This window comes from Bombina bombina, chromosome 11 (genome assembly GCF_027579735.1).
Source record: "Bombina bombina isolate aBomBom1 chromosome 11, aBomBom1.pri, whole genome shotgun sequence".
In the NCBI taxonomy this organism is placed as follows: domain Eukaryota; kingdom Metazoa; phylum Chordata; class Amphibia; order Anura; family Bombinatoridae; genus Bombina; species Bombina bombina.
This window is the reverse complement of record NC_069509.1, coordinates 30122139-30194227: the sequence shown is the minus strand read 5'-3', so window position 1 is coordinate 30194227 and position 72089 is coordinate 30122139. Positions and strand designations below refer to the sequence as shown.

The following is a 72089-nucleotide window of genomic DNA, read 5'->3' as shown; positions in this document are numbered from 1 at the left end:
AACAAGCCCTATGTCAGCAGAGGTCTTTGGTCTCAGCAGTAGTAGAAGCATACAACAGGGGTCTTTGGTCTCAGCAGAGGAGCAGGAACCAGGAAAACATAATTTATGTAAAAACTTACCTGATAAATTCATTTATTTCATATTGGCAAGAGTCCATGAGCTAGTGACGTATGTGATATACAATCCTACCAGGAGGGGCAAAGTTTCCCAAACCTCAAAATAACTATAAATACACCCTTCACCACACCCACAATTCAGTTTAACAAATAGCCAAGTAGTGGGGTGATAAAATAAGGAGTAAAAATGCAAACAAAAAGAGGAACTGGAAAAATAATTGTGCTTTTATACAAAAAACATAACCACCATAAAAGGGTGGGCCTCATGGACTCTTGCCAATATGAAAGAAATGAATTTATCAGGTAAATTCTTACATAAATTATGTTTTTTTTCATGTAATTGGCAAGAGTCCATGAGCTAGTGACGTATGGGATACAAATACCCAAGATGTGGGAAACCACAGAAGAGTCACTAGAAAGTGAGGGATAAAATAAAAACAGCTAATTCCGGTGAAAAAATTAAGTCTTGCGTTAGGGTTAAAAAGCAGCATTACGAGGTCCTAACGCTGCTTTTTTCCTAACGCTGGTATTACGAGTTTTGAAATGACAGGCTCACCGCTCACTTATTTGGCCAGAGTCGTTAATACCGCAAATCCACTTAGGTAAATTGCGTATCCTATATTTTCAATGGGACTTGCATAACGCCGGTATTACGAGTCTGCAAAAAAGTGAGCGGTACAGCCTCTCCTGTCAAGCCTGGTACCGCATTTAAAAGTCAGAAGTTAAGAGTTTTATGGGCTAACGCCACATCGCAAGCACTAAAATAAAATTTTTGACCCCTAATCTGCCTAACCGGACATCGCCGCAACTATAAAATATTTATTAACCCCTAAACCACCGCCCTCCCGCATCGCAAACACTAGTTACATTTTATTAACCCCTAATCTGCCGTCCCTAACATCGCAGACACCTACCTACATTTATTAACCCCTAATCTGCCGCCCACAACATCGCCACCACTATATTCAATTTATTAACCCCTAAATCTAAGTTTAACCCTAACACCCCCCTATCAAATATAATTTAAATAAATCTAAATAAAATAACTACAATTTACTAAATTATTCCTATTTAAAACTAAATACTTACCTATAAAATAAACCCTAAGGCCTAGATTTGGAGTTTGGCGGTAGATGGGTTGTTAACGCTACGCGGGCTTTTTTCTGGCCGCACCATAAAATTAACTCTGGTATCGAGAGTCCAAAAAAATGCTGCGTTAGGCTCCAAAAAAGGCTCCAACCTGCAAAAAAGCAGCGTTCAGCTCCTAACGCAGCCCCATTGTTTCCTATGGGGAAACACTTCCTACGTCTGCACCTAACACTCTAACATGTACCCCGAGTCTAAACACCCCTACCCTTACACTTATTAACCCCTAATCTGCCGCCCCCGCTATCGCTGACCCCTGCATTATATTATTAACCCCTAATCTTCCGCTCCGTAAACCGCCGCAATTTACATTATCCCTATGTACCCCTAATCTGCTGCCCCTAACACCGCCGACCCCTGTATTATATTTATTAACCCCTAACCTGCCCCCCACAACGTCGCCGCCAGCTACTTACAATAATTAACCCCTAATCTGCCGACCGCAAAGCGCCGCCACCTACGTTATCCTTATGTACCCCTAATCTGCTGCCCCTAACACTGCCGACCCCTATATTATATTTATTAACCCCTAATCTGCCCCCCTCAACGTCGCCGACACCTGCCTACACTTATTAACCCCTAATCTGCCGAGCGGACCTGAGCGCTACTATAATAAAGTTATTAACCCCTAATCCGCCTCACTAACCCTATCATAAATAGTATTAACCCCTAATCTGCCCTCCCTAACATCGCCGACACCTAACTTCAATTATTAACCCCTAATCTGACGACCGGAGCTCACCGCTACTATAATAAATGGATTAACCCCTAAAGCTAAGTCTAACCCTAACACTAACACCCCCCTAACTTAAATATAATTTACATCTAACGAAATTAATTATCTCTTATTAAATAAATTATTCCTATTTAAAGCTAAATACTTACCTGTAAAATACATCCTAATATAGCTACAATATAAATTATAATTACATTGTAGCTATTTTAGGATTAATATTTATTTTACAGGCAACTTTGTAATTATTTTAACCAGGTACAATAGCTATTAAATAGTTAAGAACTATTTAATAGTTACCTAGTTAAAATAATAACAAAATTACCTGTAAAATAAATCCTAACCTAAGTTATAATTAAACCTAACACTACACTATCAATAAATTAATTAAATAAAATACCTACAATTACCTACAATAAAACCTAACACTACACTATCAATAAATACATTAAATACAATTCCTACAAATAACTACAATTACATAAACTAACAAAAGTACAAAAAATAAAAAAGAACTAAGTTACAAAAAATAAAAAAATATTTACAAACATAAGAAAAATATTACAACAATTTTAAACTAATTACACCTACTCTAAGCCCCCTAATAAAATAACAAAGACCCCCAAAATAAAAAAATGCCCTACCCTATTCTAAATTAATAGAGTTAAAAGCTCTTTTACCTTACCAGCCCTGAACAGGGCCCTTTGCGGGGCATGCCCCAAGAAAATCAGCTCTTTTGCCTGTAAAAAAAAACATACAATACCCCCCCCCCCAACATTACAACCCACCACCCACATACCCCTAATCTAACCCAAACCCCCCTTAAATAAACCTAACACTAAGCCCCTGAAGATCTTCCTACCTTGTCTTCACCTCAACAGGTATCACCGATCCGTCCTGGCATCCGGTGCTGAAGAGGTCCAGAAGAGGCTCCAAAGTCTTCCTCCTATCCGGCAAGAAGAGGACATCCGGACCGGCAAACATCTTCATCCAAGCGGCATCTTCGATCTTCTTCCATCCGGTGCGGAGCGGGTCCATGTTGAAGCAGCCGACGCGGATCCATCCTCTTCTTTCTGCGTCTCCCGACGAATGACGGTTCCTTTAAGGGACGTCATCCAAGATGGCGTCCCTCGAATTCCGATTGGCTGATAGGATTCTATCAGCCAATCGGAATTAAGGTAGGAATATTCTGATTGGCTGATGGAATCAGCCAATCAGAATCAAGTTCAATCCGATTGGCTGATCCAATCAGCCAATCAGATTGAGCTCGCATTCTATTGGCTGTTCTATTGGCGGCGCTTTGCGGTCGGCAGATTAGGGGTTAATTATTGTAAGTAGCTGGCGGCGACGTTGAGGGGGGCAGGTTAGGGGTTAATAAATATAATACAGGGGTCGGCGGTGTTAGGGGCAGCAGATTAGGGGTACATAAGTATAACGTAGGTGGCGGTCGGCAGATTAGGGGTTAAAAAAATTTAATCGAGTTGCGGCGATGTGGGGGGACCTCAGTTTAGGGGTACATAGGTAGTTTATGGGTGTTAGTGTACTTTAGGGTACAGTAGTTAAGAGCTTTATGAACCGGCGTTAGCCCAGAAAGCTCTTAACTCCTGCTTTTTTTCTGCGGCTGGAGTTTTGTCGTTAGAGCTCTAACGCTCACTTCAGAAACGACTCTAAATACCGGAGTTAGGAAGATCCCATTGAAAAGATAGGATACGCAATTGACGTAAGGGGATCTGCGGTATGGAAAAGTCGCGGCTGAAAAGTGAGCGTTAGACCCTATTTTGAGTGACTCCAAATACCGGCGGTAGCCTAAAACCAGCGTTAGGAGCCTCTAACGCTGGTTTTCATGGCTACCGCCAAACTCTAAATCTAGGCCTAAGATAGCTATAATATTACTAATAGTTGTATCTAGCTTAGGGTTTATTTTTATTTTACAGGCAACTTTGTATTTATTTTAACTAGGTACAATAGTTATTAAATAGTTATTAACTATTTAATAGCTACCTAGTTAAAATAAATTCAAATTTACCTGTAAAATAAATCCTAACCTAAGTTACAATTACACCTAACACTACACTATAATTAAATGAATTACCTAAACTAACTACAATTAAATACAATCGAAAAAAATTATCTAAAGTACGAAAAAAACCCCCCACTAAATTACAGAAAATAATAAAATAATTACAAGTTTTTTAAACTAATTAAACCTAATCTAATCCCCCTAATAAAATAAAAAAAGCCCCCCAAAATAATAAAAAGCCCTACCCTACACTAAATTACAAATAGCCCTTAAAAGGGCCTTTTGCCTGGCATTGCCCCAAAGTAATCAGCTCTTTTACCTGTAAAAAAAAGTACAATACCCCCCAACATTAAAACCCACCACCCACACACCCAACCCTACTCTAAAACCCACCAAATACCCCCTTAATAAAACCTAACACTAACCCCTTGAAGATCACCCTACCTTGAGAAGTCTTCATCTAGCCAGGCCGAAGTCCTCAACAAAGCCGGGCGAAGTGGTCCTCCAGATGGGCAGAAGTCTTCATCCAAGCTGGGAAGAAGAGGTCCTCCAGACGGGCAGAAGACTTCATCCAGGTGGCATCTTCTATCTTCATCCATCCGGCGCGGAGCGGGTCCATCTTCAAGCATCCTCTTCTGGCGACGTCTTCAAACAGAATGAATGTTCCTTTAAATGATGTCATCCAAGATGGCATCCCTTGAATTCCGATTGGAGCGGGTCCATCTTCAAGACATCCGACACAGAGCATCCTCTTCATCCGACGGCTAACACTGAATGAAAGTTCCATTAAATGATGTCATCCAACATGGCGTCCCTTGAATTCTGATTGGCTGATAGAATTCTATCAGCCAATCGGAATTAAGGTAGAAAAAATCCTATTGGCTGATGCAATCAGCCAATAGGATTGAAGTTCAATCCTATTGGCTGATCCAATCAGCCAATAGGATTTTTTCTACCTTAATTACGATTGGCTGATAGAATTCTATCAGCCAATCAGAATTCAAGGGACGCCATCTTGGATGACATCATTTAAAGGAACTTTCATTCAGTGTTAGCCGTCGGATGAAGAGGATGCTCTGTGTCGGATGTCTTGAAGATGGACCCGCTCCGCGCTGGATGGATGAAGATAGAAGATGCTGTCTGGATGAAGACTTCTGCCCATCTGGAGGACTTCTTCTGGCCAGCTTCGATGAAGACTTCTGCCCGTCTGGAGGACCACTCTGCCCGGCTTCGTTGAGGACTTCGGCCCGGCTGGGTGAAGACTTCTCAAGGTCGGGTGATCTTCAAGGGGTTAGTGTTAGGTTTTATTAAGGGGGTATTGGGTGGGTTTTAGAGTAGGGTTGGGTGTGTGGGTGGTGGGTTTTAATGTTGTGGGGTATTGTATTTTTTTTTACAGGTAATAGAGCTGATTACTTTGGGACAATGCCCCGCAAAAGGCCCTTTTAAGGGCTATTTGTAATTTAGTATAGGGTAGGGCTTTTTATTATTTTGGGGGGCTTTTTATTTTATTAGGGGGATTAGATTAGGTGTAATTAGTTTAAAAAACTTGTAATTATTTTATTATTTTCTGTAATTTAGTGTTTGTTTGTTTTTGTACTTTAGATCATTTTTTTAATTGTATTTAATTGTAGTTAGTTTAGGTAATTAATTTAATTATAGTGTAGTGTTAGGTGTAATTGTAACTTAGGTTAGGATTTATTTTACAGGTAAATTTGTATTTATTTTAGCTAGGTAGCTATTAAATAGTTAATAACTATTTAATAACTATTGTACCTAGTTAAAATAAATAAAAACTTACCTGTAAAATAAAAATAAACCCTAAGCTAGATACAATGTAACTATTAGTTATATTGTAGCTATCTTATGGTTTATTTTATAGGTAAGTATTTAGTTTTAAATAGGAATAATTTAGTGAATGATAGTAATATTTATTTATATTTATTTAAATTATATTTAACTTAGGGGGGTTAGGGTTAGACTTAGATTTAGGGGTTAATAACTTTAGTATAGTGGCAGCGACGTTGGGGACGGCAGATTAGGGGTTAAAAAATGTAGTTAGGTTGCGGCGACATTGGGGGCGGCAGATTAGGGGTTAATAAATAAAATGTAGGTGTCGGCGATGTTGGGGGCAGCAGATTAGGGGTTAATACATATAATGTAGGTGGCGGCGGTGTCCGGAGCGGCAGATTAGGGGTTAATAATTATAATGTAGGTGTCGACGATGTCGGGGACGGCAGATTAGGGGTTAATAAGTGTAAGATTAGGGGTGTTTAGACTCGGGGTTCATGTTAGGGTGTTAGGTGTAGACATAAAATGTATTTCCCCATAGGAATCAATGGGGCTGCGTTAGGAGCTTTACGCTGCTTTTTTGCAGGTGTTTTTTCAGCCGGCTCTCCCCCATTGATTCCTATGGGGAAATCGTGCACGAGCACGTTTTGCCAGCTTACTGCTACCGTAAGCAGCGCTGGTATTGAGGTGAGATGTGGAGCTAAATTTTGCTCTACGCTCATTTTTTTTGCTGCTAACGCCGGGTTTCTAAACTCCTGTAATACCAGCGTTACTGTAGGTGAGCGGTAAGGAAAAACTGCTCTTTAGCAACTCACAGCATTACCGACAAAACTCGTAATCTAGGCGTAAGTCTTTCTTATAATTTACAAGAAAAAAACGTAAATTATAAGCAGAAGAATCAAACTGAGACAGCTGCCTGAAGAACTTTTCTACCAAAGACTGCTTCTGCAGAAGCAAATACATCAAAACGGTAGAATTTAGTAAATGTATGCAAAGAAGACTAAGTTGCTGCTTTGCAAATCTGATCAACTGAAGTTTCATTCTTAAAAGCCCAAGAAGTGGCGACTGATCTAGTAGAATGAGTTATAATTCTCTGAGGCGGAGACTGTCCCGCCTCCAAATAAGCTTTGTGAATCAAAAGCTTTAACCACAATGCCAAATAAATGGCAGAAGCTTTCTGGCCTTTCCTGGAACCAGTCCGCAAAACAGCTTTATCCTGATGAAAAATCAGAAAAGGAGACTCACAAGAGAGAGCAGACCATTCGGAAACTCTCCTAGCAGAAGAGATGTCCAAAAGGAACAATACTTTCCAAGAAAGTAGATTAATATCCAGAGAATGCATAGGCTCAAACGGAGGAGCCTGCAAAGTTTTTAAAACCAAATTAAGACTCCAAGGAGGAGAAATTGATTTAATAACAGGCTTGATACGAACCAAAGCCTGAACAAAACAATGTATATCAGGAAGCTTAGCAATCTTTCTATGAAATAAAACAGAAAGAGCAGAGATTTGTCCCTTCAAAGTACTTGCAGACAAACCTTTATCCAAACCATCCTGAAGAAACTTCTAGGAATTCTAAAAGAATGCTAAGAGAATTTATGAGAGGAACACCATGAAATATAGGTTTTCCAAACCCGATAATAAATCTTCCTTGAAACAAACTTACGAGCCTGAAGCATAGTATTAATTACTGAGTCAGAGAAACCTCTATGACTAAGCACTATGCCTTCAATTTCTATACCTTCAAATTTAGCGATTTGAGATCCTGAAAAACGGCCCTTGAGACAGAACGGAAGTGGCCAAGGTTGGCAACTCGACATCCGGACAAGATCCACATACCAAAACCTGTGAGGCCATGCCGGTGCTATCAGAAACACATGCGATTGTTCCATTATGATCTTGGAGATCACCCTTGGAAGGAGAACTAGAGGCGGAAAAATATAAGCAGGTTGGTAAAACCAAGGAACTGCTAACGAATCCACCATCTCCGCCTTAGGATCCCTAGACCTGGAAAGGTACCAGGGAAGCTTCTTGTTTAGATGGGATGCCATCAGATCTATTTCGGGAAGACCCCACATCTGTACAATCTGATAAAACACATCTGGATGAAGAGACCACTCCCCTGGATGTAAGAAATGGTGGCTGAGATAATCCGCTTCCCAATTGTCTACACCTGGGATATGTATCGCAGAAATTAGACAGGAATTGGATTCTGTCCAAGACAGTATCCAAGATACTTCTTTCATCGCTAATGGACTGCAAGTCCCCCCTTGATGATTGACATATGCCACAGTTGTGATATTGTCTGTCTGAAAATGAATGAATAATTCTCTATTTAATAGCGGCCAAGCCTGAAGAGCCCTGAAAATAGCACAGAGTTCTTAAATATTGATTGGTTACCTCGCCTCTTGAGGATTCCAAACTCCTTGTGCTGTCAGAGACCCCCAGACAGCTCCCCAACCTGTGAGACTTGCATAAGTTGAAATCACAGTCCAGGCAGGACAAACAAAAGAGGCCCCTTGAATAATCCGATGATGGACTAACCACCAGGACAGAGAGAGTTGAATTTTGGGATTTAAGTATATCAATTGTGATATCCGAGAATAATACCTGCACCATTGATTCAGCATGCAAAGCTGCAGAGGTCTCTCTGTGAAAACGAGCAAAGGAGATCACGTCCGATGCTAAAGTCATGAGACCTAAAACTTCCATGCACATAGCCACTGAAGGGAATGATCGAGACTGAATGTTTTGACAGGCAGAAACCAATTTAATTTGTCTCTTGTCTGTTATAGACAGAGTCATGGACACTGAATCTATCTGGAAACCTAAAAAGGTGACCCTTGTCTGAGGAATCAAGGAACTCTTTGGTAAATTGATCCTCCAACAATGTCTTTGAAGAAACAACACAAGTTGATTTGTGTGAGATTCTGCTAAATGTAAAGATTGAGCCAGTACCAAGATATCGTCCAAATAAGGAAACACTGCAATACCCTGCTCTCTGATTACAGATAGAAGGGCACCAAGAAACTTTGAAAAGATTCTTGGAGCTGTTGCTAGGCCAAATGGAAGAGCAACAAACTGGTAATGCTTGTCTAGAAAAGAGAATCTCAGAAACCGATAGTGGTCTGGATGAATCAGAATGTGAAGATATGCATCCTGTAAGACTATCGTGGACATATAATGATCTTGCTGAACAAAAGGCAGAATAGTCCTTATGGTCACCATCTTGAAAGTTGGAACCCTTACAAATTGATTCAAACACTTCAGATCCAGAACTGGTCTGAAAGAATTTTCCTACTTCGGGACAATTAACCCCTTAACGACCGAGGATCCTGCTCGCTTCCAGCTGCTTTCCGGTTATTGCAGTGATGCCTCGATATCGAGGCATCCTGCAATAACACTTTTTAGCCATCCGATGCAGAGAGAGCCACTCTGTGGCCCTCTCTGCACCGGACATCGATGGCTATCTTTGTTGGTGGGTAAGAGCCGGTGTGGGAGGCGGGTGGCGGCCATCGATGGCCCTGGTGATGTAGAAGGGGGCGGGATCGTGGGCGGGGGATGGCCGGGGGCGCGCACGGAAGCACTCGCGTGCACGGGGAGGCAGGGGTGGACACGTGCACGGGGAGGGAGCGGGTGGGAACCGCTACACTACAGAAAATTAATATTAAAAGTGGGAAAAAGGGGGGGATATATGTTCAAAAAAACATCAGTCAAGGGGTGGGGGTTGGTCTGTGGGAAGCTACACTACAGAAAAAAACATATAAAAACAAAACAAAACCCATATTTTTTTGCAAACTGGTTACTGGCAGACAGCTGCCAGTACCCAAGATGGCCCACAATAAGGCAGAGCGGGAGGGTTAGAGAGCTGTTTTGGGGGGGATCAGGGAGGTTGGGGGCTAAGGGGGATCCTACACAGCAGCATATGTAAATATGCTAAAGAAAATAAAAAAATTCAAAGATACCTTTTTATTTTAGTACTGGCAGACTTTCTGCCAGTACTTAAGATGGCGGGGACAATTGTGGGGTGGGGGAGGGAAGGGAGCTGTTTGGGAGGGATCAGGGGGTGTGATGGCTGATCTCTACACTAAAGAGGCTGATCTCTACACTAAAGCTAAAATTAACCCTGCAAGCTCCCTACAAATTACCTAATTAACCCTTTCACTGCTAGCCATAATACACCTGTGATGCGCAGCAGCATTTAGCGACCTTCTAATTACCAAAAAGCAACGCCAAAGTCATATATGTCTGCTATTTCTGAACAACGGGGATCCCAGAGAAGCATTTACAACCATTTGTGCCATAATTGCACAAGCTGTTTGTAAATAATTTCAGTGAGAAACCAAAAATTGGGAAAAATTTAACGTTTTTTTTTAATTTGATTGCATTTGGCAAAATGGGCCTAGATCAATACTTGGGGTTCTCTACTACACTACAATAAAGCTAAAATTAACTCTAGAAGCTCCCTACATGCTCCCTAATTAACCCCTTCACTGCTGGACATAATACACGTGTGGTGCGCAGTGGCATTTAGCAGCCTTCTAATTACCAAAAAGCAAAGCCAAAGCCATATATGTCTGCTATTTCTGAACAAAGGGGATCCCAGAGAAGCATTTACAACCATTTATGCCATAATTGCATAAGTTGTTTGTAAATAATTTCAGAGAGAAACCTAAAGTTTGTTAAAAAAAATTGTGAAAAAGTGAACAATTTTTTTTATTTGATCGCATTTGGCGGTGAAATAATGGCATGAAAAATACCAAAGTGGGCCTAGATCAATACTTTGGGATGTCTTCTAAACAAAATATATACATGTCAATGGATATTCAGGGATTCCTGAAAGATATTAGTGTTCCAATGTAACTAGCGCTAATTTTGAAAAAAAGTGGTTTGGAAATAGCAATGTGCTCTTGAAAAAGTCTGAGCGTCCTGAGACGAAACACGTAGAGACTCTGATACTGCTGGACCTTGTTTCCAGATTGATTACCGGTGTCTATCCTGCAACACGGAGGGTCACCCATCAGCTTCCTGCCACATTTGGTTTCTAACAACAGCTGGGCTGTAATTTTTCACAGAGGACATCCTCCACCATATCAGTGAAATACAGTCTTGATACCAAGCTTTTAAATGCTGTTTTACTTGTTTAATCCTGTAAGTAGCCATTTGTCTATGTGCACTTACCTCTAATAAAATTTGCTGCACTTGAATCGGGCTGCACCTGTCTCTGCTTTCTTTTTTCTACTTGTATTTATGGCCCTATAACTTGCAAAAAAAGCAAAGAACATGTAAACATTGGGTATTTCTAAACTCAGGACAAAATTTAGAAACTATTTAGCATCGTTTTTTTTGGTGGTTGTAGATGTGTAACAGATTTTGGGGCTCAAAGTTTGAAAAAGTGTTTTTTTTTTTCAATTTTTCCTCATATTTTATAAAAAAAAAATTATAGTAAATTATAAGATATGATGAAAATAATGGTATCTTTAGAAAGTCCATTTAATGGCGAGAAAAATGGTATATAATATGTGTGAGTACAGTAAATGAGTAAGAGGAAAATTACAGCTAAACACAAACACCGCAAAAATGTAAAAATAGCCTTGGTCCCAAACGGACAGAAAATGGAAAAGTGCTGTGGTCATTAAGGGGTTAATAGATTTGAATAAAAACCCAGACCCTGTTCCAGAAATGGAACTGGTTCAATCACGCCTGAAAGCTCTATATCTGAAACACACTTCAGAAAAGCCTGAGCTTTCACAGGATTTGTTGGAACGTGAGAGAGAAAACATCTTCTCACAGGAGGTCTTATTCTGAAACCTATTTGATACCCCTGGGAGACAATATTCTGAATCCAATGATTCCGAATGGAACCTGCCCAAATGTCTTGAAATAATTTCAATCTGCACCCCACCAGCAGAACTAGATCGAGGGCCGCACCTTCATGCAGACTTGAGGACTGGCTTTGGTTTCTTGTAAGACTTGGATTTATTCCAACTCGAGGATGGCTTCCAGTTGGAGACAGAGTCTTTAGGGAAAGGAACAGTTTTCTGTTCTCTATTCTAAACAAAGGAACGAAATCGATTAGAAGCTTTAGATTTGCCTTTAGACTCTTTATCTTGAGGCAAAAATACTCCCTTCCCCCCCAGTAATAGTGGAAATAATTAAATCCAACTGGGAACCAAACAAATTATTACCCTGGAATGAAAGAGATAGTAACCAAGATTTAGATACCATGTCAGCATTTCATAATTTGAGCCATAAAGCTCTTCTAGCTAAAATAGCCAAAGACATAGATTTAACATTAAAGGGACACTGAACCCAAATTTTTTTCTTTCATGAATCAGATAGAGCGTGCAATTTTATGCAACTTTCTAATTTACTTCTATTATCAGTTTTTCTTTGTTCTCTTGCTATCTTTATTTGAAAAAGAAGGCATCTAAGCTAAGGAGCCAGCAAATTGTTGGTTCAGAACCATGGATAGCACATGTTTATTGGTGCTGCCCAATCAGCAAGGACAACCCAGGTTGTTCACCAAAAATGGGCCGGCATCTAAACTAACATTCTTGCTTTTCAAATAAACATACCAAGAGAATGAGGAAAATTTGATAATAGGAGTAAATTAGAAAGTTTTTGCATGCCCTATCTGAATCACGAAATAAAAAATTTGGGATCAGTGTCCCTTTAATCTTGATGATATCAAAAATAGCATCACAGATAAAATGATTAGCATGTTCAAGCAAACAAACAATGCTATGCAAATCAGAGTCGTTTTCTTGTTGAGCTAAGCTATCCAACCAAAAAGTTGATGCAGCCGCAACATCAGCCATAGAAATGGCAGGTCTAAGCATATAGCCAGAATGCAAATAAGCTTTCCTTAGATAAGATTCAATCTTCCTATCTAAAGGATCCTTAAAAGAGGTACTATCTTCCATAGGAATAGTAGTACGTTTAACAAGAGTAGAAATAGCCCCATCAACCTTAGGGACTTTTCCCCAAACTCCATATTAACCACTGGCAAAGGATACAACTTTTTAAACCTTGAAGAAGGAACAAAAGAAGTGAGTGCCAGGCTTAGACCATTCTTTAGCAATCACATCAGAAATAGCATCAGGAACAGGAAAAACCTCAGAAGTAGTCACAGGAGGTTTATAGACAGAATTTAAATGTTTACTGGATTTATTATCAAGTGGTCCAGACTCCTCAATAGCCAAAGTTATTAACACTTCTTTTAACAACTTCTTTTAATAACTCTACAAGTGGAGATATAATCTCTACTGGCTTACAACAGATACACTTAGCTTTGGTAGAACTGTGTTCAGGCAGCATGGTTCCAACAGAAACTTCTGAGACAGGATCAGATTGAGACATGTAGTAAAATTTATAAAAGAAAAATAACATTAAACAAAAATTTCTTATCTTCACATATAGCAGTTTCAGGAATGGGAAAAAATGCAAATGCTAAAATTAACAAAAAAGCAAATAGCATAGCTCTCTGAGCATAAAGAAGGCAAGGAGCATATAGGAAGTGGGGTAAAATATAAATACATTTTTCGGCGCCAAGAATGACACACGACGCAAAAGGAAGTTGAGAAATTTTTTGGCGCCAACAAACATCCAGAAATGACGCAACTCGCGTCATAACGAACGCAATTCTGCGTTTAACAACCTTGCATCAATTACGACACAGGAAATGATGAACTTGCACCATGACACATGCACATTCGCGCCCAAAAAAATTCTTGCGCCAAAAATGATGCAATAGATAACAGCATTTTACGCCCTTGCTAGCCTAATATGCCCGCAAGTTTACAAGTCAAATTGAAAAAAGACTATACCCCAGGTAAGACAAACTTCCTAAACATGATTCCCATAATGAAACTTCTGGACTGCAAAGGGAAATACACATAGACCTGACTCATGGCAAATATAAGTAAAATACACATATTTAAAACTTTATATTAATACATAAAGCACCAAACCATAGCTGAGAGTGTCTTAAAATAATGATACATACTTACCGAAAGACACCCATCCACATATAGCAGATAGCCAAACCAGTACTGAAAAAGTATCAGCAGAGGTAATAGTATATAAGAGTATATCGTCTATCTGAAAAGGGAGGTAGGAGATGAATCCCTACTACTGATAACAGAGAACCTTTGAAAAGATTTCCCGCTAGGAAAACCATAAAATTCAATAGGCAATACTCTCTTCACGTCCCTCTGACAAACACTGTACTCTGAGAGGAATTGGGCTTTAGAATGCTTAGAAGCGCTTATCACAGAAGAAATCATAAAAATCAAGCACAAACTTACTTCACCACCTCCATAGGAGGCAACGTTTATAAAAACTGAATTGTGGGTGTGGTGAGGGGTGTATTTATAGGCATTTTGAGGTTTGGAAAACTTTGCCCCTCCTGGTAGGATTGTATATCCCGATACGTGGCTCCTTCACTTTAGAGACAGTTTTAGACAGTCATGCGGTCAGGTGCCAGGCATCCCCTCACGATTTCCTGGTTCCCGTTTAGAGAGACAGCACAGCCGTGAATGACTCCACTGCTCCACATGTCACTGAGCAGTGAGCTCAGATAGGCAGGCAGGTTTATGCTAGCAGCGCAACTTCACAAACCCCACGGCACACCCACAACATTCTTAGTGATATTGGGCAGGGGAGGAGCAAAGTACAAACAAGCAAAAGCAGCCAGGAAAACTATTTGTGGAAATTGCGACACAGACTCAAGGGACAAAAAAATTAAGTGCATCTACAACTTCCCCAGTCCCACTAATGTTCACAACTGCTGGCCCCTCTAATAACAAGATATATGCATCTCTACATTATATTTCTTTGAATTTCAATAAAATTTCAAAAGAAAAAAAAAAAAGTAAAATATTTTTTTGTGGTGTCACCCCCTAGTGATGCTACTGTATCCCATATGTCACTAGCTCATGAACTCTTGCCAATTATATGAAGTAAATCACCTTCCAAGGCAATAACTCAGTGCAGAGTGAAGCACTGAGTAGCCTTTTATAGGAAATCCCACACCTGTGCCTTTCAGGTGGGAGTTCCTGTAATCAGTTACTGGCCCTTTAAATCTAGGCAGCGTGCGGCCGCGTGCACCTAGAGATTCGCAGCTACTGCTGCTGTCAGACTGGCATCTCTCCAAGGGGGATGCTGAGACGGATCACTGGGGCCTTTCTTCACCGCAACGGCAGCCAGGAGAACGGTCAAAGGCCCCGCATTTGCCGTTACAGTGGCCAGGTAAGTCAGGGATCCTGACAAATAAGATGCAACAATGTTGCATATATAAGGGAGGGCCTTACCTTTATAAGCTGCCAGCAATAGTTCTGGTTCCTCTTCTCCTCCTGGACATGAGGCTGCCAAGTTTGCACACCCTTCCTCCCTGTTTTGGATGGCGACTTGAGATTATATTGATCATAGGTGACAGAGATAGGGTTAGTCAGTCTAGTTGCTATGTCTAGGATTCTATCAGCCAATCGGAATTAAGGTAGGAAAAATCTGATTGGCTGATTGAATCAGCCAATCAGATTGAAGTTCAATCCGATTGGCTGATTGGATCAGCCAATCAGATTGAGCTTGCATTCTATTGGCTGATCGGAACAGCCAATAGAATGCGAGCTCAATCTGATTGGCTGATCCAATCAGCCAATCGGATTGAACTTCAATCTGATTGGCTGATTCAATCCTGATATTTAACAAAATGATTTATCTAGATGAGCTATGAACCAACTCCATAGCTTGTGGGACTATATCAAGTCTATTACAGATCAGTGAGAAAATGTTTAAGGTCTACCATAGGTAGAGGTAGGTATGAGAAATTGAGATCATTAAGCAAAGTTTAGTTACCTTATGACAAACAGATCTGAACAGATAAAATTAGACTTTTTTTTATATTATTCAACATACCAGATGCTCCCCACAATGCCAGGGGGCCACTCTTGGGCCGTAGAATATAGAGGGGAAAAGGCATACAGCGAGCAAGAGCCGCTCTTATTAGAAAGGGAAGAGGGGGGGCAGAGCTGTCAAAGTAACCAAACAAGGTAATAATGGTAGCGAAGGGGCGGCATGTGATGTAGATAGAGGAGTAGTTTCACCCTAAGTTAAGCACAATATACAGCTACAAGGTTTAAGTTTAAGGATAGCTATAGACACAAGATAGGTTAAAACTATGGTTTATAACGGATAGACCTCTGTGACTTCTAGCTTGTGCAACAGTATGCTATAATCCCCTCTATCAACATGGGAGGTCATTCCTGAACCTAACCTAGAGAAATACGTGAACTGAAGGAGGAGGAATAAAATGTAAGGTTGGCATTCTTGGACCTAACTACCAAGACACAGTTAGTGCAATGTGTGATGGGGTGAGTAGTGAACTATATAATATATGTCTCCTCAAGGTTGTGGTATCAGGACTACTAGAGGGTCTCCTTCCGCTCAGAAATAGGGACACTTTAGGTGTCTCTATAGCTATGGAGTGGACTTAATTTATCAATCAGATCTTACTTATATAGTTTATGTCCATATTTAGGGAGACCGGCAGGTAGTACCTTTTATCTCTGGGCAGTGTGTTGTTCAAGAAGGGGATAGTAGGAACAGCCAGGAGTATATTGGTTAAGTACTACATAAAATATAGCATTATGTAGAATAAGTCCTTATATTATGAATGCTATAAACTGTATCTTGCCAAGATGTTCAGAATACTAGTAATGTGTAACTGCTCCCTATCTTGAATATAAAAAGTGTTATATAATATGTATAGTCTGGTGGAGACGCCCTGAGTTATTTATACAAAATGAAAGCCTATGGTTGGCGTTCAAAACTATTGTAAAAGTAACTTCCCTTAATAATGAGCCCTTTAAACTACCACATAGACTATGTGCCGATGCATATATAAGCTAGATACCAGGGTCTGGGAGGGAGATGAAGGATAAATAGAAAATCAGACACCGCACAGTCATGCCTTTATATATAATAAGAGAGGAGTATACTCCTGCTAAAATTCACCACATGAGTAAAACATTTACAGTGGATAATATGTAAGCTGTGGGAAGGGGCTGATCACTATTTAACTTACTATGGAATAGGTGACTTTTTGTTTACCTATGATTGCTATAAGTTAGTCAGAATATTCCCCACCATCTCGGCTGCCGACAGAGGGGTTGCAAGAGGCTAAACAAGTGACGTTAAGTATTATGTCAAGCTTTAGTTTTAACTAAGTATAGCGTATCAAATAGAACCTCAAACTTAATATTCAGCATCTAGATTAAGCGTCTAATAGGGAAGCCTAAACATGTGTATACACAACTAAAATTCAGAGAAGTGATATAAGGAGTGGCTGCAATACAGAATTAATAACAGTGACATAGTAAGAATGTTAGGGAGATATAGGTTAATGATTACTTTGTTGTTACAGGGTAAGTTACCATAGTATTGTAGCCTGGCGTGTGAGTACTAGATCCATTTATCATCTAGCATTTGTGAGGAGTGTACATCCTTATGTAAGGGAGACATATAATACCCATTTTGAAATGGATGATATGTTTAGTGAGTTATGATGCGTCGGGGGGTTTTCCCCTCATGGTGTATTGAGTGTGAACATCTTACTATAGAGGAGTTACATTTGGTATAACTCAGAAACACAAATAGCTAGATATATGTATTAACTATATAACACAGATAGCCAATGAGTGGTGAGATAGTATATAGAAGTTACATGCAAAAGTACTCTTGCCTCATGTACATAGGTAGCAAGACGCAAGCATCAGCATCATAACATAGAAAATTAATAGCAAGATAAGTGGCTAGTTCTCTGTGAATCAGTTTAACAATGTGGTGAATAACAATTGGCTTTACAGTTGTCACACAAGTCTATCCGCTTTATTAAATAGGGGTTGCAAGTTAGATGGATTTATCAAGAGTTATATAAGTTGAGATATAACGCAGAGTCCTGTACTCCCCAAACCAGGTCCAGCATCATGAAAGCTGAATTAAAAATATCTTAGAATAAGAGCAGTTAGTTTTGTGTTGAGTTAGGGCTGTCAAAGACGAATACTGTGGGGATATGGAGCTATCTGGGAAGTAAGAAAAGAAAACCAAAGAGACAAAGGGAAACCAAATTGATTTAACCTAATAACATAATGTTAACTATTTTGAAAGTTGATACAGTGAATATCACCAGGGCTTCATCCTACACCTCTCTTCAATCCTTTACTGCCGATGAACCGCGGTGTAGGTTGTGGTGTTTGCTCCTGAATTTCTAGAGAGAGCGAGAGTTTGTCGAAGAGATCCTGCTCGTTCCAGAGTAAGTAAGGGAGCACAAGTAAAATCTGGAACCCGCTGACAAGGTGAGCGATAATAAGGCTCCGATCATTCTGAAAACTAGCCAGGTCAACGGCTATGTGTTTAAAATCTCCCGGTAGTTGTCCTGGGCTGGTAGGTTGGATATTTGGGATTGTTAAGTTCGGCCTCATAAGAGACTTCAGGTCTGTATGACAGGCTCCCTGTATGAACTTGACTGTGTTGAGTGGTATCTGCAGATCACTATCCATCTCCGTCAGACATGTAGTGCTGTTAGCATCAGCAACAGATTCAGTAACAGCCAAGGCCATTTCAGGGCCAGAGATCCTGCTCTCTGTATGAGGGTGTAAACCACTGGCAAGCGGTAAGGTGCTGACGAACTGCAGTGTTTCGTCTATGATATTCGCCTCTTTTCCAAACGAAGCCAGTAAGATAGAGCTCCTCTCCACTGTGAAACTCGCCACTGTGCTCAGCGAAGTATCATGTGGAGAAGACTCCGTGTGGGTTTGTGGTGTTTCTAGCACTGACATTGATGTTCTTAGGTTAAGATGGGCGGTCTCGTTGTTCTTAGTAAGATCTAAAGAAGTCTCCATTTTGGGTATTGGGTTGACCTCTTCCCCACGCTGTTCTCTGACTATAAATAGTAGGTCATGGAAGCAGCAATCCATCTTCTCCTCCATTTTGTCAAGCGATGCTTGCATCCGTTCATAGAAGTCTGCCATGTTTAGTTAGGTAGTAATCAATTCTGCCTCATGGTTATACCAGACGGTGTGTCTCCAAGCAGTAAAACTTCAAATGACTAGTAAAAAAAAATTCTGACAATTTTAAAAGTTATGTCTTTTTCCACTCCCACTGTACCATGTGACAGCCATCAGCCAATCACAAATGCATACACGTACCATGTGACAGCCATCAGCCATTCACAAATGCATACACACTTATTCTTGCACATGCTCAGTAGGAGCTGGTGACTCAAAAAGTTTAAATATAAAAAGACTGTGCACATTTTATTAATGGAAGTAAATTGGAAAGTTGTTTAAAATGGCATGCTCTATCTGAATAATGAAAGTTTAATTTTGATTGAGTGTCCCTTTAAACTTAATGTTTGTTGATTTTGCAGGAGCTCATGGGTTGTTTGTCTTGTCTCTTCTGCTGTTAGCTCCGCCCCCCTAATATTTAGCTTTTATTAGCGCCATATATTCTGGATTGTGTTAGTTCCTTAATTGAGGACTGAGCAGTCTATTCCCCTTCTACAGCTGCAAATTAGGGTTTTTGGAGGAAGCCCTTTTATTCTATTGGCATTATTAAAGACATTTGCAAGCGCAGCTCACACACTCCTTGTTTAAACATCAGAAGATCTCACAATTCCCTTAGTGTCATCTACATGGGCAGAGTTGCAGATTGGATGAAGCCGCTAACGTCTTTGGTTCTGGGGAGATTAGCATCTTAATTGCTGCCATCCTAGTTAGTATTTGTTAGTTTACAGTTAATTTTATTATAAGCTAAATTTATCAAACACTGGCAGACAGAGGACATACATATTCACCCCTTTCCACCCAGCTTCTCCTCTGGCGGGTAGCAATTCATTGCCCGCATTTAACATTGCACACAATGGCTCCTTTGCCGTCGCGTGCATCCCTGCCCCCTGCCTGCACTCGCCCAATCACACACGGGCAATTGCTGTTACTTAAGAGGTGAAGAACAGGACTGGGAAGCAGCAGTCTGATGACCGCTGCTTGATAAATCATGATTGCAGGTTCGTTTGTGCGAACCTGCAGACAAAGTGGAGAAAAGTGCTTAATAAATCTAGCCCTATATGTTATTTATTCCCAAATAAGTTGTCTTGTGGTTATTTAAAGAGCTTTGGGATTATTGAGTTAACCCTTTTGCTGGTATCGACCTGGTAGGCCTTTAATCCCTTATGAAACAGCCAATAGAATGAGAGCTCAATCCTATTGGCTGATTGGAACAGCCAGTAGAATACAAGCTCAATCCTATTGGCTGATTGGAACAGCTAATAGGATTTTAGCAGCTTCTTTGATTGCGTCACTTGCATTTAAGAATCAGTATATGGCGGCGACCATATAAAGAGGATGCTCTGCGCCGGATGTCTTCAGGATGGACCCGCGCCGGCTGGATGAAGACTTCTTGCCGCATGGATGAGGACTTCCCCAGCTGGATGAAGATAGAAGAGACCGCCTGGATGAAGACTGCTTGCCGCATGGATGATGACTTCACCGGATGGATGGATCCTTCAAGCGGGACTTCAACAACTGTAAGTGGATCGTCGGGGGTTAGTGTTAGGTTTCTTTAAGGGTTTTTTGAGTGGGTTTTTTTTAGATTAAAGTTTGGGCAATGTAAAAGAGCTAAATGCTCTTTTAAGGGCAATGCCCATACAAATGCCCTTTTCAGGGCAATGGTTAGCTTAGATTATTTTAGATATTTTTTTTATTTGGGACGGTTGATTGGGTGGTGGGTTTTACTGTTGGGGGGGATGTTTGTATTTTTTTTACAGGGAAAAGAGCTGATATCTTTGGGGTAATGCCCCACAAAAGGCCCTTTTAAGGGCCATTGGTAGTTTATTGTAGGCTATGGGCGGGGTTATTTGAGGGGGGCTTTTTCATTTTGATAGGGCTATTAGATTAAGTGTAATTCATTTTTATTTTTGATCGTTTCGTTTGTTATTTTTCGTAATTTAGTGAGTTGTTTTTTTGTAATTTAGTTATTTTTTTGTAATTTTTAGAGTAGTGTTAGGATTTTTAATGTGTAGTTTAGTTTTATTTAATTGGTAGTTAGTTTAATTTTAGTTTAATAATTATAATAGTTTAATTGTTAGTTTAAAATATTTTTTTTAAATTTGACAGGTAAGTTTTAATTTAATTTGATAGGGAAATTGTAATTTTAATATAAAGTTAGGGGTCGTTTAGGGGTTAATAGTTTATTTTAGTTTATTTCATTGTGGGGGCTTACGTTTAGGGGTTAATAGTTTGTTTTAGTTTATTTTGTTGTGGAGGGCTTGCGGTTTAGGGGTTAATAGGTTTATTATAGCGACGGTGTGGGCGGATGGCAGATTAGGGGTTAATAATATTTAAATAGTGTTTGCCATGCGGGAGGGCGGTGTTTTAGGGGTTAATAGGTTTATTATAGTGGCGACAATGTCGGGGAGCGGCGGAATAGGGGTTAATACAATTTATTAGTGGCAGCGATGTCGGGAGCGGCAGATTAGGGGTTAATGAGTTTATTATAGTGTTTGCGATGCGGGAGAGCCTCGGTTTAGGGGTTAATATGTAGTTTTTGGGTGTTAGTATACTTTGTAACACTTTAGTTATGAGTTTTATGTTAAAGCTTTGTAGCATAAAACTCATAACTGCTGACTTTAGATGGCGGTACAGATCTTGTCGTTTTATGCTGTAACGCTCACTTTTTAGCCTCACCGCAAAACTCGTAATACCAGTGCTATGGGAATCCTATGAAAAAACGTAATTTTTACGAGTGCGGTACTGATGTTGCGTTACAGGCTAAAAGGTGTGCGGTACAGCTATTCCGACAAGACTTGTAACGGCTGCGTTGCTGTTTTAACGCTGAAAATGCCATATTTCATATAGGGGTATGAAATTTCAAGATACTTTTAAATTCACTTCTATTTCCAAATATTCTTTGTTCTCTTGGTATCCATTGTTGAAAAAGAATATGTACATATCCTACACTAGTCAGAGCTAGCTGGTGATTAGTGCCTGCACACATTTGTCTCTTGTGATTGGCTGTCTAGGTGTGTTCAGCTAGATGCCAGTGGTGCAATGCTGATACTTCAGCAAAAGGATAGCAAGAGAATGAAGCAAATTTGATAATAGAATTAAACTGGAAAATTGTTTAAAATCACATGCTCTATCTGAACCATGAAAGAAAAATCTGGGGTTTTATGTCCCTTTAATCATTTTGAATTATGGAAAGAAAAAAAAGAATTTACACAATTCCTAATGTTAATTAAAAGCTGTTTGATTTAAATTGAAACTAATACTGCAGTTTTGGTTTGTACTTCCTGCTAATCCACACAGGATGGCTTTCTCTGCAAGTTTGACAATATGATATTGGTTTATTGGGCAGGAACATTAATTTAAATAAAACAAAATAAAAAATAAACACATTTTGAAATGTTCTCTTGCAGATTAAATTAAAGGGACATGTAGCCAAATTTGTTTATTTCATGATTTAGATAGAACATACCATTTTAAACAATTTTACCATTTTACCATTTACTTCTATCAGCAAATTTGCTTCATTCTCTTGGTATCCTATGTTATGCAGTTATTTTTTTACACATTTGGTTATTGTGGATAATTATGTTTATAATTAAAATGATATTTCTTTGTACTTGAAATTATTTTCTTGAATTACTAAAATATATAATTGTATTATAATGATATAGGTCATAACACAGACATAAGACATATGAACAGTTATGTGCAAAATTGAAAAGGAAAAGCCAAGAAAAAAAATCAAACTCTACTAAGATATTTTGCCTTCTGCGATGTTTCAAGTGTTGTCAGGTTCATATTCAAATGCTCAGAAATGGAAGTAAGAAATATATTTTATTACCTGTTGTTTTAAAAAATAGCACTCAACTGAATTTACTACGTAGTAAATACCATTTATTGGGCAAGGTTTTTCAGTAAGGTTGGGTGGAAGAACAGCTTGAGCTTTAATTATTTTTTTTAATCAGATTAACATAGAGGAGCAAATAGCCATAACTCTATGGAATGTCGGAGGATTACACACACGTTGCTATTTTCATCTCACTTCTCTTCAGCGAATAATAGTATCCTCTCCAACTTCTCCATGTAATGCCTTGTCCATAGATATCGGTTGTGCCTTTCAGATATTTACCATTAAGATTGGCGTTGTGACAACTGCTGTACCAAAAGGCGCCAGAATAACTAAGTGCACAGTTACCTGCAGCATATGTGTCACCATCATGATCATATGTAGAAAAATTCTTCCCATTGTGTGTCACCAGAGAATCTCCTGTGAAGAAGTAGAGAGACCTGGTATTACTTTTTATTTTTAAAACAATCGCCTAGATTTAGAGTTCTGCGGTAGCCGTCAAAAGCATTGTTAAGGGGTCCTAACGCTGCTTTTGGCCGCCCGCTGGTATTTAGAGTCGTTTAGGTAAGGGTCTAACGCTCACTTTCAAGCCGTGACTTTTCCATACCGCAGATCCCCTTACGCCAATTGCGTATCCTATCTTTTCAATGGGATCTTCCTAACGCCGGTATTTAGAGTCTTGGCTGAAGTGAGCAGTAGACCCTCTACCGACAAGACTCCAGCCGTAGAAAAAAGTCAGTAGTTAAGAGCTTTCTGGGCTAACGCCGGTTTATAAAGCTCTTAACTACTGTGCTCTAAAGTACACTAACACCCATAAACTACCTATGTACCCCTAAACCGAGGTCCCCCCACATCGCCGCCACTATAATAAATATTTTTAACCCCTAATCTGCCGACCGCACACCGCCGCCACCTACATTATCCCTATGAACCCCTAATCTGCTGCCCCTAACATCGCCAACACCTACATAATATTTATTAACCCCTAATCTGCCCCCCCCCCAACGTCGCCGCTACCTACCTACACTTATTAACCCCTAATCTGCCTACCGGACCTCGCCGCTACTCTAATAAATGTATTTACCCCTAAACCACCGCACTCCCGCCTCGCAAACCCTATAATAAATAGTATTAACCCCTAATCTGCTCTCCCTAACATCGCCACCACCTAACTTCAAGTATTAACCCCTAATCTGCCGACCGGACCTCGCCGCTACTATAATAAATGTATTAACCCCTAAAGCTAAGTCTAACCCTAACACCCCCCTAAATTAAATATAATTTTAATCTAACAAAATAAATTAAATATTATTAACTAAAGTATTCCTATTTAAAGCTAAATACTTACCTGTAAAATAAACCCTAATATAGCTACAATATAACGAATAATTATATTGTGGCTATTTTAGGGTTTATTTTTATTTTACAGGCAACTTTGTATTTATTTTAACTAGGTACAATAGCTATTAAATAGTTATTAACTATTTAATAGCTACCTAGTTAAAATAATTACCAAATTACCTGTAAAATAAATCCAAACCTAAGTTACAATTATACCTAACACTACACTATCAATAAATAAATTAAATAAATTACCTACAATTACATACAATTAAATAAACTAAACTAAATTACAAAAAAAACAAACACTAAATTACAAAAAATAAAAAAAGATTACAAGAATATTAGGCTAATTACACCTACTCTAAGCCCCCTAATAAAATAAAAAAGCCCCCCAAAATAATAAAGGTCCCTACCCTATTCTAAATTAAAAAGTAACCAGCTCTTTTACCAGCCCAGCCAGGCACCGATGGACCAAAAGAGGACATCCGGAGCGGCAGAAGTCTTCATCCTATCCGGGCAGAAGAGGACATCCGGACCGGCAGACATCTTCATCCAAGCGGCATCTTCTATCTTCATCCATCCGGAGCGGAGCGGAGCCATCTTCTTCCAGCCGACGCGGATCCATCCTTCTTCACCGATGCCTACTCGCCGAATGAAGGTTCCTTTAAATGACGTCATCCAAGATGGCGTCCCTCGAATTCCGATTGGCTGATAGGATTCTATCAGCCAATCGGAATTAAGGTAGGAAAAATCTGATTGGCTGATTGAATCAGCCAATCAGATTCAAGTTCAATCGGATTGGCTGATCCAATCAGCCAATCAAATTGAGCTCGCATTCTATTGGCTGTTCTGATCAGCCAATAGAATGCGAGCTCAATCTGATTGGCTGATTGGATCAGCCAATCTGATTGAACTTGAATCTGATTGGCTGATTCAAGATTTTTCCTACCTTAATTCCGATTGGTTGATAGTAAGCGTCGGTGAAGAAGGATGGATCGGCGTCGGCTGGAAGAAGATGGCTCCGCTCCGCTCTGGATGGATGAAGATAGAAGATGCCGTTTGGATGAAGATGTCTGCCGGTCCGGATGTCCTCTTCTGCCCGGATAGGATGAAGACTTCTGCCGCTCCGGATGTCCTCTTTTGGTCCATCGGTGCCCGGCTGGGTGAACACGACTCAAGGTAGGGGGGTTTGGGTTAGAGTAGGGGTATGTGGGTGGTGGGTTTTAATGTTGGGGGGTGGTATTGTGTTTTTTTTTTACAGGCAAAAGAGCTGATTACTTTGGGGCATGCCCCACAAAAAGCCCTTTTAAGGGCTGGTAAAAGAGCTGGTTACTTTTTAATTTAGAATAGGGTAGGGACCTTTATTATTTTGGGGGGCTTTTTTATTTTATTAGGGGGCTTAGAGTAGGTGTAATTAGCCTAATATTCTTGTAATCTTTTTTTATTTTTTGTAATTTAGTGTTTGTTTTTTTTTGTAATTTAGTTTAGTTTATTTAATTGTATGTAATTGTAGGTAATTTATTTATTTAATTTATTTATTGATAGTGTAGTGTTAGGTTTAATTGTAACTTAGGTTAGGATTTATTTTACAGGTAATTTGGTAATTATTTTAACTAGGTAGCTATTAAATAGTTAATAACTATTTAATAGCTATTGTACCTAGTTAAAATAAATACAAAGTTGCCTGTAAAATAAAAATAAACCCTAAAATAGCTACAATATAATTATTCGTTATATTGTAGCTATATTAGGGTTTATTTTACAGGTAAGTATTTAGCTTTAAATAGGAATACTTTAGATAATAATATTTAATTTATTTCGTTAGATTAAAATTATATTTAATTTAGGGGGGTGTTAGGGTTAGGGTTAGACTTAGCTTTAGGGATTACTATATTTATTAGAGTAGCGGCAAGGTCCGGTCGGCAGATTAGGGGTTAATAAGTGTAGGTAAGGTAGCGGCGACGTTGGGGGGGCAGATTAGGGGTTAATAAATATTATATAGGTGTCAGCGATGTTAGGGGCAGCAGATTAGGGGTTCATAGGGATAATGTAGGTTGCGGCGGTGTCCGGAGCGGAAGATTAGGGGTTAATTGTGTAATGCAGGTGTCAGCGATAGCGGGGGTGGCAGATTAGGGGTTAATAAGTGTAAGGTTAGTGGTGTTTAGACTCGGGGTACATGTTAGGGTGTTAGGTGCAGACTTAGAGAGTGTTTCCCCATAGGAAACAATGGGGCTGCGTTAGGAGCTGAACGCTGCTTTTTTGAAGGTGTTAGGTTTTTTTTCAGCCCAAACTGCCCAATTGTTTCCTATGGGGGAATCGTGCACGAGCACGTTTTTCCAGCTAGCCGCTACCATAAGCAACGCTGGTATTGAGTGTTGAAGTGGCGGAAAATATGCCTTTACGCTCCCTTTTTGGAGCCTAACGCAGCCCTTCAGAGAACTCTAAATACCAGCGTTGTTTAGAAGCAGCACTAGAAAAAAAAGACGCGTAGCTAACGCACCCCTTTGGCCGCAAAACTCTAAATCTAGCCGAATGTCTTTTAATATCAGTGGGTTTTTTTAACCCCTTCCCTTGAAAGTTCTGAAAAGTAATGGTAAGCAATATTGTGTATTATCTGTTATGCCTTGTATGGAGGTTTCATAAGCAATATACATTATTTGGAGAGAGTGTTTTGAGCTGTAAATATTGAAAGTAATGTTAATTTTAATTAGAAATGATGAAATGACTTTTTTGTATTTTCCCTGGTGTCCCATTTGCATATTTTTAAAAAATTAAAGATATATGGATGGTTTTTTTCTAGGCGGTTTCTAACAATAAGAAAATCCAATTTTAGAGTGATTTATATCATGTGAAAATCCTGGTGAGAAGCCTAAGAAAAGCCTGTTTATTATCATTGTCCCACATCTACCCAACCAAAATCAAAGGATAACAGATTTCCCATTTCTATCAAATTTGTAAATTGTAAAACAATCACACTGCTAAGGGATTGGAATGCCATAGTAAATGAAGCCAAAACATACTCAAGTGAATCTGAAGTTTTTGCATGGCAAACTTTCATGGATTATATTTTAGAGGAAACAAGAAGCGCTAAACTTCTCACTACTAATCTGAAATATATGTACAAAAAAGGTAAGATAAACAGTGCTTAACCGGTACTCAAAGTACTAGAAAGCTAGGGTTAAAAAGTAGGAGTGAGAAGAACCGATAGCTCTGTAACAACCGCCACCTTTGTGAGACCTATGTGATATCCAAAATTTCGGTAAGATCTGCAATACCAGCATTTCAAACGTGACATAGTCACATTCCAAGAGGTCAGAGGTGAGATCGGAGGCCTAACGGTCCAAGGACAGACCGCAAACATATTGGCTAATTTGTATAACAATTCTACACTGAAACGGCAAAGGGACTGGTAAAGTATCCCCACTATACATTTATTTGTGTTAATACCGTAACAAATCTTTGCAAATATAATGGACAGCCCACACAGATTGTAACTGTAACAAATCTGCTTATATATCAAAGTTAGACCCGTTAAAGCCCTGAAGTTTTCATGAAAGTATTATCAAATTTTCTAATACAAGAGTGGACTGATACATCACACAAGTGAACTTTGTAAAGTGAACTTTGTAACAAAACAATCACTGGTGGATTATATTCATCAAGCGAATAAACCCACAGTAGTATACAATTGTAACTGTCTAAAGGTTTTAAAGGTGGTAATGAGTATTTAGACACAACTGTGTGGAAGATGGTGTAAAACATAGAGCTCTGATTAATATCTTTAAGAGGAGACGTCCTCTTGTATCTTGTATATGGTAGTCAAATTGCGCTTATATATGTGCAGACAGAACTAGACCAACTGTCTTTTATTGCATAACAATTATTTTATGTTTTTAAATTATGTACTCTAAATACATTTTATATTTAAATGAGATATTGTTGTAATACTCAAGATTCATATTTTAGAACTGTCGATGTATAATCCTAGCTTTCTAGTACTTTGAGTACCAGTTAAGCGCTGTTTATCTTATCTTTTTTGAACTTTCATGGATTGTCATTGTGGCTTTTGTTTGATGTATTATTCTGATAGTATGCACAGAGCGGGAGGTTCTTGTATGTTTAAACACTTTAGGTGGTAGTTTTATTTACATTATTGATCTGCCACATTTTAGTTTATTTACATTATGAATCTGCCACCTTTTAGTTTATTTACATTATGGATCTGACACCTTTTAGTTTATTTACATTATGGATCTGACACCTTTTACTAGTGTCTCCAATTTACAGTTAAACCATAATATTCTGTTATTTGTAGCCTATAATCCCCCTAATGTCAATAGACCTGAAACACTTTGAAATTACAAAACTTTTTTGTAGGCTTGCAAGATAGTAACATACCAACCAAGTGTGAAAAATTATAAATACAGTAATACTATACTGCAATAGTTGTGGGCCATTTTCTCCCACCACTTGCCTTATTTGTTATTTGTTTTGTTAACAAAGCTGTCATTATTTTGCACTATCTTACTACCTCCTCAGGGACTATTTAAAAACATATATGTGTGTACTTCCAATTCTCAGAATTGAAAAACCCACCATATTTATAGTTAAATTACAGTAAAATAGGGCAAAATAAAAAATGAAAGCTAATTACAAAGATGTTCTACAACTTGAATATACTTAGATTTTGCAAAGAGATTAATGTACAAAAGGGTCTGGGAATAGCTGAAAATATTAACTCATGGATAAATAACTGGATAAAAGACAGGGAGCAACGAGTGGTAGTAAAATGGATCATACTCAGAAAGGAAATCAGTGGAGTCCCCCAGGGATCAGTACTGAGCTCTGTTCTTTTTTTTTTATATATAATTTTTATTTGAGTTTTTTTATAAACAGGGCTTACATAGAATCAGAGTCAATGTAACACATTAGAAATATTGAAATACTGATAGCATGTGACCTAGTATTTTAAATTTACAATATACAGTGCCGAGAAACACAAATCAGGCGTGATCAATGAAAATATACAGTACACACATCTGCATCAATGTCAAAGATATATAGTAAACATTGCCCGAACATTCAAATGTAGAGTGAACCTCAGTTTTTCTAATAGAATAAGATATACATATCCCCATAGATACTAAAATATACAATAACATATTTAACCCCACTGAACATTAGAGGCTGCTCTTGGACCCCTTAAAATAACTGTGACTTAAAGGGGAGTTACAGGTGAAAAAGATCATAAAGGGCCACTATTGGACCCAAGAAAATAATATATAGTAGCGTAAAGGTTTACACCTATGCCAGTTACAAAATAGCAAAAACAATGAGTATAGGTGATTATGATGATTAAGTATGCAAATAGATACTGGAAAACTCACAAAACGTAGAAATGTGCTTTAAGATGTAGTGTAGGAGCTAGTAGCAGAAGTAACCAGGAGTATTGATAAGGAACCATCAATGCTGTCAATTTAGTTTAACCAGATGATGCATAGGCTAGACCTCGGTAAATAAGTGTTACAGATACTCGGCTTGGTCTTAAAAATAAGCAGCTATTAGTATGAGTTCTCTAAGGTAAATGTATCCCCAGAACCCATGAACATAGAGTCAATTGTTAAAAGACTAGGGTGGGTAGAGGGATGTTCGTGAAATCTATTTTCTAATATGCAGTCGCTTGCCTACTGTTGTTAACGTTGGTAAAAATGAATAGCAGATTGAGATGTGCTATCTCTGCGGTAGACAGCCCATCATCAATATAAAGCCAATTAGAAATAACCGTCCTACATTAGAGAGACCATTATTCTTAAAGAAAGGAAACTGGGCTCTGTTCTTTGTAATATTTTATTAATGACTTGGAGCAATGGATTAAATAGCAACATCTCTATTTTTACAGATGATACAAAGTTGTGTTAGGTCATTGGGTCAGAGCAGGATAAAATTGCTTTACATAGGGATTTACAAAAATTTGAAGAATGGGCAGGTAAATGGAAAATTAGATTTAATACTGGAAAATGCAAGGTTCTACATTTTGGAAGTAAAAATAAGCAGACAACGTATTATTTATATGGGACAAGACTTAGCAAAACAGAGGAGGAAAGGGATTTGGGATTAGTAATAGATAACAAGCTAAAGATGGGTGCACAATGCAGGCAGCAGCTTCAAAGGCCAATAAGATACTAACAGGTATTAAAAGAGGCATTGATGCAAGAGAGGAAAGCACAATTTTGTCACTATATAAATCCCTGGTAAGACCTCACCTTAAGTATGGAGTGCAGTTCTGGGGACCGATCTCAAAAAAATATATTGCAGACCTAAAAAAAGTTCAGAGAAGCGCAACAAAGCTAATAAGGGGAATGGAGAATTTAAGCTATGAGGAGAGACTAGCCAAACTGGGTCTGTTTTCTCTAAAATAAAAAAAGGGGCTTGAGAGATGACATGATTACTTTATATAAATATATTCAAGGCCCATATACAGAGATGACAGAAGGTCACAATTTAAGGCTAGAGTAAAGGAGATTAATCTCATGCAACGGAAACACGTTTTCACTGTAAGAGCAATCAAATTGTGGAACTCATTACATGAGGAGGTAGTAAATGCCAATAACTTAAATACATTTAAAATTGGTTTAGATACATTTCTGGTTGGAAATAGAAATCAGGGATATGATTGCTGGTGTTAAATGGGTCACCTATTTAATGGGATTAATTTAAGATCAACTGGAGATTTTATTGCAGATAAATTAAAATTTGTATAGGTTGAACACGATGGACTTCTGTATTTTTTTAACCTCATCTACTATGTTATAAAACATATTGTGCCAGATTTAGAGGAGAGTAAGTTTTTTCCACTTCTTTTGCTCCTTTGACTTCTATGGGGGGATACGTGAACACACACGCTATATTCTAACTTCGGCTTTTTACGTTAATCGGATTACCACAATAGCAAAAACAGTTTACTTTCAACTCATAATACAAGTGCAATCTGACAAACGCATAAAGCTTTCTTCGAGTGCAGTTATTGCTCAAGCGGGAGCGTTAAATAGCACTCCACTCGTAATCTGTCCCTGTATGTTACAATCTCAACTGGAACTGTTGCCCAACATGCTGGCGGAGAAGACATTAAACAACCTGGCACAGTCATTACAATATCCGTAGGTATCAACTTTTTCAAAATTAGATATTATTTTATGTCACTTTACATTTATTTTGCTTCATAAATTACCATTTTGAGTGAAAACCCCCAAGGTTATTTTTCATAATTGTAGCAATGTCTTGTACTGTGAGGGTCATTCTTTCCTTGTGAGAATTTTGCACAAAGTTTTATTTCTTAACCTTGGTCTTCCCTACAAGCGTCATCCTACATTCCACCATAGCTATTGCAAAGCAGGAATCCTATTAGATCTTTTGTATATATGTAAGGAATTAAATCCAGAACTTATACCTGCAGGATTTAGTTTATCCCCCTCTCGGAATCCTTTGACGTGCAGTTTGTATCTGTCCTCCTCCGCAGAGATTGCGAGAGGTGAGATGGAAAATTCATCATATGTTACAAACCGTGTCTCATTCTCAAAATCCTCCATGTCGATTCTGAGGCAATACATCCTCTTCTGGGTAAGAAAGTGAATATTCTTCAAGCCTGGGTGGGTAAAATATAAGAAAAAAGTGAATTATTTTATTTATTTCTGTCTAATTATTTTACAGTCAGCTGATGCTGGTATCAGACATAACTTTTGTTGAGTATCCACTTTTGCAGCTTGATGTTAAACTAATCAATATTTTGATATTGTTGATTTAGAGTACACCCTGCATGGGCAATGTATGGAGATAAGACACAGTGCCAGGCCTGGGGTTACATTTGCCCAAGTACCAAGTACTATTTACTCGAAATGTATAGGACTGTGAGTTTTATTAGATACGTTTTACTTTAGAGCAAACGTTTGCTATTCTTCACCGTTTCTGCCTTGTCTTGACCTCTAGACTGCATTTTGTCATCTGCATACCTCCCCTCTGATTTCTAGTACCACACTTGCCCTAAATTCCAGAACTTTGACCCTGATAGCATTTATTTACAATCCCCCCACAGCATCAGACCTAGAACAAACATGTCTTGTCAGTGGAGCACCTTAATGCCATATTAGTTTGGTGTTAGTTTTATATACATGAAAACACAAGGCACAAGTGCAACCCCAAATCAAGGTAGCCAAACATTTATTGTCGAGATCATAGAGTTAAAAACACTTAGACAAAGTAAAATCTTCTAAGCAAGACCATGCAATCACTCTGGTTAGTATGGAGGGTTTGTTAAAGGACAAACAAACACATAGAGGGAGGAGAGTAAGGCGCATTTCCATCTGGCTCATTAGTGAGAACGGGGAGTTACGGATGACTCACTTTTAAAGCCCCTCCATACTAACCAGAGTGATTGTGTGATATGTGAAAAAGATTTTACTTCTTGTAAGTGTATTTAACTGTATCGTCTCCACAATAAATGTTTGGCTAGCTTGATTTCGGGTTGCACTTTTGCCTTGTGTTTTTATGTATATAGATTCTACTGTGGGACCGTTTAAAACACGCCTCGAGGAATACAACTGCCCCCAATCTGCGGAGCACATGAAGGATTGAACAGACGCCGAGAAGAACACCTGATGTAGTAACCTTCTTGGATTCTGACATTTTATAAGACTGGTAACATTGACAGTTTTACAATATCTCTGTTACAGTCTACAGTTTTTCTTGTGTTTATCTATTTATATTTATTTATAGATTGATCGACTGGGACTTTTTCACATTCTATCAGTGTTGCAGAAATGTGTCTTTGTTATTGGTTTAATAGTTTTATCTGTTGCTTAAAGGGACAGTAAACTTAAGATTTTTCATAGTATTTTCCTAAATGCCTTATGTATCTAAGACAATCTAATGTAATTTCTTAATAAATAAATATTTCTTACATATCTAAAACAGGTTGCTAAACTTACATTGAGGGAGTATACGCCGGCCACCCATAACTTCTACTCTAATTTTTTTTTTCCAAGCTCCTTCTTGTGGTCAATCCCCTTTTTATCAGTCGTGCTCCTGCTTGTCTGTCCGGACGCACGATCTTTGATTGACAGGCATAGCTGGGGGCCTACGGAGCATGCGCATTATCAGGCTGCACAGGCAATACAGTCTTTACCATTATTTGCCGGTTAAGGGCATGCGCAGTTTGCAGTTGTTGGCGAAAATCCCTTGACATGCATAAGCTTGTGAACGAGCTTGAATAGGAGGAACGGGGGCGGGTCGAGACCTTCCTATAAGATGAACTTTTTGGCGAGAAAATACTCCCACATCAAGAGCTGCTGAATGGGCGGCGAGTAAGGGCTTTGAGAACGTTGATTTTTGGTATTTTAAAGTGTTATAACTTTATTTTTAAACAATTTATTGAAAAGATTACATAAGATTAGCGATTACAATAATAGAGCCTGCTTTAAACTTTAAAAAACAAAATTTACTGACACTTTAAGATTCAATCTTTTTAATAATATTATGGAAAGTTACATTCAGGTATAGTAATTACCCAACCAGTACTCTCCATCTGCATGTCCAAATCCATCTTTGTATCCTTCCCAATAACGGTAAAAGTCAACAGAACCATCAAAGCGTTTTTGAAATACCTAGAAGCAGGGTGTCAGATGGGATATAAATTAGTAGAAGAGGATTGGAAGTAATGGATAGAAAAATGAGTTAATATGAGCTGTCTCATGGCTATTTTATTTACTTATAAGTGAAACTTCATAGGCCCTAATATTCAAAGATTCCCCAGCTTAGAGAGAAATTGTCATTCAGACTTCACAAAGGCTGAACTCACTGAATTTTCAAAAGAAAAATGAAGGACACTCCAGCACAGCGAGATCTCTCTCAATTACGTATGTGAAGCAGAGACAAGCCACTGCATGATAGAGTTTTGTTACACTTGCACTTTGTACTTTGTATGTTTTATTACTATACATTTCAGATGGGGTAATTTCAGTATTATTGCATTTAATCTTTGCACTTTCTCATTTATATTTTAATACATTTAGATTTAGATCTAGCAGTGATTTTACACATTCCGATTAGGCTTTGAAAGTTTCTGTGTTACTTTAAAGGGACAGTCTACTCCAGAAATGTTATTGTTTAAAAAGATAGATAATCCCTTTATTACCCATTCCCCAGTTTTGCATAACCAACACAGTTATATTAATACACTTTTTACCTCTGTGATGACCTTGTATCTAAACATCTGCAGACTGCCCCCTTTTTTCTGTTCTTTTGACAGACTTTCATTTTAGCCAATCAGTGCTGACTCATAAATAACTCCACAGGTGTGAGCACGATGTTATCTATATGGCACACATGAACTTGCACTGTCTAGTTGTGAAAAACTGTCAAAATGCACTGAGAGAAGAGGCGGCCTTCAAGGGCTTAGAAATTAGCATATGAGCCTACATAGGTTTAGCTTTCAACAAAAAATATCAAAAGAACAAAGTAAATTTGATAATAAAAGTAAATTGGAAAGTTGCATGTCCTATCTAGATCATGAAAGTTTAATTTTGAGTAGAATGTAACTTTAATAACTTAGGATAATACTTTGTAGATTTCTGTGAATCATTTACAAATTACATTTCACTTTGTATTTTCTCCATTGTAATCTGACAGTTTCAGAAAGTTGGAGGGAGAGGGCAGTTCCCTGGGCTCAATAGGGGAGTTCCCAGGGTATGTCTAAATCTGCTTTTTGAATATTTCACTAGGGATCTCGCATACTGGAGGTACATTTTAGATCATCTCATCTGAGCAGAGAGAGAGAGGTTTTGAATATCAGGGCCATAGAGAGAACTAAGCTATCTGGGTTGTAAATATCTTGAACATCTTAAAATGTGTTCTTGCTATTAGGTGAAGATTTTACTATGATCAAGAGAACATCCTGATGAATAGAAATGTTTTTCATCTTACCCAAATTAAATATTGAACTGCTTTGATTTAATGCTGCAACTACATCGACGTGACAAGCTACCCCAAACCTTTTGTCTCTGCACCCTCAACCTGTAGACTGTAAGCTCTCTGGAGCAGGGCCCTCTTCCTCCTGTACTAGATTGGTTTAGTCTGGTATGTTTTTGTATCTTATCACAAATCTTTGTCATTAAATACCCCTCTCTCTGTACCCAGCTCTACGGAATTTTGAGGAGCTATACAAATAAATAATAATAATTATAATAAAAACAAGCAATGACAGAAGAATAAAAGCTTTTGTGTTTTCTCCAGGATAATGTTTGTCTTGAATGTTATAGTGGCTTCATATGTCCAAAGATAAAAAGTTATAAATGAGCAGATCAGGTAGACAGCTAATAAGAAGCTGGGACAAGATGAAAGAAGTCAGATGTACGAAGGAACTGAATGCTAATGTAAGAAGTTCTACAAATGGTTTACACATTGCTCCAATTAAACAATTATATTAACATAATTAAACATTTCCCAGCGGTGCCAACCTTAAACCTTCCTAACCTCATTATTGTAGATTAAAACAATATCAAATCTGAAAATGAAAAAAAAAAGGATAAAATAACATTCAAACACATGAGAGCAATTCCCATAGACGAAACCTGGTTCATTCAGATATTTCCATATCTGACTATTTTGCACTTTCATGTTATTCTAATTGTTGCTTATTCTAATTCTTGCTCACTGCATTTACAGTACATCTCTATCTACAAGGAATTCTATGAAGACCTCCTAAGGTGCTCACCCTATAGGAGTCTTGGTGATATCCCTGAATACAGTAAGGGGATGAAAACTAGTTGTATCATCTGTAAGACTATAAGACTTGATAACCTAATTATGTATAGCTTCGACGAGAGAAGGGAACAGTGACAAGATCAGAATTAAGGGTTTTTAAAAGCTAAGGCTGTAAGTATGCTTCACAAAATGAGGAACACCAGAAAAAACCCCTGAAGTTAAAGGGTTGCAGGTTCAGGAGTAATTTGCAGAAGCTACTTCACATAAAGGGTGTTTGCCTCATTGAATAAACTTACATTAGAGATAATAAAGACAAATACTGTGGGGGACTTTAAGAATGTCTGGGATAAGCACAAGGCTATTCTATGTACTAATTAATGCCTGTGATAAACATAAGGCTATCCTGTGCACTAATTAATGCCTGGGATAACCGTAAGGCTATCCTACATACTAATTAATGCATGGGATAAGCCTAAGCCTATCCTACATACTAATTAATGCATGGGATAAGCATAAGGCTATCCTACATACTGATTAATGCCTGGGATAAGCATAAGGCTATCCTGTGCACTAATGAATGCCTGGGATAAGCATAAGGCTATCCTACATACTAATTAATGCCTGGGATAACCGTAAGGCTATCCTACATACTAATTAATGCATGGGATAAGCATAAGGCTATCCTACATACTAATTAATGCATGGGATAAGCATAAAGCTATCCTACATACTAATTAATGCCTGAGATAAACATAAGGCTATCCTACATACTAATTAATGCCTGGGATAAGCATAAGACTATCCTACATAGTAATTAATGTCTGGGTTAAGCAAATTAATCATATGGCTATTCTACATACTAATTAATGCCTGGGATAAGCATAAGGCTATTCTACGTATTAATTAATGCCTGGGATAAGCATAGGGATATCCTACATACTAATTAATGCATGGTATAAGCACAAGGCTATCCTAGGTACTAATTAATGCCTTGGGTAAGCATAAGACTATCCTACATACTAATTAATGCCTGGGATAAGCATAAGGATATCCTACATTCTATTTAATGCCTGGGATAAGCATAAATCAATCCTACATACTGATTAATGCCTGGGATAAGTTTATGGCTATCCTACATATTAATTAATGTCTGGGATAAGCATAAGGCTATCCTACATACTAATTAATGTCTGGGATAAGCATAAGGCTATTCTACGTACTAATTAATGCCTGGGATAAGCAGAGGGCTATCCTACATACTAACTAATGTCTGAGATAAACATAAGGCTATCCTACATACTAAGTAATGCCTGATATAAGCATAGGGCTATCCTATATAATAATTAATGCCTGGGATAAACATAGGGCTATCTTACATACTAATTAATGCCTGGGATAAGCATAAGGCTATCCTACATACTAACTAATGTCTGAGATAAACATAAGGCTATCCTACATACTAAGTAATGCCTGGGATAAGCATAGGGCTATCCTATATAATAATTAATGCCCGGTATAAGCATAGAGCTATCTTACAAACAAATTAATTCCTGGGATAAACATAAGGTTATCCTATATGCTAATTAATGCCTGTGATAAGCATAAGACTATCCTATATACTAATTCCTGTTTGGTATAGCATAAGGCTATAATACATACTAATGAATGCCAGGGATAAGCATAAGGCTATAATAAATACTAATTATGTCTATAATACATACTAATTATTTCTATCAATTAATGTCTATCTGGTGATCCAATGTCTATCTGGTGATATCTTTAGAAATAAATTACTGAAATTAATAGAAGATGGCTATAAGGAGGGCATTTTGACTTCAAAGGAAAAACAATATCTTACACCTTTTAAACCTGATGTACCGTTCTATTATCATTTGCCCAAAATCCACAAAAACAATAAGATACCACCAGGTAGACACATAATAGCTGGAATAAACAGTACCACAGATAAACTATCAGCCTATATTGACCATTATCTACAGAGATATGTCATTCAGTTACCATCATTTATCAAAGATACTACAGATCTTTTAAATAAATAATATCAAAAAAGAAGTTGGATATATCTGGATGACGTGATGTTTGTGCTCTGTACTCCCATATTTCTCACCAGATAGGAATAGATTGTATCAAAAAATATTTAGAAGATGATATTTATATGCCCGCCAGTCAGAAGGAATATATATTAGAACTTATTCTTTTTATTCTTCAACATAACTATTTCAAATACCAAGTCCAGTACTTTTTACAAATCAAGGGTACCGCCATGGGGACCAGGTTTGCCCCCAGTTTTGCCAATTTAGTGATGGGTAGGTTCGAAGAGACCTATATTTACCATCAAGACTGGGGGCTGAACCTGGTCTTCTATGGCAGGTACATTGACAATCTTTTTTTTATATGGAATGGGTCAATGGAGACAATTAGAGAGTTTGTTCGGTACCTTAATGATAATACATTTGGATTGTCTTTCACCAGTAATATACAAAAAGATTCAGTTGAATATTTGGATTTAATTTTATCATGAGACTCCGACAATTCCATTTTTTCCAATACCTACTTTAAAACAGTAGACAGCAATAATTTTCTGAATTATAACAGTAATCATCTTATAAGTTGGAAAAAGAACATACCATATAGTCAATTCCGTAGAATCAGAAGAAATTGTTCCACCTTGAAATCTTATGACCAACAGGCAGTTATTTTGAAAGAGAGGTTTGGGGACAAGGGGTACCCCAAACAACTCATAGAAGAGGGCTATCTTAGAGCAAAGGCCTTAAATAGGGAACAAATTATCAATCCAACACACACAAACGCTCCAAAGAAACAAACGACAAGTGAACAGCAAAGTATGTCTTTTATTACCAATTTCAATTCAAAAAATAAAATAATAAAAAAGATCATTAACAAACACTGGTATCTTTTACAAAAAGACCCCATCTTCAAAAAAATCATAGAGGATAAACCTACAATCACATTCAGAAGGGCTCCCACGCTGAAACAAAAATTAGCACCCAGCAAAATAGTTATGAATAAGAAACTTAACTTAGGAAGATGTTAGAGAGAAAAAACTAATTACAAATGGTTCTTTCAGATGTAATACAAAAAGGTGTAATATGTGTAAATATATATCCCATGGAGCAAAAGAGGTAACCTCTTTTACCACAGGTTGTACGTACCCCATTCGAGGGAAGTTAGATTGCAGCTCCACACATGTTATATATGTGTTAACATGTAAATGTGGGATCCAATACCTAGGGCGCACTATTAGAAAGATCAAAAGGAGGTTGGGAGAGCACTATAGGAATATCACAAAAAATAGCAAGAAACGCCCCTGCGGAGGTGATAGCTGGCAATCTTTGTCTTTGTCACGGCCAATAGAGCAGGGAGACCATCCGGTCTGATCTTTCCCTTCCGCCAAACCCCCCTCCCTCCCTTTTTTTTTTTTTTTCTCCTTATTCTCTCTCCCTTTCTAACTCTTAGAATCTGCTCCTTTCCTCTCTTTCTTTCCTTCTCTATAATTACTTATAGCAGGCATGTGTCGACGGTTCTGATGCATGCCAACACTCAGGCTTCACTGGGGTGTATGCTATCACACCCAAGATTGTTTCAATTTGATGTTTTATGGTTTAGTACTGAGCACAAGAGTCATCATGAAGATAAATGCGGAATAACCTAAATGGACTAACTGGTCATTAAGACTGTGCATTATCAAACACAAATCGCCATAAAAGGGTCTATCTGATACAAGGAGTGTTTTTTTTTTCTTGGTTGATATCGACCCAATGCCCTCCATAGGGACTTAAGAAGATAAGCTGAAGAGCAATGCACACTTTCTGTATAAAATGATTGACTCTGTATGTTTATTATCTATGTATTGTTTTTGAATAACCAAATAAAGCTTTTTGAAAAAAAAAAAAAATAGCATGAAACATAGTGTGTCTAGGCACCATAATATATGTCACCTGAAAGCGCCATGCCAATTTCGTGTAACCCCTCTGGAAAGTATTCCGCCTCTAAAAGGGGCAAATAGATATACAAGACTCCGTCAAAGAGAGACATACTGGATTTTCAAATTTGGGTTTGAACGACAATCTAGACATGGCGGCTTTCTAATGAGCAATATTAACCTAGAAACGCATATAGGCTCATTGGGGGTCCCCTATACTTAGGTCACCTGATATTTACCATTAAAGATCCTCTTTATATAGTTGTTTATTTTTGGTCTCTTAGTTTTGTAATCCCTCTCTTTTGCACGCAGTATCAACGTTCAATATATCACTACATATCTATCATATATTGTTATATAAAGGCTTTTCCATTTCTCAGCTGCCCGGTTATATTTATATTTTTAACCTACACTAATATATATAGTATATATCTAGACTACTCTATACGACATGTATGACCCATTAGGGGTCTCACTTATATGGTAGATGCCTCAGATGGTAGATGCCCCTATATACATTCATAATCTTCCACCATGGGACATTTATAGAGTCTTCACTACATACGAACCTTTCTACCAGTGACACTCACACAGTGTCTATATTTTATAATATTAACACATAGAGTCTTTATTACACAAAAAACCAAAACAAAAATAGTTTTCAGATCCTTAAGATCAATAGATTGCCACACTATTTGAATATGATTCTATTATCGCATATACGTGATGTATTTGTTTAATCTACTACGCCCATTCCCCTTCTACCATCTCCCATTGGCTCCCTTCACTTATACACATCCCCATGATCTGTAACATATATATATATATATATATATATATATATATATAGACAGGCCACCAACCAATATATGAGATCTCTACCCCCACCTTCACTCTAAGTGTCACACCCTATATCAATCTCCACCACAGCCCCCTTCCTGCATTTATACACCTTGGACTACATCATGTTAATTCCACAACTTCCCGATCTTAACACTACACCTTATTATATTTTTTTGACGCTATCACATTCCCCCACATTATCACACTTTACATGATCACGGTATAATTGTTGAGTAAGTACAGCACATAAGCAGTTTATACCTATAGATATATTACACAACCGGGTTCACCGATTGGCTCTTCTAGCCAAACCCCGATATACCTGAATTAGTAGGAGACACAATATTTTAGAATTGATAAGATTCAAAATCCCTCTTTAATAGTATTAATACACCTTGATCCCCAACTATCCTTGTTGACATAACTTGTCCCCAGCCATGCAAATTAAAATTGCCAATTTTGTATATACATCCTATTAAACACGAACACACTATAAACTCTATAGATCGGATAGCAATTAACACTAGGGCAAACCACTCCATTTCAAGCACACTTTCCCAGTTTAACTCACAGACCATTACAAGAACACACACATAAAATATACATAGTTCCATGCTAGTTTAGTTTGCATATACTCCTATCACATACAAGAAAATATTTAGTAGAGTAGAGAATACAAATTTATTCCAATCTAGCCAAACCCCTCACAACAAGAATCTGTTTTTCTAAGAGTCATAACTTGTCGTTACCATCACTTTAATAGTTTTAATAATGGAGTGATGTACCACTAGATATTAGGTCTTTAAGTACAATATTTACACATACAGATCAATATTTAAGTACTTTTATATTTTCCCAGTCTATTTAGAGATTAATATATTAGTAGCGCTATGCTCGTTTTATTACACTCCCCTTTTTTCTTATGTTCCAATCAACGTGTAAATAAATACATACAACGTTTATACTTTCACAAATGTGCCCTTTAAAGTATTGTGCTGACAATCAATATGTTAACGTATTTCCTAGTACGTCTCAGTACACCCCCGTCATTCACTAACCAGCAACGAGTGTAGCGAGAAATTGTTACTTTTTAACCATATCCCTTATATATTTTCTACATTTAGCTCTATACAAGCAACTTAGGTAAGCCCAACACCACACCCCCATTTAAGAGATCTTAACCAATCGTTAAGGGAACAACACACAAGCCTCTCATTGTATATATTTACACAACCCCATTTCCACTACAGGTTGTATATACAGCCGGATCAAAGGGAGTAAAAAATAGAAATGAAGATCACCTACTCTAAAGTTTTTATTATAATTTTTGAACACGTAAAGGGCCGCATTATGCAGGTCGAGAATGGTAAACCTATATTCAAAATTAAAAAGGTAAGATCCGCTCATAAATGTATAACACTTATCTCAGCGTCAAGCGACGAAATACTCTATTGTTTAACATTGATACAGGCTCAAAAGAGGGGCGAATGTTTGAGGTACAGCCATAATTATTCATCTGATGTTTATCATTGATAGCAACATTATAGTACCTCTTAAATGTTTGTATTTGGCAAGTTTGTTTGATTTTGCTTTGCAACTTGGTGTAATTAAGTTGTGCAGCATTATGGCTGTTTTTACCAAACTCTGGGCTTTAAAGGCACAGCTAGCCAACCTAGGGTTGTTTGTTTTGCTCTGGTGTATAAGGATTAACACAATGTTCACACAAGTTAGCCTTAACATTAAGTGTACAAATTAGTGTACTAAGATATGACGCAATAATATGAATATTGTATTCCTAACTGAGGTATAGATATATGATAGAAAATCTCATGAGAATTGACATGACAATTGCACCTGGGCAATTAGGGAGGGGGAGGAACCAATTAGGGCCCAGGTAGGAGAGATATAAAAGTCACAGCTTCCATTAGTTTAACAGATGCCTGATGAAACAGCTAGCATAGCATTACAATCTGTTGTTTTAACTTGTTTTTAACACTTTGCGTAATGTACATGCCCAATGGTTTTATATTATTTGTTTTAATAAAACTTCAACTGCACTATATGGAAGCCTGACCCCTTTTTGGACCTTGCTTTGGGCACCCCTGAGCCCCCACATCCTCCTGAGGATCAGTTAGCTGGGAAACTGTAAGATCCCAGCCTGTGTCACTTAGCACATTGGTGCTGCTTATTTTGTGAGTATATATCCTTCCTAAGTCCTGCTATTATTGGTGTTACTCGCAGTATTATACTAGGAGGCGCCCTGGTGTTTTGTTTTTATTATCTACAGATATTTAGACTCTGGGTACCCTGAGCCCCTACATCCCCTGGAGGATCAGTTCGTTGGGAAACTTAAAGATCTCAGCCTGTGTCAATTAGCACAATGGTGCTGCTCATTTTGTGAGTATAATTCCTTTTCTATTCAAGAATATTGGCTACAACCACAGTATTATACTAGGAGACGCCCTCTTGTTTTGTGATCCTTCACAGATATTGAATACATACTAATTAATGCCTGGGATAAGCATAAGGCTATCCTACATACTAATTAGTGAGTGTGATAAGCATTGGGCTATCCTACATTCTAATTAATGTCTGGGATAAGCATAAGACATAAGGCTATCTTACATACTAATTAATGCCTGGGATAAACATAAGGTTATCCTACGTAATATTTAATGCCTGGGATATGCATAGGGCTATCCTACATACTAATTAATTCCTGGGATAAGCATAAACCTATCCTATGTACCAATTAATGCCTGGGATAAGCATAAGTCTATCCTACATACTAATTAATGACTGGTATACGCATAGGGCTATCCTACATACTAATTAATGCCTGGGATAAGCATAAGGCTATTCTATGTACTAATTAATAAATGAGTTAAGTATAAGACTCTACTACATACAAATTAATGCCTGGGATAAGCATAAGGCTTTCCTATGTAATAATTAATGCCCGGGATCAGCATAAGGCTATCCTACAAACTAATGATTGCGATTTGCATAGGGCAACCCTACATACTAATTAATGCCTGGGATAAGCATAAGTCTATCTTACATACTAATTGATGTTTGGGATAAGCATAAGGCTATCCTACATACTAATTAATGCCTGCAATAAGCATAAGGCTATCCTGTGTACTAATTAATGCCTGGGACAAGCGTAAGGCTATCCTACATACTAATTAATGCCTGTGATAAGCATAAGGCTATCCTGTGTACTAGTTAATGCCTGGGATAAGCTTAGGGCTATCCTACATACTAATTAATGCCTGGAATAAGCATAAGGCTATCATATGTAGTGATTAATGCATAAGATAAATATAAGGCTATCCTATGTACTAATTAATGCCTGGGATAAGCATAAGGCTATCTTATGTACTAATTAATGCCTGGTATAAGCATAAGGCTATCCTATGTACTAATTAATGCCTGGGATAAGCATAAGGCTATTCTATGTACTAATTAATGCCTGGGATAAGCATAAGGCTATCCTATGTATTAATTAATGCCTGTGATAGGTATAAGGCTATCCTATTTACTAAGTAATGCCTGGGATAACCGAAAGGATATCCTATATATTAATTAATGCCTGGTATAAGCATAAGACTATCCTGTGTACTAATCAATGGCTGGGATAAGCATAAGACTATCCTATGTACTAACGAATGCCAAAGATAAGCATAAGTCCATCATACATACTAATTAATACATGAGTTAAGCATAAGACTCTACTACATACAAATTAATGCCTGGGATAAGCATAAGGCTAACCTATGTAATAATTAATGCCTGTGATAAGCATAAGGCTATCCTACATACTAATTGATGTTTGGGATACACATAAGGCTATCCTACATAATAATTAATGCCTGGGATAAGCATAAGGCTATCCTACATACTAATTGATGTTTGGGATAAGCATAAGGCTATCCTACATACTAATTAATTCATGGGATAAGGATAAGGCTATTCTACATACTAATTAATGCCATGGATAAGCATAAGGCTACCCTACATACTAATTAATGCTTGGGATAAGCACAAGGCTATCCTACATACTAATTAATGCTTGTGATAAGCATAAGGCTATCCTATATACTAATTAATGTCTGGTATAAGCATAAGACTATCCTATGAACAAGCTTAAAAAAGAGAAAGGTGTTGTAGAGACTTAATAAATAACTACGCATAAGACAGGGATTTCAGCATTTTCTTTTTTATTGGTTACAATAACCTTATCAAACTTCCCATTTGGGAAATAAACACGGTGCAATATTGTTCTTGCAAGCCTATAACAGATAAAACATCACTGATACTTGACTATGCATAAGAACCACATCCAGATTGTACACAGAGAGCTAAGACCTTTCTGTCCTAGGACATCGATATAAAGCATTCACACATTGGTCATGTACTTATCTAGCTTATCCAACAAATAACACCTCTAACAGAGGATGACCATGCAATTATGCACAAATCGGCCATCATGTTACACCATGAGGATCTATATTTGTTTGTGGTATAGGTTACCTGAGATCGCAAATGAATATTATAAATTCAATATTGGTTACTGATACACATAAAGAATAATATACTTTATGAAAGACAACCTATAAGTACATAGTTAAAGCATGCTTAGAATCGGTAGCATTGGACCAGGGGGAACCGGGCAACACCTATTTCAGAGGGCACCCCTAACATGTCTGAAGGATTACGGTGTCATGAAATATAAATTAGGATCTATGTTCGGTCCCCCAACATCAGGTCACAAAAATACCGCATAATAAGTTTGTAAAGAGAGATAAAAATACATTACAAACAGTGAGAAACAAAGTAACAAATTTCCTATATATAGAAGCCGTTGTCATACACGTCCTTAATGGACAGTAAAAGGTGAAAAGCCAATCTTTTGGCAATTTTTTGGATGTTTCCTCCAGGCTGGATAGTACCTTTAGTGAATACCGTCCAAAACAAATGTTATCATATGCCAGATGAAAACCGCCATATAGTGACGTATTCAGAGGGGTAGAATTCCTTCCCACTGTTGCGGCAAATCACGGTTTCTGTTTAGACAATCCTCAGAGGCAAAAGCAAACGTGTGTATCCAAACGGCTTACTGAAAGCTGTAACTGCCTACTTTGTTTCCAATTGTTGCGGCTTGGTTACAAACTTGCTTGATCCAGGACAGAGCAGCCCGCTCTGTGTACATCACTGCCGACGCGCGTTTCACCCCCCACGTGACCAGTCCACTGCGTCATGGGGTTTCCTCAGGGCAAACGGATCATAAGACTATCCTATGTACTAACTAATGCAAAAGATAAGCATAAGGCTATCCTATGTACTAACTAATGCCAAAGATAAGCATAAGACTATCCTATGTACTAACTATTGCCAAAGATAAGCATAAGACTATCCTATGTACTAACTAATGCCAAAGATAAGCATAAGTCTATCATACATACTAATAAATACATGAGTTAAGCATAAGACTCTACTACATACAAATGAATGGCTGGGATAAGCATAAGGCTAACCTATGTAAAAATTAATGCCCGGGATAAGCATAAGGCTATCCTACATAGTAATTAATAACTGGGATTTGCATAAGGCTACCCTACATACTAATTAATGCCTGGGATAAGCATAAAGCAATCCTACTTACTAATTAATGCCTGGGATAAGTATAAGGCTATCTTACATATTAAATAATCCCTGGGATAAGCATAAGGCTATTCTACTTACTAATTAATGCCTGAGATAAGCATAGGGCGATCCTACATACTAACTAATGTCTGGGATAAACATAAGGCTATCCTACAAACTAATATATGCCTGGGATAAGCATAGGGCTATCCTACATACTAATTAATGCCTGGGATAAGCATAAGGCTATCCTACATACTAACTAATGTCTGAGATAAAAATAAGACTATCCTACATACAAATTCATGCCTGGGATAAGCATAATGCTACCCTACATACAAATAATGCCTGGGATAAGCATAAGGCTATCCTATATACTAATGTTTGGTATAGCATAAGGCTATAATACATACTAATTAATGTCTGGGATAAGCATAAGGCTATAATACATACTAATTAATGCCTGGGATATGCATAATACTTTCCTAAATACTAATTAATGCCTGGGATAAGCATAAGGCTATCCTACATACTAATTAGTGAGTGTGATAAGCATAGGGCTATCCTACATAAGAATTAATGCCTGAGATAAGGATAAGGCTATCATACGTAATAATTAATGCATAAGATATACATAAGGCTATCCTATGTACTAATTAATGCCTGGGATAAGCAAAAGGTTATCCTGTGTACTAATTAATGCCTGGGATAAGCATAAGGCTATCCTACATACTAAATAATGCCTGGGATAAGCATAAGGCTATCCAATATACTAATTAATGCCTGGGATAAGCATAAGGCTATCCAATATACTAATTAATGCCTGGGATAAGCGTAAGGCTATCCTATATACTAATTAATGCCTGGGATAAGCGTAAGGCTTTCTTACATACTAATTAATGCCTGTGATAAGCATAAGGCTATCCTGTGTACTAATTAATCCCTGGGATAACTGTATATAAGGCTATCCTACATACTAATTAATGCCTTGGATAAGCATAAAGCTATCCTATGTACTAATTAATCCCTGGGATAACTGTAAGTCTATCCTACATACTAATTAATGCTTGGGATACGCATAAAGCTATCCTACGTACTAATTAATGCCTGAGATAAACATAAGGCTATCGTACATACTAATTAATGCATGGGATAAGTCTATGGATATCCTATATACTAACTAATATTCAAAGTTCAATTCTTTGTGAGAGCCGGGTTTTCGTTCACACGCAAACTTTTTACTTTTAACTTGTAATACGAGCGCAACCCGACACATACAAAAAGCCTCCGTCTTGTAAAGTTAACGTGCGAGCGGGAGCTCTAAATAATTTAGTCCTAATTGGGCCTATGATTCTTCTCTTCAGTCAAAATCTATCTATCTATCTATCTATCTATCTATCTATCTATCTATCTATCTATCTATCTGTGTAAGCCACAGCCGTAGTTATGGGGAGAAAATTGTTGAGGTGGGAGGGAGCTCATGGGTCAATGCCTAGGGCAGCACAAAATCTAAATACCCCACCCAGTATAGCTGTAATGCAAGACTGGTAAATAGAAGATAAGATAAAAAAGAACTTGAGTTTTGTCTTGTTGCCCCTGAGTTTTAGGATGGACATGCCTGTTGTAGACCAAAGATATACTGGTGAAAGCACATAAGGTGCTAAAAGATATATATACATTAGAGATAGAATAGCTTATTGAGAATCTTTTATTTACTGAGAGAAATAGCTAACAGGAAGGTGATGGGCAGATAACTTGTCTGTGGCTTCTGCTACATGGTTGTAACTTACCGTCCAAGGTCCTCCTGGGCTGGTCATGTCACAGAAGACTGGTACTGCAGGAGAGTAGGGTCCATTAGGGTATATTAGATAGACCCCATCTGAGGTTAGACCCTGCCCCCTGAACACATCTGAGCAGTCATGGGGGTAACAGGAGTCCATACATGCCCCAACTGAGAAGAGACAGTAACAGTACAAGTTATTCTAACATGCCATTCAGCAGGGCTGCTCTGTGTATAGCGCTACAGGGAAACCCTTGGTATTTAGAATATAGCTGCATCTCTGATTCTGCATTTGTGTTTGCAATGTATACAAATACAATGTAATAGCAATAGGTTATAGGATAGAACAAAACATTTACCTATAACATCTCTCCTATCTCTCACACAAACACATGGGTTTTTCACCACAAGATACTTGTTGACTCTAGAACTAGGGATGAAACTTTTATTAAAAAGCTTTACATATTTACATTAAATTCATGTTTTCTATGTTGTATGTAAGAGATGCTATTTTATTTTATTTTCATGATTTTGTGCTTGTGGGTAATGTTCTTATCCACCATACTGTGGAAGTTGCCTATATCAGCCAATAAGGAATGTGTTTTGCACAAACTTGCACTTTCTATTAGTTTAAAAGTCAGTTTAACTAAACAACTAATAATTTCGTTTTTTTTTTACTATGCATGAAACATCTTTAAACATTTTCGTTAGTACCATTCCATATGTGTTATACATTATTTTGAGTTTTATATTCCTTTAACTAAACAACTAATTATTTTGTCTTTGCAAAATGCTGTTCTACTTACCATTATTTTGATTTTTTGGCAATGTTTCCAGTGTCACCTGACCTCTCTCCAGTGATGTAAGCAGAATAACATACAGGAACAGATTCTGATTGGTGCAAAATAAAAATAAATTGATACAATGTACATACAGCACTACATCTCTATTGTCTATTCAATAATAACATATATCATTCATAAATGAGACATCCTATTAGTTTCTGACAAATTTGTATTAATCCTTGTTATATTATAATCACCTGTATACAAAATATTTTTTTATCTGGCAGTAACAGTCATACTATCCTCATGCTATTATTTTACACACTGCTTAGTTTATTCCTAATATACTATTTGTCTGTGTATCCGTCTAAGCCTCTCACCTGCATGATTGCCCAGCCAAGCTGTTCATAAAATCATGTGCTCCTTATATATTTATATGTCAGAACTTGGACCTTTACTTCGCCAGGTGTGTTGGCACATTGAGAGTTTTTCCTTGTTTGCCATCATGTAAATTCACATTCCCTCAATACATCCTTGTTTTTGTGTGACAATAAAAAAAAAAAATATGTGCCAAAAAGAATTTTGATTAAATAGCTGCATTTGTACTACCAATAGTTACCATTCCCCATAATCACATCACATTAAACCCCATACTTAACACACCTGCTCCCCAATCACACCTGAGACTTTGTAACTCTAATGAGTCACATGACACCGGGGAGCAGTGGTGGTTCTAGACAAATTTTACTGGGGGGGGGGGGGGGCAAGGTGGGGTCAGTGTTTAGTCAGAGGGGCACATTAAAAACAGAAACAAACTACTAGAAGAAGAAAAACAACGTAGAGGCATACGTCTCATTTCACAAGTAACCCTCCCTACTTAACACGGGCAGATACTGTTGATTACTTTACTCAATAAATGTATTATTTATAGAAATGCAGTTGAAAATACTGGACATTTATCTGTCCATTATTTCTGTGAAGATTTTACTGGACAGCTGGCAACCCTAGCATCATATTGAGCCTTCCGAACATAGGAACAGCATGGAGGCAAGCACCTCAAGTCAGCTCTTCAGTATTTAGATTGTTTTATGGGCATATACAATTTTGTCTGTGGGCATACCCACCCATGCAGCCTTCAGAATATTTTTTATGGGCATACAAGAGAGACCTGGAGGTAATTACGTTATACTAATCCACTTCAGGCTTCACAATAGTGGTATACGGGTATAAAGGAATAACCTGTTGGAAATCATATTATAAAATCCCACTATTTACATAGTATATGGTATATAGGAATAAATTGAGAACAGATCACATAAACCTAAACCATTATTAATATTTTCTAGTAATATAAAACCAGCATGGGGACAATCACCCCCTAGTTCAAAATCTAGCCCACAAAAAACCCAACAAAACTGAAAACATTAATTGGAATAGTCCAAACTAAAACTTATTGGAGAGAATAAAAATGAAAGATAAAAAACATAAGAAATGCATTGGATATATTTAAAATGAGTGAACTTAATTTAATTGCTGTTTGGTTTCATCTGCAGTAGGTATAACATTGTTGCAGACAATTATACACAGATTGAATGTTATTCAAAGGGTGACTGTATAATGCTCATATATTCATAATATTTACTGATGCAGCTTATTTTGTTTATGAGGTAATATATTCCCTATAAGACACACAAATACATTAAATGTAGATTAAGCGTCTAGAGACAATAGCACCTATAGCTCTGAACAAAGGCTACCTAGCTAGCCCAGGGGTGAACAGAGATGGAGGGTTGTGTTCAGAGTGCCTCAATCAGGGCCAGGTGACTAAGAATCTTGCTATAAGTGTTACCACACTTGGGTGGTGAGTATATAGTTACTTGGAATGAATCCTAAGTAAGTAGTAGCTTGAAAAAAATGTCGGAATGTTGTGCTGTAATTGAACACCTTATAAAAATGTAGGTGGTGTAAAATGCATACAATTTAATACAATCAATTAATACAGATGATTAAATACAGACGATAAAATCAAAAATATACAAATTGTGGATCCACAATGTACAATTGAAAATGATATATAAAAACAAGTGTAGTGGTAATTTGATAGTTACCAAGCAACTAGAAAATCTTCAACTTCTAAATGCCCCGCTGCTATTAGTGGGTACTAATCATGTTGTCTAATACTAAGGCTAGTAGATCTCCAACTCTAAATGCCCCGCTATTAATGGTGTTATTCTCTGATACTAAAACCATCTTCTACAGGGTGTCGTGTGAGAGTTGGTGCAAGTGTGCAAACGTGGATGTGTAATACGACCATCTTACAGAAATGATCAGAAATATATTGATATACAAAAGGTCAATGGTCAAATCACCCTTATTGTGACTCCTAAGTGTTCCAAATGCAAACAAACGTGCCAAGACAATGAGCGTGCTCAATTAAAATATCACAGAAATATATGACAAAAAATTGGGACAAAAAATGAGGAGCAGAAAAAATAAAAATATATAAAAATACAAATTTATATATAAAATAAAGTCATTTGTGATTATCCAGTGTTAAAGTAACAGTTAGTAAAGCCAAACTTGTTTCCTGGTGATGAGAATCCTTGCTGTGGATCCTCAATAGTGAGAATCCTTGTGATGGATCCTAGTGGTCTCTCTGTGAGTCTCCTAAGTCTCCTGTAGAAATGAAGAGTAATAGTGTAGATTGTACAAAACTTGTATAAGGATTGAAAATATGCTTACCAGCTAATAGTCAGCGTGTTTCGTCCTCCTCTATGGCCTTTCTTCAAGACTCATTCATTCCAAGTAACTATATAATCACCACCCAAGTGTGATAACACTTATAGCAAGATTCTTAGTCATCTGGCCCTGATTGAGGTGCTCTGAACACAACCCTCCATCTCTAGACACACAAATACACACAGATATTATATACCATCCATAACCGCTAACTCACTTGAGTCACCCCTGTTTTACTGATACTCCCCGACCCCTCACAGTGCAGGTCTTCTCGCTGACATGATGTCACGCGCGTGATCACGTGATGTCCGACAGTCTCACAGCACGCATAGATCAGGAAGCAAGCTGTGCCTGCTGTCTGCTAGACTAGTAGTCCAGACTCAGTCCTGCTCCAGCTGAGTAGCAGGCAAGAAGGAGTGCTTGGCCCAATTTGCACATTTCCACTTAGGGGTGTACTCACTTTTGTTGCCAACGGTTTAGACATTAATGGCTGTGTGTTGAGTTATTTTTTCTTCAGTGTTGTCACATGAAAAGATACAATAAAATATTTACAAAAATGTGAGGGGTGCACTCACTTTTGTGGGATACTGTATTTCTTCAACAAAGGATATCTAAAGTATAAAGCAAATTAGATAATAGAAGTAAATTGGAATGTTGATTACAATTGTATGACTTGTCTGAATCATGAAATAATTTTTTGGGGTTTTATGTCCCTTTAATTATTTTTTTACTTTTTTCCTAGCAAGTAAAATGTATAGTTATAGTTAAAGTATATGATTAATTTAATAAACTGATCTGCTTCTAGACTCATTTGTAAAAAAATCCTGTATCTGTTTAGCTTATTTTATGCCCAAAGAAAGTCCCTGACTAGGGGGGTAAGGTTTACATGAAAGAACAGCCTTGACTGATCTTAAAATAAATGGCAGCAGGACATAATGTAACAGGGCATAAGAAGAAAATGTTTGATATGTCTGTACAAATAGTATTGCAGTAGTCTTACTCAGTGCCTATCAGTGGTGTACGTTGGGGCCCTTGGTAAGATGCCTGTTATTGCGCGAGTGTAGAAAAAGTTCCCTACTACCTGAATCCCCTTGGTGAGGAAATCTGTTCTTATCTTCTCAACTCACCAGGTGTGTTGGCACATTGTATTTCCTTGTTTGCCATCATGTAAATCAACGTTTCCTCAATACATCATTGTTTTGTGTAAACAAATGAAAAATAGGTGGCAAAAAGAATTCTGATGAATTAGCTGCATTTGTACTACCAATAGCTACCATGCCCCATAATCATATCACAATATACCCCATACTAAGGGCTAGTTTACAAGTGGTGTGCTATTGTTAGCATGAGTCGTGATAACAATATCGCAACCGAGCTAACTTGAATGCGGTATTACAAGTAGAAAGTAATCGCAACTGCTGAAGTGCAATCTAAGACTTATAGGGTTATCCTTTATATAACTTTATACAGGGAGGGCAGGAGTAATAAAAAGGGAGGAGTAATCTGTATGTATATTAAACCTAACCTTCAACCAACAGTAAGGGAAAATATTTATGATTATACAGGTGATAATGTAGAGACCCTGTGGGATGAAATAAGGGGTGGTGGAAAAATCCTAAGCAAATATTACTAGGAACATGCTACAAGCCCCCAAACATTAGTGACATGGAGAAAACTCAACTACTAATGCAAACAAGAAAGGCTGCTAATAGTGATGTCGCGAACATAAAATTTTCGGTTCGCGAACGGCGAACGCGAACTTCCGCAAATGTTTGCGAACGGGCGAACCGCCATAGACTTCAATAGGCAGGCGAATTTTAAAACCCACAGGGACTCTTTCTGGCCACAATAGTGATGGAAAAGTTGTTTCAAGGGGACTAAAACCTGGACTGTGGCATGCCGGAGGGGGATCCATGGCAAAACTCCCATGGAAAATTACATAGTTGATGCAGAGTCTGGGTTTAATCCATAAAGGGCATAAATCACCTAACATTCCTAAATTGTTTGGAATAACGTGCTTTAAAACATCAGGTATGATGTTGTATCGATCAGGTAGTGTAAGGGTTACGCCCACTTCACAGTGACAGACCAAACTCCTGCAGCGGGTACAACATCTAAATACTTTCTAAATGTTGTGCACGATTCCCCCATAGGAAACAATGGGGCTGTTTGAGCTGAAAAAAAACCTAACACCTGCAAAAAAGCCGCGTTCAGCTCCTAACGCAGCCCCATTGTTTGCTATGGGGAAACACTTCCTACGTCTGCACCTAACACCCTAACATGTAAATTATTCCTATTTAAAGCTAAATATTTACCTGTAAAATAAATCCTAATATAGCTACAATATAAATTATAATTATATTATAGCTATTTTAGGATTAATATTTATTTTACAGGTAACTTTGTATTTATTTTAACCAGGTACAATAGCTATTAAATAGTTAAGAACTATTTAATAGCTAAAATAGTTAAAATAATTACAAAATCACCTGTAAAATAAATCCTAACCTAAGTTACAATTAAACCTAACACTACACTATCAATAAATAAATTAAATACAATATCTACAAATAACTACAATGAAATAAACTAACTAAAGTACAAAAAATAAAAAAGAACTAAGTTACAAAAAATAAAAAAAATATTTACAAACATAAGAAAAATATTACAACAATTTTAAACTAATTACACCTACTCTAAGCCCCCTAATAAAATAACAAAGACCCCCAAAATAAAAAAATGCCCTACCCTATTCTAAATTACTAAAGTTCAAAGCTCTTTTACCTTACCAGCCCTGAACAGGGCCCTTTGCGGGGCATGCCCCAAGAAATTCAGCTCTTTTTCCTGTAAAAAAAAACACATACAATACCCCCCCCAACATTACAACCCACCACCCACATACCCCTAATCTAACCCAAACCCCCCTTAAATAAACCTAACACTAAGCCCATGAAGATCTTCCTACCTTGTCTTCACCTCACCGGGTATCACACCGATCCGTCCTGGCTCCGATATCTTCATCTAAGCCCAAGCGGGGGCTAGACATCCATCATCCGACGGCTGAAGAAGTCCAGAAGAGGCTCCAAAGTCTTCATCCTATCCGGGAAGAAGAGTAGATCCGGACCGGCAACCATCTTCTTCCAAGCGGCATCTTCTATCTTCATCCGATGAGGACCTGCTCCATCTTGAAGACCTCCACCGCGGACCCATCTTCTTCCGACGACGACTTCCCGACGAATGACGGTTCCTTTAAGGGACGTCATCCAAGATGGCGTCCCTCGAATTCCGATTGGCTGATAGAATCCTATCAGCCAATCGGAATTAAGGTAGGAAAATTCTGATTGGCTGATGGAATCAGCCAATCAGAATCAAGTTAAATCCGATTGGCTGATTCAATCAGCCAATCAGATTGAGCTCGCATTCTATTGGCTGTTCCGATCAGCCAATAGAATGCGAGCTCAATCTGATTGGCTGATCGGATCAGCCAATCGGATTGAACTTGATTCTGATTGGCTGATTCCATCAGCCAATCAGAATTTTCCTACCTTAATTCCGATTGGCTGATAGAATCCTATCAGCCAATCGGAATTCGAGGGACGCCATCTTGGATGACGTCTCTTAAAGGAACCGTCATTCGTCGGGAAGTCGTCGGAAGAAGAGGACGGATCCGCGCTGGAGGTCTTCAAGATGGAGCCGGTCGTCATCGGATGAAGATAGAAGATGCCGCTTGGATCAAGATGGTTGCCGGTCCGGATCGCCTCTTCTTCCCGGATAGGATGAAGACTTTGGAGCCTCTTCTGGACCTCTTCAGCCGCCGGATGATGGATGTCTAGCCCCCGCTTGGGTTGGATGAAGATTTTGGAGCCAGGACCGATCGGTGATACCCGGTGAGGTGAAGATAAGGTAGGAAGATCTTCAGGGGCTTAGTGTTAGGTTTATTTAAGGGGGGTTTGGGTTAGATTAGGGGTATGTGGGTGGTGGGTTGTAATGTTGGGGGGGGGGTATTGTATGTGTTTTTTTACAGGCAAAAGAGCTGAATTTCTTGGGGCATGCCCCGCAAAGGGCCCTGTTCAGGGCTGGTAAGGTAAAAGAGCTTTGAACTTTAGTAATTTAGAATAGGGTAGGGCATTTTTTTATTTTGGGGGTCTTTGTTATTTTATTAGGGGGCTTAGAGTAGGTGTAATTAGTTTAAAATTGTTATTTTTTCTAATGTTTGTAAATATTTTTTTATTTTTTGTAACTTAGTTCTTTTTTATTTTTTGTACTTTAGTTAGTTTATTTAATTGTAGTTATTTGTAGGAATTGTATTTAATTAATTTATTGATAGTGTAGTGTTAGGTTTAATTGTAGATAATTGTAGGTATTTTATTTAATTAATTTAATGATAGTATAGTGTTAGGTTTAATTGTAACTTAGGTTAGGATTTATTTTACAGGTAATTTTGTTATTATTTTAACTAGGTAACTATTAAATAGTTCTTAACTATTTAATAGCTATTGTACCTGGTTAAAATAAATACAAGTTGCCTGTAAAATAAATATTAATCCTAAAATAGCTACAATGTAATTATAATTTATATTGTAGCTATATTAGGGTTTATTTTACAGGTAAGTATTTAGCTTTAAATAGGAATAAGTTATTTAATAAGAGTTAATTTATTTCGTTAGAATAAAATTATATTTAATTTAGGGGGGTGTTAGGGTTAGGGTTAGAATTAGCTTTAGGGGTTAATAAATTTAATAGAGTAGCGGTGAGGTGCGGTCGGCAGATTAGGGGTTAATAATTGAAGTTAGGTGTCGGCGATGTTAGGGAGGGCAGATTAGGGGTTAATACTATTTATTATAGGGTTATTGAGGCAGGAGTGAGGCGGATTAGGGGTTAATAACTTTATTATAGTAGCGATGAGATCCGCTCGGCAGATTAGGGGTTAATAAGTGTAGGCAGGTGGAGGCGACGTTGAGGGGGGCAGGTTAGGGGTTAATAAATATAATATAGGGGTCGGCGGTATTAGGGGCAGCAGATTAGGGGTACATAGCTATAATGTAGGTGGCGGCGCTTTGCGGTCGGCAGATTAGGGGTTAATTATTGTAGGTAGCTGGCGGCGACGTTGTGGGGGGCAGGTTAGGGGTTAATAAATATAATATAGGGGTCGGCGGTGTTAGGGGCAGCAGATTAGGGGTACATAAGTATAACGTAGGTGGCGGTCGGCAGATTAGGGGTTAAAAATATTTAATCGAGTGGCGGCGATGTGGGGGGACCTCAGTTTAGGGGTACAAAGGTAGTTTATGGGTGTTAGTGTACTTTAGAGCACAGTAGTTAAGAGCTTTATGAACCGGCGTTAGCCCAGAAAGCTCTTAACTACTGACTTTTTTCTGCGGCTGGAGTTTGGTCGTTAGAATTCTAACGCTCACTCCAGACACGACTCTAAATACCGGAGTTAGGAAGATCCCATTGAAAAGATAGGATACGCAATTGACGTAAGGGGATCTGCGGTATGGAAAAGTCGCGTCTGAAAAGTGAGCGTTAGACCCTTTAATCACTGACTCCAAATACCGGCGGTAGCCTAAAACCAGCGTTAGGAGCCTCTAACGCTGGTTTTCACGGCTAACGCCAAACTCCAAATCTAGGCCTTAGTTTTTCTCCAGCCTTTTATTACTATGTGTAGGAAAAACCAGAGATGAAATATGAAAATAGATCCCTTATATAGTACTTAATATAATACATTTCCTATGATTAGAAAGTCCTCTCCAGTCACCATAATCCTTGAGCTATGTAATGGAGCCCATTTAATAATGAGAGATCTGCAAACAATGTCATAAGGACTAGAGAGGCTGCTCCAATAAGAATATTTATATATAATTAATGTACTGAAGTGTTTTGATACGAAAAAGAAAGTATAAGAATAAAACTTCAGTTAAACAGACCTGTTGGGTGAGTTAGATTATATCCTTATAAGATTCACCCACATACATGGGTTTGCTCAAAAATATGCTTTTTTACACATAAAGGGGGATCCCTTATGAATACAAGTTATCAATTAAACATAAAATATAACTTTCATTATTATATACTGATAAAAGATAGCAGAAAAAAGTGCAATCTAGCTGCCCTGCAAGACAAATTAAAAACACATCTTTGTGAACTAAAGTTGGGTTAAATCATTATACAATATAAGATTGTTACTTAATGGCTTAATAACAAAGTATCTATTATAGGTAGGTAGGGAGCATGGAAAATTACATGTATCCAAATAAAAATGATTTGTATTCCTAAGTGTGAGGGTTATAGACTGTGAATTATTGAAAATGTTTTCCTTGTTAAAGTGAAGGTCAATTTTGATGAAATAGTGCCCTGTTTTTAATAATCCTATTAAAAACAAGGGCACTTTAATTAATCAAAATTGACATTTCACTCGTTTTCTTCAAAAACTTACCTTTTAATCCTGGCAGCCGCTCCAGCGATTCCCCCGGCCGTCGGAAGCCTCTGCAGACGTCAGAAATGACGAATCCCGCTTCCTCCAATCACGACGTCCCCCCCGGGGGAATCTTGGCCTGATGCAACGCCGTGATTGGAGGAAGCCGGATTCGTCATTTTGGACCCACGAAGACGGCCTGCGACAGGCGGAGGAAGTGCTGCCAGGATTAAAAGGTAAGTTTTTGAAGAAAACGAGTGAAATGTCAATTTTGATTAATTAAAGTGCCCTTGTTTTTAATAGGATTATTAAAAAACGAGCACTAATTTATCAAAATTGACCTTCACTTTAAGTGTTAACTCTATAATCTAAGATACTATGGAAACATTTTTTAAAAAACAGATTTTCAAATCAAAACAGTTATTTCTCTTCCCTCCTCCCCCCATGTTTTCCCCTTAAAAATATAGATCGATTGTCAAATTCTAAGTTAAATTCTGTTTATAGTTGCAAACTTATTTTATTAAGTATTGTTAAAGGGAAACTAGACCCAAATGTTTTCTTTCATGATTCATATAGAGCAGCAATTTTAAACAACTTTCTAATTTATTCCTATTATCAATTTTTTTGTTGTTTTCTTGCAATCTTTATTTGAAAAAGAAGGCATCTAAGCTAAGGAGCCAGGCAATTTTTGGTTCAGACCCTGGACAGCACTTGTTTATTGGTGCTGTCCAATCAGCAAGGACAACCCAAAAATGGGCCGGCTTCTAAACTTACATTCTTGCTTTTTCAAATAAAGATAGCAAGAGAATGAAGAAAAAAAAATGATAATATGAGTAAATTAGAAAGTTGCTTAAAATTTCTGCTCTATCTAAATCATGAAAGAAAAAAATGTGCACAGATTACAAAATCCTAGTGACAGGCAGCTGGCCATATATTTTTAAAAAAGGACCAGCTTTATATGTTCCATTCCCGAGACAGCACAAATTCAGCTAATGAAACCTCTGATTAATGCTGCTTATGTCTAACTGAATATATATGCCGGCCATCTACCTAACACCTTGAAAAGGATATCCCACTGAGACCCTTACGGTTTCTCTTCTCCCTCAGCCCTATACCCTTTTTCCTTCTTTCCGTCTCCCTTTTTTTGTTGGTCTTGTCTGATTTTGTTTATGTTTTCTGTGAACTAACAGATCCCGCAACAATCTATAATTCCCAAAGTTAATTTGGGTAATAATGAATGAATTTCTCAATATATTCATTTTTACTGTGTGTGGGTGTAATGCTAATAGGAATTTAAATTAGAATATTTAACATAAATTTAAAAACACCAACAGCATGCTTATAAGGAGCGTATTATAGTGGTTGATTGTCTTTCGTATATATTCTTGTTTGATGTATATACTCAACTACTTATGATTTATTAAGCAGAGATTTATTCTTTGCGTCCTGAGTGACGTCATTCATCATAGTTTCTTTCTTTACATGCTGTACTCAATGACTGTTGGTTTTAAATAAATACTTTTAAAAGAAAAAATGTGGGTTCAGTGTCCCTTTAAACAAATGTAAGCTAGCTAAAATAACAAAAACAGCCTCCTGACGCAGACGCATTTCACTTTACGCTTCCTCAGAGGGGGCTGAATTATATATATATTATTGGATTATATCCTTGGCTGGTGAACATTACATTTTGTTAAAGACAATATGGATTATGATAGCCTTGGTGACTCTATAGTCCCAATTTTATTAAAGACAGGAGGCGAGTATTTTGCTTTACTTTACTTTCTAAACTCCAGCAGTAATACAAGTACAGAAAAAGAAACATAGTATATGTGGACAACCAATCAGATCACAGTACACGGTAATAAAGCCAGGTTCTGGACAATCCACTTCCTCTTTCTTTACTGGTCCGGACTGAACCAATCCTCAGGAACTGTAGAGTATAAGACCAACGGGTCTTCAACGGAACCGGAACATTATTCCTTAATGAATAACTCCCAGGAAGATATCCTGAACTTGGAATCAGATTATTCATACTAGGATAAAACAAATAATACATAAAAGTAATAAAAAATTAATTTATTTTTTTTATACACAAAGGGAGGGAAAAGTGAGGTTTACCTAAGGGGGGGGGGGGGGCAAAATACTCGCCTCCTGTCTTTAATAAAATTGGGACTATAGAGTCACCAAGGCTATCATAATCCATATTTTATGACAAGACAGGAGAGTCCTATTTTGCTTTTTTAAAGCTTAAGTATCTAACAGTGAAAAAGCAGCCTGAGAAATAGGTTTAAAATAAAATTTTACGAAATATAGAGTCAGAAGACCAGTCTGCCGCAGCCAGTAAGTCTTGCAAAGAGCAACCCTTCCTAAAGGCACAAGAAGCTGCCGCCCCTCTAACTGAGTGAGCTCCAAAGGAGGATGGGATGTGGGCCAGGGACATGACCCATCGTATCCATCTGGCAATCGTAGGAACCAATATGGGGCAAAAGGGTTGAACATAAGAAATCAGTAAAGGACCTTTGTCTGATGTACGTAAAGGAGCTGTGCGAGAGCAGTACTCTTTAAGGCATCTCACTACACATAGTAGAGGCTCTGTATCAAAATAAGGGTAAAATAGAGAAGACTAAATAGTTTTAGTACATCTATTAATATAAAACTGTAGACCTGACGAGGATAGTAAAACCCATCTACATCGAGCGCCTGTACATTGGAAGCTCGTCTAAAAGAGAGTAGACAGAGCAGGGAGGCCAATTTAGCTGACAATTGTTTCATGGATAGTAGGGAGTTATCCGGCCAAGATTGAAATAGAGACAGAAGTTTTGAGACCTCCCAAAGAGATTTATAATGAGATTGAGGAGAAATCCTAAGATGGATACCTCTCAAAAGGTGAGAGATGAGAGGATCCTTACCTACTGGTAAGCCATTAACCAGAAGGTGGGCCGCTGAAATGGCCGAGCGAAAGAGATTGACTGTGCGATAGGCTTTCCCTTGTTCATATAGATGAGCAAGGAGATTAGCTATGATCACCAGAGGTGCTGAAAAGGGATCTGTAAATTCTGCTAAGCACCAATGAACCCAGATTGACCATGCGGATTGGTAGGACCATCGAGTTCCAGGGGCCCAGGAATCTCTGAGGAGACCCTAAACTCTGTGTCCGAAAGGCCTGAGGGGTCCCAGGAACCCCTGAAACTGTCCAAACTAGGAGAAAAAGAGATTTGTGTAGGATTAATGGGTGATAGTCGCCTTCTGTGCTCCTCAGGAGGTTTAGAAAGGGAGATATCAGTAGAGGGGACTGACAAGATAGTTCTAAGAGGGCTGGAAACCAGGCTTGAGCTGGCCACAGGGGAGTGACTATCACGATAGTGACTTGGAGTCTGCAGACAAGGGCTAGAACCCTGGAGATCATAGAGAATGGGGGAAAGGCATAAGCGCAGTACGGGGGGCCACTTCTGGAGAAAAGCATCTGTGGCTAGGGCTCCTGGGTCTGGTAGCCAGCTGAAGTATGTCGGGAGCTGGTAAGTGGTGCGGGACGCAAATAGGTCTATTGACAAGGGTCCCCTGAGGGCTTGTATTTTGAGAAAAAATATGTCTGTTCAATTTCCAGTCGCTGGCATCTCTCCAGTACCTGGAAAACCAGTCCGCTACGATGTTGACTTGCCACGGAAGATATTACGCCCTCACTGATATATTGTTCTCGAAGCAAAATTGGTAAAATTGTCAAGTTAAATTCGCTAGGGTCAGTGACCTGGTGCCGTCCAGTTTGTTGATATACTGGACAGCTGAGATGCTGTCCATATGGAGTAGGACACAACAATTGGTCAAGGAATCCTTGAAGGATTGGATGGCAAAGGAACCTGCTATGAGTTCCAGGCAATTGATTTGCCCCCGGAGGCCTGAAAGTCGGAGGATGCGCCCAAGCCAGTCAGGCTGGCATCTGATTCTATGATAAAGTCCGGCAAGGAACCGAAAATGGCCCTGCCGTTCCAAGCCTCCATATTGTCAAGCCACCATGATATTTCTTGTTTGACCTCTGGGGACAGAGTTACCGGTTGGGCAAAGGAAGGTTCTTTGTGTAGATAAGAGTGCTTCAATCTCTGCATGGCCCTGTAGTATAAGGGGCCTGGGAAAATTGCCTGAATGGAGGAGGACAGGAGTCCTATAATCCTTGCAAGTTGTTGTAACGGCAACTGAGGTTTCCTCAGAGCTGATCTGAGTTCCTTCCGAATAGTGACCAGTTTGGCCTGCGGAAGGGCCAGGGTAGCTGTCAGTGAATTCACTGTAAAACCTAGAAATTCTAGAATTTGGGCAGGGCAGAGGAGAGATTTGTTGTGATTGATCATGAAACCTAGATGTTGCAGGATATTCGTTGTGAACTCTAAATGATTGAGTAACAGGTTCTTGTCCTGCGCTAAAATAAGGATGTCGTCTAGATAGAGGATGAGCCTGATGCCCCTGGTTCGAAGGAAGGCTGCAACCGGTCTCATAATCTTGGTGAAACACCAAGGAGCTGAACTGAGGCCGAATGGAAGACACGTGAATTGCCAAAGTTCTCTGTTCCAGAGGAACTGGAGATAATGGCAGAATGCTGGGTGCATGGGTACTGTCAAGTATGCGTCCTTTAAATCTAGGTGAACCATCCAATTCTGCCCTTGCAGGGTATCTCTGAGAAGGTGTATGCCTTCCATTTTGAAATGGTCGTAGATGAGGAATAAGTTTAATGTTTTCAAGTTGATGACAGGGCGAAAGCCTCCCTCTTTTTTGACTAAATACATATTGCTTAGAAACCCTTGGACTGAGGCCCATTCTATAGCCCCTTTGTGGAGAAGCTGTTGCATTTCCAAGTTTATAAGTTCCTGCATATCATGAGGAAATGGGATAGGATTGGAAGGGAGGGGTTGTGATGGGAGCTGAAAGAATTCTATCTGGAATCCTAAAACTGTTTGCAAAACCCACTGGTCTGAGGTTATAATGTTCCACGTTGGGAAATAATGTGCAAGTCTGCCCGCCAACTCTATTGGAGAAGCATGATGGAGTGAAGGACTCACCTTGATTAGTAGGAACTGGAGGTGCTTGAGGATGACCTCTGGCTCAGAAGGGCCGGCCTCTTGTAGGGAACAAGGGTCTGATTTGTGGAGCATATTGTTGGTGGAAGGAGCCTCTGAATGTTGCTCGGCTGGATGAATGACCCCTGAAGCGCCCAGCCCTGGCAAAACCCCCCTGGTATAGAGCACTCTGCGCACGTGTGACTGAGCTCTGTCCAAAGAGGTCAAAGTAGAGACAAATCTATTCAGATCCTGAATGAAGGATTCCCTGAAGAGCAATCCTTTAGCTGAGGATCCGCCTTCAGTCTTTGCCATATCGGCCAATTTAGGGTCTAATCTGGCAAGTGCTGCCCTATACCTCTCAGTAGAGAGCGCTACATTGGTGTTGCCTAGAAAGCAGATTGTATGTTGCACCCATTCTCTGACCTGCTGAGGGTCTAAGGGTTGTGAGGTTATCATTGCCCGATCAGCAAGTTGCAAAATGATTTGTCTAGGCTCCTTCTAGGGTCTCTCCCATCCCTGGTGAGGAGAGTTACCACAGTGGAGTCGAATTCAGGGGTGGAAGATTCCATATCTGGGAGCACAGGGTGTGGGCATTCTGCCCATAATTTATACCTTGTGGGATTAGGAAGGGGCTATCTTAGTCAAGTTTGTAAGAATTGCTTCATGTGTGGTGAAGGGGACCATTCAGATGACCATTGGTGTCTTATTTGGTCAGGGACAAATATCGGCTGACCTAAGGGTTATATAATAGTTTGGGCGGGGTAGATGTCAGTGTCCTCTTGGGGACAGGGTGGGTCATGAGGCTCCTCAGGCCATTCTTCCTCTGACTCATGATTAGATAGGTACCCATCTGGTACCCATTATCTTCCCTTATTATTACCCCAGGGGTAGGGGTTATGGCAGGCTTAGTTTACTTAGTAAGTGGGGGGTTTTGAGGTCTCTGGTTCAGAGGGGTTTTGCGTAGGGGACGAAGGCTCAAGGGTCTCCTGTATCATGTTTTTGACTATGGATGAAATATCTGCTAAAGCAGAGAATACTGCTTGTGACACAGAGGTATTAACCAGTGACTGTATGTCAACCGGGGTTTGTTCTTCGTCATCAGACATGATATCTGATTATTATTAAATTAAGGTAATAAATACTTAAAAATGTATATAATATAATTATTGTAAACAATACATGTATTATGCCTGCTGTGGAGCTCAGGGAGTACCGCCAAATGACAGAAAGTCACTTCTGTTTATTTTGTAAAAAGGATACCTGTCTTGTTTCACTTGTTTTATTTTTCACAGGTTAATATTCGTTTTAAAATATTGGGATCTGTATCTGCAGATACAAATAATTTATTTAACTACCCAAATAGTTGTGATCATACAATAATAATAATAATAAACATTTACGCCTAGTTTACGAGTTTTGTCGGTAAAGACCCGCGGTGCTAACGAGCCTTTTGTTTCCAGCGCACCCTTAAGCCAACGCTGGTATTACGAGTTGTCTGAATGGCTGCGTTAGCCTCAGAAAAGGGAGCATTGAGACAAATTTAGCTCCACTTCAACTCTCAATACCAGCGTTGCCTACGATAGCGGTAAGCTGGAAAAACGTGCTTGTGCATGATTTCCCCATAGGAAACAATGGGGCTGAGCTGCAGCGTCCAGCTTCTAACGCAGCCCCATTGTTTCCTATGGGGAAACACTTTCTAAGTCTACACCTAACACCCTAACATGAACCCCCGAGTCTAAACACCCCTAACTTTACACTTATTAACCCCTAATCTGCCGGCCCCGCTATTGCTGACACCTACATTATATTATTAAGCCCTAATCTGCCGCTCCGGACACCGCCGCAACCACCGCCGCAACCTACATTATAGCTATGAACCCCTAATCTGCTGTCCCTAACATCGCCGACACCTATATTATATTTATTAACCCCTAATCTGCCCCCCCAACCTCGCCGCCACCTACCTACACTTATTAACCCCTAATCTGCCGACCGGACATCGCCGTCACTATAATAAATGTATTAACCCCTAAACCGCCACACTCCCACCTCGCAAACACTATAATAAATTTTATTAACCCCTAATCTGCCCTCCCTAACATCGCCGCCACCTACCTACAATTATTAACCCCTAATCTCACAACCCCAACAATGCCTCTACTATAATAAAGTTATGAACCCCTAAACCTAAGTCTAACCCTAAACCTAACACCCCCCTAAGTTAAATATAATTTAAATTAAACAAAATAAATTTACTATAATGATAAAAAATATTCCTATTTAAAACTAAATACTTACCTATAAAATAAACCCTAATATAGCTACAATATAACTAATAGTTACATTGTAGGTATTTTAGGATTTATATTTATTTTACAGGCAACTTTGTATTTATTTTAACTAGGTACAATAGCTATTAAATAGTTAATAACTATTTAATAGCTACCTAGTTAAAATAATTACAAAATTACCTGTAAAATAAATCCTAACCTAAGTTACAATTACACCTAACACTACACTATCAATAAATTAATTAAATAAATTAACTACAATTATCTAAACTAAAATACAATTAAATAAACTAAACTATAGTACAAAAAAAACAAAACAATAAATTACAGAAAATAAAAAAGAATTACAAGAAGTTTAAAATAATTACACCTAATCTAAGCCCCCTAATAAAATAACAAAGCCCCCCAAAATAATAAAATGCCCTACCCTATCCTAAATTACAAAGTAATCAGCTCTTTTACCAGCCCTTAAAAGGGCTTTTTGCGGGGCATTGCCCCAAAGTAATCAGCTCTTTTACCTGTAAATAAAAATACAATACCCCCCCAACATTACAACCCACCACCCACATACCCCTACTCTAAAACCCACCCAAACCCCCCTTAAAAAAACCTAGCACTAACCCCCTGAAGATCTCCCTACCTTGAGTCGTCTTCACTCAGCCGAGCCGAATTCTTCATCCAAGCGGGGCAAGAAGAGGTCCTCCATCTGGTAGAAGTCTTCATCCAAGCGGTGTCTTCTATCTTCATCCAACCGTGGCTCCATCTTGCAGACCTCCGACGCGGAACATCCTGCTGGCCCGACGACTACCCGACGAATGAAGGTTCCTTTAAGGGACGTCATCCAAGATGGCGTCCCTCGAATTCCAATTGGCTGATAGGATTCTATCAGCCAATCGGAATTAAGGTAGGAAAAATCTGATTGGCTGATCCAATCAGCCAATCGGATTGACCTCGCATTCTATTGGCTGTTCAGATCAGCCAATAGAATGCGATGTCAATCCGATTGGCTAATTGAATCAGCCAATCGGATTGAACTTCAATCTGATTGGCTGATTGAATCAGCCAATCAGATTTTTCCTACCTTAATTCCGATTGGCTGATAGAATCCTATCAGCCAATCGGAATTCGAGGGACGCCATCTTGGATGACGTCCCTTAAAGGAACCTTCATTCGTCGGGTAGTTGTCGGGCCTGCAGGATGTTCCGCGTCGGAGGTCTGCAAGATGGAGCCGCGGTTGGATGAAGATAGAAGACACCGCTTGGATGAAGACTTCTACCGGATGGAGGACCTCTTCTTGCCCCACTTGGATGAAGACTTCTACTGGATGGAGGACCTCTTCTTGTCCCGCTTGGATGAAGAATTCGGCTCGGCTGAGTGAAGACGACTCAAGGTAGGGAGATCTTCAGGGGGTTAGTGTTAGGTTTTCTTAAGGGGGGTTTGGGTGGGTTTTAGAGTAGGGGTATGTGGGTGGTGGGTTGTAATGTTGGGGGGGGTATTGTATTTTTATTTACAGGTAAAAGAGCTGATTACTTTGGGGCAATGCCCCGCAAAAAGCCCTTTTAAGGGCTGGTAAAAGAGCTGATTACTTTGTAATTTAGGATAGGGTAGGGCATTTTATTATTTTGGGGGGCTTTGTTATTTTATTAGGGGGCTTAGATTAGGTGTAATTATTTTAAATTTGTTTTTTTTTTTGTACTATAGTTTAGTTTATTTAACTGTATTTTAGTTTAGATAATTGTAGTTAATTTATTTAATTAATTTATTGATAGTGTAGTGTTAGGTGTAATTGTAACTTAGGTTAGGATTTATTTTACAGGTAATTTTGTAATTATTTTAACTAGGTAGCTATTAAATAGTTATTAACTATTTACTAGCTATTGTACCTAGTTAAAATAAATACAAAGTTGCCTGTAAAATAAATATAAATCCTAAAATAGCTACAATGTAACTATTAGTTATATTGTAGCTATATTAGGGTTTATTTTATAGGTATTTAGTTTTAAATAGGAATATTTATTATCATTATAGTAAATTTATTTTGTTTAATTTAAATTATATTTAACTTAGGGGGGTGTTAGGGTTAGATTTAGGTTTAGGGGTTCAAAACTTTATTATAGTAGCGGCAACGTTGGGGTCGTGAGATTAGGGGTTAATAATTGTAGGTAGGTGGCGGTGATGTTAGAGAAGGCAGATTAGGGGTTAATAAAATTTATTATAGTGTTTGCGAGGTGGGAGTGTGGCGGTTTAGGGGTTAATACATTTATTATAGTGACGGCAATGTCTGGTCGGCAGATTAGGGGTTAATAAGTGTAGGTAGGTGGCGGTGAGGTTGGGGGGGGCAGATTAGTGGTTAATAAATATAATATAGGTGTCGGCGATGTTAGGGGCAGCAGATTAGGGGTTCATAGGGATAATGTAGGTGGCGGCGATGTCCGGTCGGAAGATTAGGGGTTAAAAATTTATATTATAGTGTTTGCGATGTGGGGGGGCCTCGGTTTAGGGGTTCATAGGTAGTTTATGGGTGTTAGTGTACTTTGTAGCACTTTAGTTAAGAGTTTTATGTTCCGGCGTTAGCCCATAAAGCTCTTAACTACTGACTTTTTTTTGCGGTTGGAGTCTTGTCTGTAGAGGGTCTACCGCTCACTTCTTCCAAGACTCGTAATACCAGCGTTAGGCAAATCCCATAGAAAAGATAGGATACGCAATTAACGTAAGGGGATTTGCGGTAGCCTTGAGTCGCGGAAAGAAAGTGAGCGGTAGACCCTTTCCTGCCTGACTCGTAATACCAGCATTAGATAAAAAGCAGCTTTAGGACCCCTTAACACTGCTTTTTAAGGCTAACGCAGAACTCGTAATCTCGCCGTTAAATTCTTAGACCGCTTTGCAAATGCGTTAATCGTTGGTGATATAGTGGAAAATGAGATCCAAGATGGCCACGGTCACGTGGTGTGACGTTGCGTGCGTGTAAGCCAGTATATGGAAAATTCCTCAACCAAGATGGCTGCCGGGGCACCACGAGGCAGTAAAAAATGCACCCAGAGGGAGATCTGGAAGATGTTACCTTAGTTTAAACGTTTACACTATGCTACCAACGATATTTAAAATACATATAGAGATAGAATATTACAAGCGGAATTGAAAGACGTTAGTAAAAGTTAAAGACTACCGTTAAATGCACATATTATACAAAACATTACAACACAACAAAAGTATTATATAAGAAGACTTTAGAAAAGATATATAGGAAAAGAATCCACTCAATGAATGAGTGGTATAGGAAAGATAGATATAGATCTCAAAGAGAAAAAATTACAATTGTAGAGAAAATTTCAGAACAAGTTTACATCACCTGGCTGCTGGAGCAGTAAAGAAAGAGGAAGTCGATTGTCCAGAGCCTGACTTTATTATCTGATTGGTTGTCCAGATATACTATGTTTCTTTTTCTGTACTTGTATTACTGCTGGAGTTTAGAAAGTAAAGAAATTAAAGGAAAATAGGAGCCTCCTGTCTTGTCATAAAATTAGTTAATTATAGCAAAAAAAATGAATTCTCTCATATATCTTGCTATTAAATTTAGCAAATTATTTATCAAATGGCAAGACCTGATTAGATTCAGATTTAATTGTTATTTATCACTAACAGCAGCGTGAGTCAAGGTCTCCAAATTCCATTGAGCAGAGGAAAACATAAAATAACTAGGTGGGGCAGAATCTGGAAGACCTTAAAAGGATTCTGTTGCTGATGAGTAAAACACACCAGTAGGATGAACGTCCAGTAGAAGGGACGCTCCGGATCCTATGCTTCACAGTGACGTCAGACGCCGGCTTGTGTTCGGCGGTCCATTCCAAATCTGGACACTTCTGCCTGTTGATCGGGACTCAGACTGTCGATGCCTTTGATTCTCATCTGGGAATTTTACTGTGCTTACTTAAGTGTAAGTTTTTATGTTTATTGTATCTGCATACTTGTATTAAAAATCTCAAGTTTTCTTGCGCTTCTTGTACTCTTTTGCCCTAGTTTTGTCTCCACTCTGGTGATTACAGGAATTATCACCAAAGAGAAGCGGCATCTGCTTGGGTTTTCCCTAGAATCACTCTTTGGACTTGAATATTATCTCATTTGATCATTGGACTTTTTCACTGAAGTACATGTGGATTCTAGGTTTGCATTTAGTTATTTATTGATAGTTTGTATTATTTATTGTATGCATGTCATATCTCTTTAAATGTGATGAATTTTATATGTGATAGGGTACAGTTTATCTGAACTATACTTTCTAAGGTTATAATTTTTTGGAGATATACTGGTGATAAGATTTGATCAGTTGATTAGCGCTGATATTTTGTTGTTTTTCTAACCAACATCGTTACTGCTCTTGGTAAAGACTTTATACCCCACTGACACCACAGCAACCACCGGCCTGTGCCTGACACTGTTCTATACCACCTGATCTACACAACATCATATGGAGGTCTGTACATCAGAGGGTTTACCAATGTCTAGCGGACATGATACGCTGCAGAGTATAATGTCCACCAGACATCGCTGAATGCTGACAGCATACGCTATCGGCATTCAGCATTGCACAAGCAGTTCTAGTGAACTGCTTGTGCAATGCTGCCCCTTGCAGTTTCGCGGCCAATCACTCAACTCATCGTATAGGATCGGGTTGATTGCTGTCAGCCGCTCAGAGGCGGTGGATACAGTTAAGGAGCAGCGGTCTTAAGCCTGAAGGCTTGCGCGGAAACAAGGGAACAAGGGGAACAGGGGCCATTGTTAAATCGACCCCCGAGAAAGCAACTTTCTAATGTACTCCTATTATCAATTTTATTTTTTTCTCTTGCTATCTTTATTTGTAAAAGCAGGAATCTAAGCTTAAGAGCCGGCCCATTTTTGGTTCAGCACCTGGGTAGCTCTTGCTGATTGGTGGCTAAATGTATACACCAATCAGCAAGCGCAACCCAGGTTCTGAACCAAAAATGGGCTGGCTCCTAACATGAAAGAAAAAAAAACTGGGTTTAGTTTCCCTTTAATAATAATTATATGTAGCAATAACTGTAGAACAAAAAGAAAACAGCAGTGATGTATTTAGCTTTAGTGCTGCCCTAGGCACTGGTAAATCATAAGTGCATATAAGTACTGTGCACTGTCTCTAGACAATCAGCAATAAGTGTGGGAAGGCATCATACAATAAAGCTATATATAAGTGTTAGATTCACTGTGTGGGTATGAAGTAAATAAAGGGCTGATAAAGGAGACATATTGTAGGTGTTTTATAGAATAAACAGTGAAGATCACATAAGCTTTTTTTCCTGCTTTTTAGGGGAGGATCTGGGCCAAAACCATCTGGCAAATAATCTTCAAAAACATCTCTCTCTGCGCCACCTACATCCTCCCCATCTATGCCAAACTCATCTGGCTTTTTGTACAACTTGTATTTCTATTTTAATAAAATAACTTCATTCTACCATAGGCTTCCCTTCTTTTGTTTAATCTTTTTCTTGATCTAGAATATTCACCTGACAATAACTTGTCTTTTTTATGTGTGATGCTGAGTAGGGGAGAGACTGTGAGCCCCATGTAATAAGAGCCTTGAGAACCCTGTTTGCAGAGATTTACATCAAATGTACAGGGTCAGCTGTCTGGATGTATCAGTACACACTCGCTTGAGAGTTTAATGCTGCCCCCGTCTTCTGCACGATTGTCAAACTCCCAGAAAGTGTTCCTGGTGATTTCAATACGCCACCTCAGAGGTGGCAAAGAATGTTAGGAGCAGCATACAGATATACACTATTCTACATGCACTCACATTCAAACCACAGACACAAGCACTCACATTCAAATCACAGACACAAGCACTCACATTCAAATCACAGACAAAAGCACTCACATTCAAACCAAAAACACTGACATTCAAGCCACAGACACAAGCATTCACATTCAAACCACAGACACAAGCACTCACATTCAAACTACAGACACAAGCACTCACATTCAAACCACAGACACAAGCACTCACATTCAAACCACAGACACAAGCACTCACATTCAAACTACAGACACAAGCACTCACATTCAAACCACAGACACAAGCACTCACATTCAAACCACAGACACAAGCACTCACATTCAAACCACAGACACAAGCACTCACATTCAAACCACAGACACAAGCATTCACATTCAAACCACAGACACAAGCACTTACATTCAAACCAGAAACAAGCATTCACATTCAAACCACAGACACAAGCACTCAGTTTCAAACCACAGGCACAAGCACTCACATTCAAACCACAGACACAAGCACTCACATTCAAACCACAAACACAAGCACTTACATTCAAACCACAGACACAAGCATTCACATTCAAACCACAGACACAAGCACTCACATTAAAACCACAGACACAAGCACTCACATTCAAACCAGACACAAGCATTCACATTCAAATTACAGACACAAGCATTCACATTAAACCACAGACACAAGCATTTACATTCAAACCACAGACACAAGCACTCACATTCAAACCACAGACACAAGCATTTACATTCAAGCCACAGACACAAACACTCATATTCAAACCACAGATACAAGCATTCACATTCAAACCACAGACACAAGCATTCACATTCAAATCACAGACACAAGCATTCACATGCTAACCAGACACAAGCATTCACATGCTAACCAGACACAAGCATTCACATTCAAACCACAGACACAAGCATTTACATTCAAACCACAGACACAAGCACTCACATTCA

At 38.4% G+C, this 72089-nt stretch overlaps 1 protein-coding gene across 1 annotated transcript; it reads right to left on the bottom strand.

Moving 5' to 3' along the window:
- Positions 1-22878: 22878 nt before the first annotated feature.
- On the bottom strand, positions 22879-49217 carry LOC128641620 (microfibril-associated glycoprotein 4-like). Its single transcript, XM_053694157.1, has 6 exons — positions 49212-49217; positions 48853-48937; positions 48057-48217; positions 33616-33712; positions 31504-31698; positions 22879-23132 (listed from the first exon to the last, which is right to left on the bottom strand). Exons 1-6 carry the CDS (start codon positions 49215-49217, stop codon positions 22879-22881), a joined length of 798 nt encoding a protein of 265 aa, XP_053550132.1.
- Between the last annotated feature and the right edge of the window lie 22872 nt (positions 49218-72089).

What these genes read in the sequence shown, in the direction of transcription:
- LOC128641620 (XM_053694157.1), bottom strand. An exon ending in GCCCAGGAGGACCTTGGACG is followed by an intron (nt 33,713 to 48,056) that starts GTAAGTTACAAC and finishes CCCTGCTTCTAG; the next exon opens with GTATTTCAAAAACGCTTTGA. An exon ending in GGATAAACTAAATCCTGCAG is followed by an intron (nt 23,133 to 31,503) that starts GTATAAGTTCTG and finishes ACTTCTTCACAG; the next exon opens with GAGATTCTCTGGTGACACAC.